Here is a 71,689-nt window from a genome sequence, read left to right on the forward strand (position 1 = left end):
GGCACAAAGGGATCCCAGGCGTGCATGAGCAGATACAGGAAAGATAGCCCATGATGTTGCCCTGGAAGGTAGAGAGCCTCTGTGGGACTGCTGAACAAGCTTTCCCCATTCAATGGATCCAGCTTTCTTGCCCAGCCATTATGTGACTTTAGGTATCTCAGTGGAGAGAGTGCTGCCTGCATCTGGAGTTGTGCGAGCCCTCCTTCAGAGACTTACTAGCTGTGTAATCCTGGACAAGTCACTTAACTTGTTTGCCTCTGATTCTCCCTCTGTAAAGTGGGAATGCTAATAACATAGCCTACTTCCCTAGAAGTCATTGAGAGGAAAAGATGAGATAATATAAGTCAAACACTTGTCAAATCTTGGAAATAAATGTTGACTAGAATCCCATAGTAGGATAAGGGACCGAGAGATTCAAGCATAGAAGATGTGGGATCTTTCTATGGGTAGTCTTCTCTTCCTCCAAGAAGCGTGCTATAAATAGCATGCTTTCTCTGGGCAGCTGGTGCCCGATTCTCCAGCTCAAATTCAGGACTACCTAAAGGGTCATTCCCAAGGCTGGAAACAGCCATGCCTTAGGATTGCTCGTTGCTAAGCTGTGCTCAGAAAAAAGGAAATAGAAAGGCAGAAGAAGGCAGCTAGGAACTGGGAGACAGAAGAATTCCAGTTTCAAAATCCCCTGGGCAAGCATAGGTCAAACTCTACGTGTGTTTCTCCCCCTTCCCTTATCTCCCCACCCACTTGTCTGGAAGGTCCCGGGAAAGGGGGACCAAAGGGTGTAGCTCCAGCTAATTAAGCAACAGCTGGCAGCTTCTGCTGCTGGGGAGCAGAGGAATTCAAGGGGTCCTCCCAGCAAGGGGTCAGCATACAAGGGGCTGGGAGGGAGATACCTCTTTCTTTTTTTTTCTTTTTTTTTTAATTGTATTTTTGTTTGTTTGTTTGTTTGGTGAGGCAGTTGGGGTTAAGTGACTTGCCCGGGGTCACATAGCTAGTAATTGTTAAGTGTCTGAGGCTGGATTTGAACTCAGGTCCTCCTGAATCCAGGGCCAGTGCTCTATCCACTGCGCCAGCTGCCCCGAGATACCTCTTTCTTACAAAGGTCTTCTGCTACAGTACTCGCACTCCCCATATACATATAAGTGTGTATGCATGTGTAAATCTACATGTGCATGCACAACACATGTTTATTATATAGCTACAATCACAACACTTACATGTATATTCACACACATACACATACATGTCCACACATGCATACGCATGTACACACAGCACAATATGAGCATAATGCCATATACATGTGTGCATGTGCCTATACATGTAAGAGTATATATATATATGCGCATGTATATGTGTATAGGTACGGGAATAGGTATTGGTATATGCATATGCATACCCCCACACATGCAATGCATATGTATACATTTACACACATATATACATGCATATGTAGACACACATCATATCCACACTGCCTACATACCTGTGAGAGTATATGCATGCATGCATGTATGCATGTATTTTCATGACTCAGTCTTTCTGAAGAAGGACTCCTTTGGATTTCTCCAGCGTGCCCCCAGGAACCTCCTCTTTCATGTATATACACATATACCTCATCATTCTGCCAGATCTCACCAGCCTCGGTGCTCACACTGAGCCTGGATCCTTAGCCCCTCTGGTTGGATGGCAGAACAATAAGCTCCTTCCCAAACCTCTATTTGAGGAGGCCGGCCCTCTCTTCCTTTACCAACTTGCTGAGTTCCTCTGGCCTTCTCCATCACGCTCCTGCATGCTTCCTGGCTACCTTCTCCTCCACCTTCTTTTTGGCTTCCTTTTGTGTGTCATTTTCTATTAGATTGTAAGGTCTTTGAGGGAGGGAACTGTCTTTTTCCCCTTTGTGTCGCCAGTACTTAGCGCAGGGCCTGGCAGGGCCTGCTAAATGTTTATTGACTGACTGATGAGTTCTGGTCTCTCCATCTCTCTTGTCTTTCCCTCCATCATCCCTGCTCTGGCCTCCATTTCTTTCCTCATAGGTAACCAGTTTAATTATTTAAGCATGTCCTCCACCCTCAAATTCTTTGCTCCTTTGTCCTACTGATCTTCATTTATTCACAATCCCCAACTTTAGGCCATCCCTCCTGTCTTTGTTTCTGCTCTGAATGCCGCTGTAGGAAGGCAATCATTGGTTGGGTCCACCACAAATTTTTGTTACCTAACTTCAACTGGGACCTTCCTGCTGTCAGCAACCCTTTCACCCTTCCTTAGTTGATCCTCTCTTGTATCTCCCGAAGGAGCATGTCCAAACCTTCTCTTTAAGGAGGCAGAGCAGTGCAGTGGAAAGAATGGTAGATCTGGAGGCAGTCAGACCCAAGTTCAGATCTTAGCTCTGTTCCTTGCTGACTAACTTGGGCCACATTACTTAAATGCCCTGGGCTTCAGCTTCCTCATTTGTTTTTGTTTTTATTTTTTTTTTTTAGGGCAATGGGGGTTAAGTGACTTGCCCAGGGTCACACAGCTAGTAAGTGTCAAGTGTCTGAGGCCAGATTTGAACTCAGGTACTCCTGAATCCAAGGCCGGTGCTCTATCCACTGCGCCACCTAGCTGCCCGCCCCCCCCCAGCTTCCTCATTTGTAAAAGAAAGCAGTCGGATTAGAAAACCTCACAAGTGTCTTCCAGTTCTGAATCTATGATTCTCTCTCCTCAATGTCCATCCCCTGGCTCTCAGCAAATCACCTTGCCTCCTGTTTCACCGAGGAAATTGAAAGCATCCATTGTGAGCTCTCTCTTTTCTCTTAGTCCACACCCCCAAATCTCTCTATCATTTTGATGATCTCAAAATCATTCTTTCCTTCTTCACTGCTCTCTGAAGAAGAGGCTTTCCTTCCCTTGGACAACTCCAGCTGTTCTCTCTTTGGGAGCCTGTCCCATCAGTCATCTCACGTTTTCTCTTATTTTCAATCTCTCTAACCCCATTGGTTCCTTCTTTAACTCCTATAAATAGTTAACACATCCCCTATCCTTTCAAATCTTTCACTTGATCCTGCCATACCCTAAAGCTATTGTCTGGTATTTCTTTACCCTTCCATAGCCAAACTCCTAAAAGGGCTTTCTACACTCATTGCCTCCCCTTCCTCCCCTTTCACTCATTTACCAGTTCCTTGTGTAGTACCGAGTGGCTCTGGTGTTGCCTGATCAGAGCTCTCAATCTCTTTGGACATTTCCATTTTTGCATGTTGGAGCTACCCCAGGATTCACTCCTCCCTCACTTTCTCTCTATTTGTTTCATCCACCCCCTTCCTCCTGGTTTCCTTTCAAACTCAGTTGTACGGTAAAGGGGCTACCTAACTTTCTCTAGACAGCCACCACAGTGATTTTTGATTCTATTCCTAGAAGACAACCCTGGGGAATGCATTTTCTCTGCTCCAGAAATTGATAAAATAAATTCTCTCTTTCAATCTGATTATCAACCTGCAAGCAGGAGAGGCTGGTGGGAGTAATTTTATCTCCTTCTCTTTTGGGTTTTCCCATTTATTCCTCTCAATGCTGCCAATCCAAGCAAAGGCTGAATTTATATGTGTTCACAGTTTGACAATGAACCATGGCTTGAATATCATCGGAACACAGGCAAAACAGACTTTCACATTCTAAACATGTGGCTTAGTTGGTCACTAGGAGAGATTGTAAGAATACATTGTCTTCCTGAGAGCTGTTAAAAGCGAAAAGGAGGAAAGCTTTGGGCTGTGGGCTGGACCAAAGCCCATCATTCAGTGACAGGTCGCTATTATCTCTGCTCTGGATCACCTCCATCTTCAGGATCCTGGTACCAATCTGCTTCACTGAAGTTATTCCTGCTGCCTGTCCACTCTCCCCCATTGTAGGCTCACACTCTTTGCTTTACCCACAATCTCTCTTGGCTGCTCCTCTGCTCTGACAGATTCACTCTCCCAAGATGGCATCCCTTCTCTCTCTGGGGGAGACTTTTCACTGTGCATGATATGTTTTTTGTTTTTAATTTTTTGCTGGGCAATGGGGGTTAAGTGACTTGCCTACGGTCACACAGCTAGTAAGTGTCAAGTGTCTGAGTCCGGATTTGAACTCAGGTCTTCCTGAATCCAGGGCCAGTGCTTTATCCACTGTGCCACCTAGCTGCACCCCCCCCCCCCACTGTGCATGATATGATGTCAACCAGGAAAACTGAAGTATTTTGTATCATCTAGTCATTTCTACCCACTCAGTGGTCCATGGGAAGAAAACTTTTCCAGAAACCATCAAGAATTTTATCTCCAGGCTATGGAATACTTGCAATCTGGCTTCTTTTGAAATTGATCTCTCTCCAAGTTTACTGACGACCTTTTAACTGCTAAATCCAATAGCTTCTTCTCACTTAACTTCCCTGAAACTTTAATGCTATTGACCACTCTCTCCTCCTGGGTACATTCTATTCCCTTGTGACCTGCCTACTTGACCACTTGTTTTCTGGATCTTTTCTTGCATCATCATATTTGTCTCACCCCTTAATCATGGTTATTCCCCAAGATTTTGTCCTGGGCTCTTTCTTTCTTTCTTTCTTTCTTTCTTTCTTTCTTTCTTTCTTTCTTTCTTTCTTTCTTTCTTTCTTTCTTTCTTTCGTGAGGCAATTGGGGTTAAGTGACTTGCCCAGGGTCACACAGCTAGTAAGTGTTAAGTGTCCGAGGCTGGATTTGAACTCAGGTCCTCCTGACTCCAGGGCCGGTGCTCTATCCACTGCGCCACCTAGCTGCCCCAATCCTCTTGTTTCTTTACTTTAAAAATTTAAGTGATCTCACCAGCAAATACCAGCTCATTGTCTCTATGTAGATGATTCCCATTTCTATATCTACCACTATCTGCGTGTCCGCTCAGCATCTTAAATTCAGAGGAATTTAAAACAGAACTCATATATATTCCCCTCAAGCCCATCCCTCCACCAAATTTTCTTATTTCTGTTGATGGTGCTGCCATCCTTCCAGTCAGGTAGCTTTTGAAACTTGGTGTCATCCCTGACTTTTCCTGCTCTCTCATCCCTCACATCCAATTGGTTGCCATGTCTTCTTGATCCTACCTTCACAATATGTCTGGCATTTCCTCCCTTATCTCCACACACATAAATATTAGCATTATTTCAGGTCCTCATCACCTTTCCCATGAACTTCCAGACGCAATAGCTTCCCAGTTGGTTCTTTCCCCACTCCTATCCATTCTCTGTATACAACTGCCAAATTGGTATCACTAAAATACAATGTGACCAAACTAATTTTTTACCTGAAGATCATCGGTAGCTTCCTATTACCTCAAGGGCAAAATACAAGTTCCTCAGTCTGACTTTAAGTTAAAAAATAAGTTTTATAGATTCTTTTCAAAAAGATCACAATTTCTTTCCAATATGTGCCTCTCTTATCAAAACTTCCTTAGGAATGAAATAAATATAGTTAAGCAAGACCAATAGAAACAGTGTATGTCTTATCTCATATCCATAATTCTTCACCTCTCTACTGAAAGAAGGGAAATGTTTTATAGCTGGTTCTCTGGAGACAAGATTGGTCATTGTGTTGATATGAATTTTGATGTCTTTTCTCCAAGCTTTTCTATGTTTACTTTGTAATTGCGATTTACTTTGTAATTTGCGATTGATTTTTATGTAACATCAGGGGATGCTCAAAAATGTATAATCTTTATTTTTTCTACTATATTCTCTCCATATATTTATCAGGTCTAGTTTGTTTAACACTCTTTATTTCTGAAACATCTTTCTTACATTTTGTTGGATTTATCATGCTAAAATCTACTTATTCTTTTACAATTTGATTGCTTCTCATATGACTGAGATTTTCTTTTGTGAATTTTACTGCATATCATTAGGTACATCTCATATCAATCTGCTTTCATTTTGTACATAATCTTTTAGCACAATATAATGTCCTTATTTGTCTACTTTATTATTTTCTAGTTTGAATTCAATTTTTAATACCATTACTGTCACTCTCACTTTTTTCTGATTTTGGAGCCCCCTTTCATTTGAGTCCCTTTAGAATATTCTAGTTTAAATGTGTTTCCTATAAGTAATAGAACCTTTTTCCCAAAACCCATTGGTATAGGACTCTCACCTTATTGGTGGAGATGAAGGCTCTACCCTGCATGAGGGGTGGGGAAGAGTTGGAAAGAGGTGAGAGTTTCTCGTTTAAAAAATTATTTATTTTAAAATAATAAACATTTTTATTTATAGTTTTGGGTTCCAATTTTTATCCTTCTTTCCCTCCCTCCCCTTACCCCTCCCTGAGGTGGCAAACATCAGATATGGGTTATACATGTATGATTATGTAAAACATGACCATATTTGTCATTTTGTACAAGGAAACTTGATTAAAAGAAAAAAAAAGAAAGAAAGTGAAAAATAGCATGCTTCAGTCTCTTCCATCAATATCAGTTCTTTCTTTGGAGGTGGATAGTATGTTTTATCCATAGTCCTTTGGGATTGTCTTGGATCATTTTATGGTTGTGAATAGTCGAGTCATTCACAGTTCTTCATCAAACAATATTGCTATTTCTGTGTACAATATTCTCTTCATTCAATACACTGAGGTGAGAGTTTCAATTCTCATCCAGTCATTTTTAAGTTCCTTTTGGGGACTCCTCAAGCTTTGAGTTTTCTTCATGATATTACTTTGATAGCTACTAGTTTCCAGCTTCAAGAGAGATGGAAGAGGCCAATCCCATGTTGCTTGTTGCTGAAGGAAAAGATTCTGAGAAGACATGAAAGGGGCTGACAGTCTCTATCATGTTCTATTTCCAGCTTGCTATTCTAGAGACTTGGGTCAGATCAAGGACTCATTCTCTTGATTGAGCTGAGTTATCTCATTATTAATGTGAAAGCTCCTTCACTCCATGTTACCTGGCATATATTCTTCCGCGTATACCCTTACTCTTCTGGTATGATTTGGATAAATAGGATTCTTTGCTATTCTATATGTGTATTCATTGTGGAACTGGAATTAAGTGAGAAAGAAGTCAAGCACTGGATTTAGAGCTAGATGGAACTCAGTCATATCCTGTAGACTAATAATATTTAGGGGAGATAATATGTATAATTCTAGCCCAGTACTCCCTCTTTCTGAGGAGAGTAGACTGGCCTCAGCCTCAGCTTTCTGCTACCCTTCTTCTGCCTCCCTTTAAGACACATTATGACAGGATCAACCTATACATGGACTTCTCTCTACACATGAGGTCCCTTTATTACACTTCATTTGCTACAGTAGCATAGTGTTGGGCTCTGCCTTTTTTTTTTTTAATCCATTCTATGGCTTTGTTGTTGTTGTTGTTGAGGCGATTGGGGTTAAGTGACTTGCGCAGAGTCACACAGCTAGTAAGTATTAAGTGTCTGAGGCTGGATTTGAACTCAGGTCCTCCTGACTCCAGGGCTGGTGTTTTATCCACTGTGCCACCTAGCTGTTCCCATTCTATGACTTTTTAATTTTATTGGGGAATTTGGTCCATTTGTATTTAGCATTACAATTGTCAGGTTTGCCTTTTCTTCACTCCTTCTGTGGGAAGGAAATATACACTGTTATTCTTGTAGTGTTGATTATGAATTCTAACTTACCAGAGCCACTCTTTTAAATTTCTTAAATTTTATTTTTTGGTCTATATTCTCTTTTCTCCTTGAGAAAGCAAGAAATATGACATCATACACACATATACACAATCATGCAAAAATATTTCCACATTAGCCATGTTCTAGGGGAAAAAGTAAGAAGAATAAAGAAAGGAAAAAAATATGCTTTAATATGCACTCTGATTCTGTCACTTCTCTCATCTGGAGGTGGATAACATTTTATATCACAAGTTCTTTGGAGTTGTGGTGGATCATTATATTGATTGGATTTTTACAGTTGAATTTTCTTACAAAATTGATGATATTGTACAGATTGTTCTCCTGGTTCTGCTTACTTCACTTTACATCACTTCATATAGGTCTTTCCAGTTTTTGTTATTTTTTTTTGGGCAGGGCAATGAGGGTTAAGTGACTTGACCAGGGTCACATAGCTAGTAAGTGTCAAGTGTCTGAGACCATATTTGAACTCAGGTCTTCCTGAATCCAGGTCTAGTGCTTTATCCACTGCGCCATCTAGCTGCTCCTCCAGATTTTTTAAAAAAATCATCTTCAGGGGCAGCTAGGTGGCGCAGTGAATAGAGCACCGGCCCTGGAGTCAGAAGTACCTGAGTTCAAATCCGGCCTCAGACACTTAACACTTACTAGCTGTGTGACCCTGGGCAAGTCACTTAACCCCAATTGCCTCAAAAAAAAAATCATCTTCATTCTTAGAGCACAATAGTATTTTATCACATTCATATACCATAATTTGTTCAGCCATTCACCAATTCTTGGCCATCCCCATGGTTTCTAATTCTTTGCCACTACGAAAAGAACTGTTATAAATATTTTTGTAAATATAGGTCATCGTCCTTTTTCTTTGATATCTTTAAGATATTGATTTAGTATCAGTATTTCTGGCTCGAAGAGTATGCACAACTTTATATAGCTCTTTGGGCAGTTCCAAATTGTTCTCTAGAATTGTTAGACTAATTCACAGCTCCATCAACAGTGCATTAATGTGCCCCCCTCTTCCCACCGATCCCTTCTAGCATTTGGCATTTTCCTTTTCTATAATTTTAGCTAATCTGATGGGTGTGAGGTGTTACCTCAGAGTTGTTTTAATTTGCACTTCTCTAATTATTAACATTATTAGAACATTTTAATATGACTATTGAGAGCTCTGATTTCTTCCTCTGAAAAAATGCCTATCCATATCCTTTGACCATTTATCAATTGGAGAGTGACTCTAAAGAAAGGTCCTCTGCCTTCTATTAATAAACTCTTAAATTTGCTCTCTTTTAGTAAGGTTATGATCTTCCCCATGGGGTTACATTTTTCTCATCTTTAATTGCTTTAATACCAGCCCTCCTTTTTAATCCCCCAATTCTTTTCCTGTGAAACTCACTTAAATATTGAATGCTGTAACCCATACAAGGCTCTGTGGATTCTGACTCATTGTTAGCGTGGCACTCCTTTTAGGATACACAGGCTCAGAGTACTATTTAGATTATCATAGATTCAAAGGGATGGCTCATGTCCTGACCAATATTTCTCTCTGTTAAGACCACAGTAAATTACAAGAGGTCCAAAGCAAAACAAAAACAAAGTAGGAAAAGTCTGATTTAGTTAAAACAGGATAGCCAGGTAAATAATAATGATGAATCAGATAGCCAAAGTTCCCACTACATGTACATAAATGGCTGCCATTTTTCACATATACGTGAGGGGTGCAAATTAACAACTTTCTTGATTCTCTTGAATCTTCAATATAGTGAGAGGATGCAATCAGATCAAATATGCTGCACCCATAGTGGGGCATGGTGTTCCAAACTTTTTGCCTACTCAGTCTTGTCATTGCAGGGTAGAAATTGCTGACTTCTAGGAGGTAGATGAACACTGATGCTTCTTGTCATAGCTCCTGTTACCTATATAGGTTATTGGCCCACGTGGGATAATGGAGTTTAGGATGTAATGGCTAGATCCATACCACTTGCTTTCTAAAGCTTTCTTCTGTCCTTTTTCTGCTGCCTGCTTTTTCAGTCTTGTCTGCTATGGAATCTCCCCATGAAACTAAGGTACACACTTCTTTTTTAAAATTTTCTTTTACCTTTACTTTCTTGTGTACATGTTGTAACTTTATCTCCACCCTCATCTTCAGTAGTTTATAACCTCTTTGAGGTCTGAATTCTTATCATTTGTCATCTTTGTTTTTGTATCTTTTGTCTTAAAGTAAGTACTTAATAATACTTTGAAGCTTTGTTCAGTTGAATGATAACTTTCTGCTCTAAAGGCTCATAGAATCTTAGCATCAAAAGGTGCCTCTGTGGTTCAATGGGTCAATTTCTATCTGAAGCGTCAGTCCGCTTTACAGCATTTCTAACAAGTAATTATCCAGCTTCTGCTGTAAGACAAAGGTGGGCGATACACTACCTCCTGAAACAACCACACTGGAGCCTTCCTGCCAAGCATGACTGAGACTAGAGCAGGGGAACTATTGGGGACATCCTCCTCCTCATCTCTCCTAAGAGCATTCAGAACCCACCCCCTCCACTATCTCCTCCTTCACCCCTGTCTCACTCAAATATGTGGCCCCTCTTAACCAAGGGAAACCTCTTTACATGCACCTTTCATTCCACTCTATTTTGTCTTTTCCATTGGATTATCCCATCTATTACCTTTGCTCTCACATTAATCTTCAGTTTCTCACATTTTCATGGTGCTTCCTTGCTACTTAAAAACATCTCCCTTGTCCTTAAAACAATTTTCTGCTTGCTATCATCCTAAATCTCTCCTCCTTTTCATGGTTAAACACTACGAGAAGGCCATCTACAATCGGTACCTCCACTTCCTCTTCTGTCATTCTATTCTAAACCTTTTCTAACTGAAATGGCTGTTTTCAAAGTTATCGATCATTTCTTAATTGCCCAATCTAATGCTCTTTTCTCAATTCTTATCCTTCTTGACCTCTCTGCAGCCTCTGTTGTTGTCCATCACTCTTGTTTCCCCTGGATTGTCTCTTCCATTGGCCTTTGTGATGCTGTTTTCTCCTGATTTTCCTCCTACATGTCTGGACCTCTTCCCATCAGTCTCCTTTGCTGGATCTTGCCCCCTCCCCCCCCCCCCAGGTCACATGAACTAATAATGGGTGTTCATCCTTGATACTCTTTCTTACTTGGTGATCTCATCAGTTCTCATAGATTTAATGATCATTTCAATGATCACACGATTTTCAGAACTATGTGTCTAGCCCTGATCTATCTCCTGACTTCCGGTCTCTCCCATCACCAGCTGCCTATTGGACATCTCATACTGGATATCCCATATGTGTCTCAAAATCAACATATCCAAAACGGAATTCATTTCCCCCCAAACCCTTCCCTCCTCTTCTGAATTACCTTATTATCGTTGAGGGCACCACCATCTTTCTAGTTACTCAGTCTCAAAATCTTGTTTTCATCTTTGATTCCTCACTTGTACTCACCACATAGATCTAATCTGTTGCTAAGTTGTGTCATTTCAACCTTCATAAAATATCTTATAGATGTCTTATTCTCTTTACTCATACAGTCACAACCCTGGTACAGACCCCTCATCACCCCCCTGGCTATATGGTTGATCTCCTTGCCTCAAGTCTCTCCCCATTCCAGTCTGTTTTCAACTCATTTACCAAAGGGTTCTTCATAAAGTACAGGTCTGCCCATACATGTTGAATTGTTTCCCTCATCAATAAACTCTCATGGTTCCCTATTACTTCTAGGATCAAATACAAAATCTGTTTAGCTTTCAGAGTCCTTTACAACCTGACCTCTTTCTACATTTCCAGTCTTCTTATATTTTATACCTTCCCCTATATTCGGGGATCCAGCGACACTGGTCTATTTGCTGTTCCTTGAACACAGGATTTCCTATTCTATGAATTTATTTTTTTTAAAGCAATATTTTATTTTCCTCCAATTATATCTAAAAACAATTCTTAACATCTGTCTTTTAAATTTTTGAGCTCCAAATTCTCTCCTTCCCTCCCCTCCCTCCTCCTTGAGATGATAAACAATTTGACAAAGGTTATACTTGTATAACTATGCAAAACATATTTTCATATTATTAGTGTTGTGAAAGAAAATAGATTCCCCCCCCCAATGAAAAAAGTGAAAAATAGTATCCTTTGATCTGCATTTAGACTCCATCAGCTCTTTCTTTGGAGATGGATAGCATTTTCCATCATGAGTCTTTTGGAATTGTCTTGAATCATTGTGTCATTGAAAATAGTTGTCATTCACAGCTGATCATTATATAATATCGCTGTTACTATGTACAATGTTCTCTTGGTTCTGTTCACTTCACTCATTGGTTCATGTAAGCCTTTTTAGCTTTTTATGAAAACAGCCTGCTCATAATTTCTTATAGCACAATAGTATTCCAGCACAGTCATATTCCACAACTTATTCAGCCATTCCTCAGCTGATGGGCATCCCTTCAATTTCCAATTCTTTGCCACTAAAAAAGAGTTTGTACAAATAGGTCATTTTCCTTTGTTATCATTATTTTTTATTTCTTTGGGATACAGACCTAGTAATGCTATTGCTGGGTCAAAGGGTATGGGATTCATAACCCTTTGGGCATATTTCAAAATTGTTCTCCAGAATGGTTGGATCAGTTCACAATTCCACCAACAGTGCATTAGTGTCCCAATTTTCCCACATCCCCTACAACATTTATTATTTTCCTTTTCTGTCATATTAGCCCATTTGATAGGTGTGAGGTGAGGCCTCAGATGCTCTCTGCATTTTTTATTCACTGTTCCCCATGCCTAGAATGTTATACTTTTTTCTCTTATTGACCAGAAGACACTCCTATTAAACTTCAATGGATTGGAAGATTTGACTTTCCCATCCATGTCCAACCCTGGAGCACAGAAGGAACTGATGGCTGTGCCTGCATCAGGAACTGAGAGATTAGACAAGGACAGATTAAAAACATATAAGAAGAGTAGGAATCAATAAGAAGACCAGGGTAGCTGCTTTCCCAAAGACATCCCAAAAAAGAGAAAAAGACCTATTTGTACAAAAATGTTTATAGCAGCTCTTTTTGTGATGGCTAAGAATTGGAAATCAATGGAATGCCTATCAACTGGGCAATGGCTAAACAAGTTGTGGTATATGATGGTGATGGAATATTATTGTGCTATAAGAAATGACAAACAGGATGATTTCAGAAAGGCCTGGAAAGATTTGTATGAATTTATGTATAGTGAAGTGAGCAGAACCAAGAGAACATTGTGCACAGGGACAGCAATATTGTTTGATGAAGAACTGTGAATGACTTGACTATTCTCAGCAATACAATTATCCAAGACAATCCCAAAGAACTATCCACCTCCAAAGAAAGAACTGATATTGATTGAACGTAGACTGAAGCATGCTATTTTTCACTTTCTTTCATTTTTTCTTTTATTCAAGTTTTCTTGTACAAAATAACTAATATGGTAATGTTTTACATAATTGCACATGTACAACCCATATCTGATTGCTTACCACTTCAGGGAGAGGTGGGAGGGAAGGAGTGATAAAATTTGGAATTCAAAACTATAAATAAAAATGTTTATTATTTTTAAAAAAGGGATTAAAACTATATTTAAAATCTGAAAAAAAAAAGAGTAGGGTATCAAACCTTAGCAGCCAGCAGAGAGCTATGCTTAAGGGGAATATCATTTGAACTCCATAAAGGGAGAAAAGAATTTCTAGAAACTTTGAATTGGCCCTTTGCTACATGTGTTCTCTAAGCTTGAGGCAACTTTTCTCTAGACTCTAGATGTAATCATGGGAGAGTATGTCCTAGGCTTTCAGGGAGATTGGTTTGATATCTATTATTTGTACTATATTTACTTAGTAAGTACCTTTTCTAAAAACCAATTCAGTTTTTGACCAGGTGATGATCAGTGGGCTGGATCGGGGCTTCTGAATGAACTCTATCTCTCAGGGTTACTCTTAGAACCCTGAGAAAGTAATAGTTAGCATTCCTTTGAGGACTCAACTTGCCAAATGCTAGTGGGATTTGAAAGACTGAGGCCAAGGCAGTGCGACACATTTTAGGCACTTTGTTGAGTTGAACTGACTAGATAATTTTAAGGCCCTGACCAAATCTTTTTTTTTTTTTTTTTTTTGTAAGGCAATTGGGGTTGACTTGCCCAGGGTCACACAGCTAGTAAGTGTCAAGTGTCTAAGGCCGGATTTGAACTCAGGTCCTCCTGAATCCAGAGCTGGTGCTCTATCCACTGTGCCACCTACCTGCCCCAAATCTTTTCTTTTTTTTTAATTGGACTTATGGTTTCATTTGTTTAAGGAATTTTTGGTAAGGAACTTCATTCAGTTTGTAAGTTCTTCTGACATTAACTAGGACTCTTCATTCTGTGTTCATTTTTGGAGTATGAGACCAAGAGGTCCTTCACTCATAGATAGACTGCACCTAAGCCAATCTGGGAAGTTTCCAGCAATCAATTCTTACCTTTTTTTGGGGCAATAGTAGGGGATGAGAGGGAATGAAAGATTTATTTTATTTTAAAAATATTTTATTGATGCCTTTTCTCTTTATCTCTTAGTCATTTCTCCCTTCCCCCTCCATTGAACTTTCCCCTGCGACAAAGAAAAACAATTAAACAAAACCTTCTGCTACAGCCAAATCAAGTTAACAAGAATTTATTAAGCACCTATTACATGCTAAGTGTGGCAAGGCTCAGTGGGTGGGGTGCTGGGCCTGGAGTTAGGAAGATCTGAGTTTAGGGGCAGCTAGATGGCGCAGTGGATAGAGCACTGGCCCTGGAGTCAGGAGTACCTGAGTTCAAATCTGGCCTCAGACACTTAACACTTACTAGCTGTGTGACCCTGGGCAAGTCACTTAACCCCAATTGCCTCACCAAAAAAAAAAAAAAAGATTTGAGTTTAAATCTGGCTTCAGACACTTAATAGCTGTGTGATACTGGACAAGTCACTTAACCTCTCTTAGTTTTAATCCACTAGATAGGGAAATAACAAACCATTCCAGTATCTTTGCCAAAAAAAAAAAACAAAAAAAACCCAGGGAGAGTATGTTCCATGGGGTCATGAAGAATTGGACACTGAACAAGAAGTATGCTAAGCAATAGTGCTAGGGGTACAAAGAAAGGCTTTTCCTGTCCTCAAGGTGCTCACATTCTAACAGGGATAGGGTGGAGAAAGGAACAATATGTAAACAACTATGTTCATGAAAAATGTATCTGAGGCAATGCATACAATATTCTGTTCCAGCCATAACCCACCTTTCTGTTATAACAGTGATGGTATTGTTTGTTACCTCTTTTCTAGGACTTTCATTAGTTTTCCCATTACTCTTTATTAGTGATCTTTCTATTTCCAACTTTCTCAAGGCCCTGTCTAGAAAGGAGTCAGGAAGACCTGAGTTCAAATCCAACCTGAGATATTTACTAGCTATGTGACCCTGAGCAAATCACTTAACCTCTGTCTGTCTCAATTTCTTCAAGTGTAAAATGAGTGTGATAATAGCACTTCTCATGGGGCTCTTGTGAGGATCCAATGAGATGGGATTTGTAACAGGCCCTTAGCAGAGTCCCTGGTACACAGTAGATGCTTATTAAATGCTTCTTTTCCCCTGCCCAGGGAGCCATTCCTTGTGCCTATTTGGCATTTAAAGCCCTTTGTAACCTGGGTCTAATCTCTCTCTCTCTCGGCTGATTTTACATCTTGCTCTCCTTCTTACCCTAGACCAAACTGGCATTCTTGTTCCATTTCCTGTCTCCAAGCCCTTTGCACAGGCTATTCCCAGGGCCTGGGATCTACTCCCTCCTCACCTCTCTCACTTAGAATCCCAAGCTTCCTTCAGAGCTCAAGAGGTTCCTCCAGGTGCTGGTGCCTTCCTCCAAATGAGCTTGTAGCTACTTTATATATATTTGCATGTGCACATGTTTATTTCTCCTTCCTTGAGGGTTAAGACTCCCATTTTTGTTTGTGTCTCTATCTCCAGCACGAGCATCTAGAACTCACTTAATAAAGGAGAGGTATATGTCTGACTCGTTACTGGGAATTGCTGGGACACTAAACACTTAGGAAGAGGATTTTCAGTGTTAGAATTTAAAGCACCACACATATACGTGTGTGCACACACAGGTGAACACATAGATATTTAATAAATGCTCGTGGATTGCTTGCTGGATCTATGGGAGCGAAATGACAGGCCTATGGGCCATCCCCACACTCACACAGACAAGCAGCCTACTGTAGTGCAAAGAGCACACGCTTTACCTAATCCAACATTGCAGGGGAAGATAACACTGTTCAGCCTTTCTTTTGTCAAACTGACATTTCTCTTGCTGTTTCTGGGGAAGTTCAGTTCTTTCCCACCCACATATATCCATTAGCTCCAGCAGCTACAGAAAGGGAAAGACTGACCCTAAGAGGACCAGCCTTAATTATCTAAATAGTAAAAGATGATTTCTAAGCTCCTGAGTTAAAAGCACCAAAGTTGCGGCCCTCGGAGTTTTCCCAAGGAACCTCTCAGGCTACCCGGGACTTTGGGGAGAGGCAAAGAGGAGAGAGTCTGGCAGTTGCCCAAGGCTACATACCTGGAAGGGCTGACCTTTGCTTCCCTTTGTGTTTATTACTAAGTCTGATGTTTATTCGCCTTTTGAGCAGGGTCTTGAAGCATTTGGAAATTGTTTGCTAAGGTCCAAGGGAGGATATGGTCCAGGAGATAGGAAAGGTATGTCTGACTCACCACTGGGAATTGTTAAGATACTAAACACCCAGGAAGGGATTTTTCTGTTCAAAGCAGCGCACACATACATTTGTGTGTGCACATATGTGAATAGATACACATAGACATATATAGCTTTGTACATACAAAGACATGCACAAGTAAGTACATATAGATAATGCAAATATACATACAAACTCCACATGGATATACATACACATGGGCAGGTACAGACACTAGATGCTCAGACATAGACCCACAATTCCACAGAGTGGCCTCCTGAGCAGGAACATGGAATTTGGGGTTAGGTGAGCCAAGTTTGAATTCTGGCTGTGCCACTTATTAATTGTGTGACCTTGGACTAATCATATAATCTCTCTGGGTCTGTTTCCTCCTCTCTAAAATGAAAGGGTTGTAATAGATGATCTCTCTGGTCTTTTTCAACCTAACTTCTCATCTTATAATACACATACACACATGCATACATGCATGCACACCTAGACACACACCTATATGAATGTGTATGTACGCACATGAATATACATATACACGCATATAAACACAAATATACTTTGTTTTTCCTTTTTGGGGGGGCAATGAGGGTTAAGTGACTTGCCCAGGGTCACACAGCTAGTAAGTCTCAAGTGTCTGATGCCAGATTTTAACTCAGGTCCTCCTGAATTCAAGGCCGGTGCTTTATCACTGCACCACCTAGCTGCCCCCACAAATATACTTTCACATACACAAATACATGCATTGCCACAGATCCCCAGTTGCACAAGTGCAAATATAAATCCCTTATTGTGATTAAAATCAGTCAGCTCTAGAGCTAAGCAGGTGGGACTTTTCAGCCATGTCGTGAAAGCTGACTCTGTTCAGTGCTCATGGGGAGGTGGTGGTGGTGGTAAGACTGCCAACTGTTCTTACCTTTAGAAATGTTTTCATTCATTTTGGAGGTGTTGGGGCTGGGTGAGGGGGATGGAGGGAGGCTGCCCTGCCCTGCTCTACTTCTCTGCAGAAACCCTGCTTATCAAAGGGGAAGTGAAGAAATAGGAATAGCTTTCAAGCCTCCAAATATCCAGTAAAAAGGAGGAAAACTTCCTGCGCCCTTCTTGTAGAACATTCTGTCTTCTGTCCATTTCCTCCCCCGCCCCACCCAACCATGCAGGAGTGTGTTTGTGTGAATGTGTGTATGTGTGAATGAATGGGGCATGAAGCAGATTTTCCCCAGAATACCTGACCACAGCCTCCTGCAGGGGGGAGGGCACAGAGGGTTAAGAACCAGAATGGAAAAGAGAAGATAGGAAGGTGGAACAGGGACCCTACCCAAACTACTTAGATGGAAATTCAGGCCTGGGGGTGCTAAGATAAACCTGTTAGACCAGAGGCTGCATTCAGCTCAGGAGTTAGGGGTCACATTGCTTAAGAGGTAAACTGTCCCTCAGGGGAGAGCACATCCTGGGGAGGGTTCCCTTGGCTAAACAGCTGATGATTTCCATTAGAACTGGGCTAGGGACCAGACAAACCTCCCTTGAAGCAGGGTAGGAGTGGGATTGTCCCATGAGTGCCGTGATCCACTAGGGACCTCAGCGCCCCAGTGTCTACACTTAATCCCATCTTTATTCCTCACTATTATCACCACCTCAGTCACAACCTGAGCCACTCAAGGTCTAGGCTTATGGGACTTAGAGCTGGAAGGGACTTTGGAAATCATCCGCTCCAAATCCTGCACTTTATAGATAAGGAAACTGAAGACCCGAGTGATTAAGCAATCTTTCCACTGCCCCACTTTGTCACCTGTACTCTTCTTCCACCTCATCCAAAAAGCCTCCCCAGATATTTCCACCCATGCTTCCCTCCCCGCCTCGTAGTCAGAGCTACGAGGCTGTCCTCAATCTGTGTCTCTATCTCTGTATCCTGAAAGTAGGCACTGTCTGCTCCATCAGAGGAGGCCTCCCAGATGGCAGGGTCAGTGTCTTCTCCCCCCAGGTCATCCTCTCTGAGGACCTCAGGGCTAGGTGGTAGTGAGGGCGGCAGGACCCAAGGACCACTCCACCTCCCACCCCCAGCCCCAGCCCCCAGCCAGGTCCTCAGGCAAAAGTGACCTAGTCTCTCTGGGGAGGTTCCTGGCTGGCGGAGAAAGGTGGATAGAAGCCAGCCCCGCCCACCTACCTGCTGTAAACTGATCCCTCCGGCTGGCTTGGGGCAGGCCCAGCCCAGCTCCTAACGGATAAAAAGAGGCCAACTGCTGGGGGGGATTCCAAAGGGTTCGACACTCCTGTTTCACCAGGCTTGTCCAGCTGTTCCCAGCCCAGTCGCCGGCCAGAACCTCATCTTTGACCAGCATGTCTGTCCGATATAGCTCCCAGACCTTCAGCTCCCGCTCTGCAGCCTTCCCTCGAAAGGGGGCCCAGGTGCGGCTGAGCTCAGTGTCCTCCAGGGGCAGCTCGGCCAGCCAGATGGGGGGCTTCGGTGGTAGCAGCCTCTACGGCTTGGGTTCTGGGAGGCCCCGAGTGTCTGTGGGATTGCATTCTGCCTATGGAGGGGCCTCAGGGGGAGGCTTTGGAGCCAGAGGGGCTGGCATCCATGAGGTGACCATCAACCAGAACCTGCTGGCCCCACTCCATGTGGAGATCGACCCCCAGATCCAGCAGGTGCGCAAGGAGGAACGGGAGCAGATCAAGACCCTCAACAACAAGTTTGCCTCCTTCATTGACAAGGTAAGAAAGGGGTGGGGTGGAGAGTTCAGGGTCTTCCTCTCCCTCCCCCTCTCTTTCTTTCATCCCCTCATCCAACATCCTAAGATTTAGAGGGATCCCCAAGTTTCGGGGAGGGGATGGAGGTGAGAGAGGGAGGGGGATCATGGGTGATGGAGAATGAGGGTGGGAAGTGATTAGTCCATTCCTCTTTCCCTTTGCCCAGGCTCAGCGATTGCAGAGCCTTGCAGTCTGACCAACTTTTATTTCTTCGGACATGTTCTTAAATCTCCCTTCCTGCAGGGTGTCTTTTCTGTCTCTCTACCCCACCCCCTTTCACCCTATTCAGCATTTAAAACTGTGGGTATGTCCTGACTCCCCCATCAGACTGGGAACAGGTGAGCTCCTCCCTTGGGAACTGAGAGAATAGGATGGGCTTCAGTGAGCAAGGGTGCCAGTAGAATTTACAAATCTGGCCTCAGACGCCGACTAGCTGTGTGACCTCGGGCAAGTCACTTAACCCTGACTGCCTCCAAAAAAAAAAAAAAAAAAAGAAGAACATAAGCTCAGCGAAGGCAGAAGCTATTTCACATCTGATTTTTGTATGTCCAGTGCTTAGCTTGTTTGATTGTCTAGAATAACTGATGGAGGGCAACTGGGAGAGATCAAACGCAGACACGCATTTTGTGGAATCTCAAGCCATTTTCAGGATATTATACTAAATAATAGAAAGAGCACCAGCGTCAGAAGCAGGTATTGTGGATCCTGGCTCTGATACTGCCCATTTGACCACCTGTAATCCAGTAACTCTTGGTTTTGCTCTCTGCCTGTATAAAATGGGGTTAATGATGCATGTATCCCGTGCCTCCCAGAGCTTTTGTGAGGAAAAGTCTTTGGTCACCTTAAAGCACAAAGAAGTTTGGAGTTAGCATTGTTCTGTGGACATTAGTCAGTAGGGGTGGCATAGCAGAAAGAGGTGTTGGCTTTGTAGTCACTGGACCTGAGCCCAAAGCCATGCCTCTGCACTTGCTATCTGCATGACCTTGTTCTAGTCACTTCCTTCCTTTTGAACCTCAGTTCCTCATCTCAAAAATGAGGGAACTGGACCAGACAGCCACCGAAGTACCTTCTAGCTCTGATCCTATGATTGATTTTTTCCCATCTTTCCCCTCCCACCTTCCCCCAAATGACCTGTGGCAGAAGGCAGAACAAGGCCAGGCCAGCCTGGGAGGGGGTACAAAGAGAGTTGGGGCAGGAAGTGGGAAGAGGAGGGGCCGGGTCTTGGTTGGTTTCTTTGGGTTGACCAGCCCTGGGCTATTTCCTATGTCCTCATTCCCATCTTCTGGCTTCCTCTGAGACCCAGCTAAAACCCTACCTTTCCCCCAATTCCTTTAATTCCAATGTCTTCCCTCTGCTGATTATTTCGTTTATCCCGCACATAAGTTTGTGCATAATCGTTTGCGCTCTTGGAGAGCAGGGGCTATCTTTTACACTGAACACAGCGCCTGGAATACAGCAAGCACTTAATAAATGTGTGTTGACTGACCGATCTCCGTACGGGCCCCTTTGCCACCACAACCCCAATGGTTGGCATTTGGAATTCTTCACACCTCACTTCTCTGGTGTTCTCTGCTCCAGAAGCACCCATTCCCTGACCTGACTGTGCCCCTCATCGCTTGTGGGATTCCTCTTGCTGGGAATGCTTTGGTCTTTTCTTCCCAGCTGCATTCTACCCAGGGCCCAGATCAAATTCCGGCTTCTCCAGGAAGCCTGCCATTTACGGGGCGCTTGGCACTCACTGCCTTTATTGTTCGCTATCTATCTGTCACCTTGAGTCTTGTCTCCCCAGCTGGATGGTGAGGGTGAAGGCCTGGCCTCGTTCTCCTGAACATCCTTACGATGCACAGCTTGAAGCATGGACAAAGCACTGGGCTTAGAGCCCAGAAAGCTGGCCTCCAATCCTTACTCTGCTCAGGAGCAGTGTGAACCTCAGTTCTCCATTTATAAAATAGGGTTGCTAATGGAATAACCCCAGAAAGCAGGTAGTGTAAATGAAGAGAGTGCTCTTCAAATCTTCAAATGCCATAGAAACGTTATCTTGATGACTATCATTATATTAGGGGCAGCTATAGAGCCATCTCGGTGGGTGAAGGGCGGGAAGACCTTAGTTCCAATCCAGCCTCAGATTCTTACTAGCTGTGTGACCCTGGGTGAGTCACTTCACCTCTGCCTTAATTGGAGGAGGAAACAACAAATCATTCTAGAATCTTTGCCAATAAATCTCCATGGACAGTGTTGGAGTGCTATAGGGTCAGGTCAAGTGGGACAGGACTGAAGGACTGAACAGTAACAACATCATCATTATAATGGCATCGTGGAAATAGCAACGGTCTCAGAGTCAGCCTCTAACTCTAACATGACTTAGGTGACTTTAGCTGAATTGCAATTTCTATAAGGCCTCAGTTTCCTCATCTGCAAATAGGCATAATAGTACTATCTACCACACAGGGTCAGCATTGGGAAAGTAGAATAGAAAGGTGAGTTATTAGTAATCATAATAGTTATAATAATCATCATGACGAGGGTAGATACTGATCAATCAATTGAAGAACCTCCATCTTGGGCATACGAAGAGATATGAATGGTGATTTGGGGGGGGGCAGTTAGGGAGGGTGGGGCTTTCAATGGTGATAAGGTTAGAGGTGATGGCCAAGGCAAGCTTGCCTCGGAGGAGGGATCCATTCATGGTCTTGGCCAATCTTCTCTCATGGAGTTTTCTGCAACGTTGGGGACAGAGGCCAGTCCTTGATTTCATTGCTATGGGGAACTCCATAGATGAGGATACTACTAAGGCAGGGCAACTCAATAACTTACAACCATAGAGAGTTGCCCAGATCATGGAGGGGATAAGTGACTTGTCCAGGGTCTGAGGTCAGATTTGAATTCAGGTCTTCCTGACTTCAAGTCCAACACTCTATCCACTGTGTTACCGAGCTGCCCCACTCAGTCCCTTATCTGCTTCTTTCTTGGGATCTCAGGTGCGCTTCTTGGAGCAGCAGAACAAGATGCTAGAGACCAAGTGGAACCTCCTCCAAGATAAGAAATCATGCAAAGGCAGTTGCCTTCCATCCATCTTTGAAGCCCAGATTGCCGACCTGAGGCGGCAGCTGGATGGACTGCAGGGAGACCGGGGCCGCCTGGAGGGGGAGCTGAAGAACATGCAGGATATGGTGGAAGACTTTAAGAACAAGTAATGTAGTGGGAGGGGCTCTGAGGGGGTAGGGGGAATCCTGCCTGTTTCTGTTGACACAACCACACTCCTGTCTTCAGAGCTGATGTATGCAGTCCCATGGTCTTCATAATTTCCTCTCGGAAAGACTCAATTTGTTTATGGGGACCCCCCACATCATGTAACTTCCACTATTATTACTTCCCTCTCCCCCCAAAAAATGTTGTTTCAATTTCAGGAGGACCTTACAGCTTAGTCCTACTCAAACTTGAATTCAAATCCCATTCACCACAACCATGATATCTGCTTGAATACTCCCCAGTGATGAGGAGTGCACTCCATTATTGAATAGCTCAAATTGTAAGGATGTTTTTCCTGACCTCAAACCTAACCTTCCATTCACCTATAGTTCTATTTTGCCCATTGGGGCCAAGTCTCGTTTCTTCTTTCCCATAATAGTCCTTTAAATGCTTGAAGGTAGCTAGTATGCTTCTGTCTCCTGTTGCAAGTCTATCTAACCCCTATCTGTCACATAGCCAGTCCCCTCTTGCTAGAGCCTCAGGAGTTGTTAGCAGGTTGAAACTACTTGGTTAATGACTTTATTGACAAGTCCTGAGTCATCCTTTCCTCCTCTCCCTCACCCCCATTTTGTGCCTTTTGGGAGGTTGCTTTCTGAGTCTCGTCATCAAAGCAAAGAGTTCTTTTCTAGATGGGGACTAATGCAGTCACACTAGGGATGGTCCCTTCTACAAGTCACTCTTGAAAGAGGGAAGGATGGGAGAAGAGAGAGTGCTTTATTCTAGCAGGAGTGAGTCAAGTGGAAAAAACCTTTCCAAATAAAATACGGACAAATACAAATGCAGCATCACACCCACTGTGGGGTTGCAGAAGGCAGGACCCCTGGAGAGGTGACAATGTGATATGGTGGAGGGGACAATAGATTAGGAGTCAGAGGAGGAAAACTTACAATCTCTCTGGGGTTCAGGGTCCTCTCGGAAGAGGAATAATTTGGCATTAGATGAACTTCCAGTTCTAAATCCTATGCTCCTAAGGGACAGGATTGTCAAGGGGGCAAGAGGAGTCAGAATTCACTAGGAAACACAAAAATTGAAGGTATGAAGGCAGAGAAAGCCTTGAAGGCTGGCTGGGGCTGCCGAGGACGGCCTGGGAGGTGGCTGCTGTGCCTCCCTTCCATTGGAAATCACAGCTTGAGTGCTGGGGTGAGGCCAACCCTGGCACACTTTTGTGGGTACTGCAGGCATTAGAGAATAAGTTCTGTCCTAGGAGGGGTAGCCTAGGAGTAAAGGCCCTAGGAGAGAGGGGTGGGCTTAATATGGGAGGGCTTCTTGGAATAGGGTACTGTAGGGCCAAGTTGGAGAGGGATAAGATACTTCAGGCAGGGGGCAGCTAGGTGGCACAGTGGATAGAGCACCGGCCCTGGAGTCAGGAGGACCTGAGTTTAAATACGGCCTCAGACATTTAACACTTACTAGCTGTGTGACCCTGGGCAAGTCACTTAACCCCAATTGCCTCACTAAAAAAGAAGAAGAAGAAGAAGAAGAAGAAGAAGAAGAAGAAGAAGAAGAAGAAGAAGAAGAAGAAGAAGAAGAAGCAGCTTTGATTTGGGGGTGGCTAGGTGGCACAGTGGATAAAGCACCGGCCTTGGATTCAGGAGTACCTGAGTTCAAATCCGGCCTCAGACACTTACTAGCTGTGTGACCCTGGGCAAGTCACTTAACCCCCATTGCCCGCAAAAAAAAAAAAAAAAAAGATACTTCAGACAGAAGCTTGAGAGAAGCTGGATAGTAATTGAGAAAGAACTGGGCCTTCTGGCTAGGAGTACTGCCCCTCGCATCCCTGCAGAGAAAAGTCAACATCCTTAATCCTCAGGGCAGGTGGAGGGGAGACAGGTGCAAGAAAAAAGAGTGGAGGGGCTGACTGAGGCTCCCAGGGATTCTAAGCACCAGACCCAAGTCCTTTTAACCAGAAGATTTTCACTTCCAATTCTCCTCCCTGCCCCCTTAAAGCCCAGATCTCTTCAGCCCTTTGATCTACCTAGAAAGCAGAGAAAGGGAAGGCAGGTGGGGAAAGAGCCTGGAGGGCAGGGAGGAGGCCTGCTGCTCCTTTCTGTTTGTACTTCCTGGAGACAGATGTCTGTTCTTTGTCCCCAATCTCCCTCTGGCCATTGAAGCTGATTTCAAAGGCTAGGGCAGGGTAGGACAGAGGGAAAATGGTTGCTTTGAGCAACTAACTGAATCTCACTGAACCTCAGTTTCCTCCTCAGTAAATTGAAGTCCCTTCTGGTCCTGGTCCCATGATCCTTCTTGGTGACTGGCTGCCATCTCTGAACAACCATTAGATGTTAATATGCTCTATTGGATGCAAACCCACTTGATCTTCTGAGATAACCCAGTTACAAAACACTTTATTAAATGAATATCCCCTTTTCTCTTTTCCCCAATTTCTAATTCTACCTAGTGAGGTGAAGTCAATTCACTTTTGTGATCCTGTCTAGCTTAATGCTGACAGACCCCATTTTCAGAGTACCACTTGCCCCATAGAGAGTTCCAAACTCATACAGAGTGGGCTGGGAAATTACCTTTCTGTTAGACTCTGGCAAGATTTGGAGGGGAGTGGAGGGGAGAAAGAAAGGCTGATTTCCAAGTGGCAGATTACCTTTGCTCTAAGGTTCCTATTGGTGTAGAGCGAAGAGCTTCCCTACTGTTCCTTCCCTCTCACCTCATCTGTTTACGTTTTCAGGTATGAAGATGAAATCAACAAGCGCACAGCTGCTGAGAATGAATTCGTGGTGTTGAAGAAGGTGAGTAGTAGGCAGGAGCAGGGGCAGCCAGAAAGTGGCCAGGATGGACCATGTAGTCAGTATTATGGGGGAAAAGCCCACCCAAAACATTAGTGCAGAGCAACAGGGAGCTGTGGTTGGAGGAATGCTGGACTTTTCCTCTATCACCACCAGCTTCCTCTTCTGTAAAATGATTATTATCCTTTCTATTTTGATGTTTTGTCTCTAAGACCTTCTGGCTAAGACAAACAAGGTGACTCCCCCCCCCCCCACCAGTACCCCCAGCAATCTTGCTGGGGTAGGACAGGGCATGAATGACTCAAGTGTCAGGGTTTCCAGCTCGGAGTGCATCAGTTTTCTGTTTTGTACTCTGGACTGTGGGGGAGTGCTCTTCAGAGTGTAGTTAGCACCTGTCCTTATAGTTGGAGAAACCACTCAAAGCAAGTGCTTCAGGGGTGGTGGGTCAGAATTCTCATCTCCACAAAGAAGACTGCATGTGGAATACACACAATAGTAAAACTAGCAACCACCCTGATAATGAAAGACACATTGTATTTGTAAGGCACTTTACTTTCTTCTGAGAGTACTTTCATTTCTATTATCTCTTTCAATCCTCCAACAGCCTTCTAATGGACATCAAGATAAGAATTGTTTTAAAACATTGTTTTTTAGACAAGGAAATAGATTCAGAGAGGAAAAGAAACTTGCTTAATTAAGATCATGAAATGAAGCTTGTTGTTGTTGGGGTTGGGAGTCTGACCCTAACTTGAACTTTAGGAATCCATTAAATGCCAGGCTTGGAGGTTCAAGATATCTTAGCCAACCAAGACCAAGTGTTAAGATCATTTATCAAGTATGTAGGGTGGTAGAGTCTAGAGAGGGTTCTGAAATTGGATTCAGACGATCTGGGTTTCAATCGACTCTGCTAATTGCTATCTGTGTGATTTTCGTTAAGTTACTATACTTCTCTGAGCCCCCTTTACAAAACAAGGTTGACTATTTGACCCCAATGCTGCTTTCCAGCTCCTGATACTCTGATCCAACATTCTAACACCTCTATGATTAAGAACATCCAGTAGTGCCTGGTTGTACTGGGAATTAGTGGCCTCCATGGCTTCCACATGTTGAAGACAAGCTTGTCTTGCTGTGTGTGTGTATAAGCCATGACCTTAAATGACAGTGTAGCCAGTGGAGGTGCATGGCTGGTCATTTGGGTGTGGGTGGTTCAATGTGGCAGCTCCTAGTCTTGTGGACTCACATTGTCTTCCTTTCTCTGACACTCCAGGATGTAGACGCTGCCTATATGAACAAGGTAGAGCTTGAGGCCAAGGTGTACAGCCTGACTGATGAGATCAACTTCCTGAAAATGCTTTATGAAGTGGTAAGGACTTCTAGGGGTACAAGATTCTTAGGAACTGAAGACTGGGAGGTCATCTTATCCAGGCCATGCCTTTGGGTAGGATGACACCTAACCAGATGTGTTTTGGAGGGGTGGGTTTTGATGTGTGTGTATGCTTATACATACAACTGGTAATTCTTTATACTATTCTATGCTAAAACATATATACATAATATATTAACATAGTATACACATTTGTGCATATACATATGTGCATGCACATTCACATATACACACATACATGTATAACATAGAGTACTACAAACAATTACCAGTTTTGAGTAAAAAAGAAAACCAGGTTTAAATCCTGGTTCTTTGTGACCACAGGTAAGTAATTTAACATCTAAGTTCCCAATTCTGTACAGTGAAAGGACTAAATTATCTCTAAACACTTAATCCTATGTAACACTATCTGCAGGAGTCCTTCCCCTACAGAGATTATGGATATTGTTACTGTGTCTTTAAGAATGAATACATTATTGAGGATTTATTGTTTTAAGTAATTCTGGAATGATTTAACAGTTATAGCTAAGAGAGACTCTGCAAAGCACTTAAGGAAAGGACTAAAAGAACTCCTTCCTGAGAGTCTGAGTGAGTTATCTATGATCTCTGAGAAAGACTGAAAAGGCATTATGTCATCCTGTGGAGAAGATAACTTGAAGAAAATTCTTGAGAGTTTGACCTTCATCCTGGACATTTCTGAACAGTGGTACTAATGGTTTTAGTGACAGTTACAGTTGATGGTCAGAGGTGACTCTAATTGCAATCCTTTTCACGGCTGCTAAATGTTTGAATTCTTTATATATGTATCTATTGTTTGTTACACTGCTAGTATATAGCTAGTAGCACTAATGTGAATTTAAGCCTGTGAGATTAGGGGGATTGAGAGAGACACACAGAGAGGAAAGAGAAAGCATATGTGAAAAGTGGTTTCTCTGGGTTATTTATAAATGAGTGGGGGCTCAGAAATAATTGAGAGTGACTGTGTATTTATATTAGCTTATGATTAAATAGCATAACATACTCCTTAAATACCTCAGGTACCTCCCTTAAATTCTTTAAATATCTCCCTAGATCTTAGGGAAAATTAATAAGGAAACGAGCCAACAGCAGGTAGAGAGGGATAAAGACTTTTGTGGTTGTCAAGGTGAGCCCATTATTTCCTCAATCAGACCTTATGTGGGCTATATATGGGGTCATCACTTCTAAACCTGTTACACCTATGATATTTTATTACTTTACATATCATATTAGTATTGAGAAAATAGTAAGGAATAAGGGAAACTGGGTAGGTCAATAAGGAGGAATGTGAAATTGTATCTGCAAGTAGGCAGGAGGTCTGGGCTTTGAGGAAGCTGGGGAGACTATTCCAGGTTCTCTATATGTGTGGAAGCCAGGTTAGGGTGAAATGGGGTCTAGTAAACATGGAATTTGTGTGCCTGAGGGCTCAACATTTGTACCTTGAAGGACTACTTCGTGAGAAGTCTGAGGTGAATATCTTGGATAGATTGTTGGTTAACATTCCTCTCTCCTATCATCACTTTTATCAATTCTTTCCCATGTACTTCCAGCCAACCACACACTCATCCCTTTTTATCAATTCTCACACTCTTACTCACTCTTTCCCCTCATAGAGCCATGGACATTCTCATTGAATCAACCTAACTATCCTTTGGGTGTCTGGGGGAGATGTGGAGAACTGGGCTCATAATGTTCAGGAGGCTCATGGGATCAATTATAGTCCTCTGGATATTTCCATTAGCTACCCTACACATCAGTTTTGGTTTCTAGTTTCCAATATCCTGCTATGTCTGAATTTTGACCAATCTGTATGGATCATACAACGTGTGTGTGTAACCATGTAACCTTAAGCCAAGGACAGGCTAACAAGTGACTCTTCTTTACAGCAGAAATATAAGCAGGACCCTAATTCATGAATGTGTTAATAAGATCCTCTATATCTATGTATTTATATCTATGTCTCTCTCCCATCATGTTTGACTTCCAAGCCTCATGTATCTTTAGGTATCTCTATTTATCTCATATCTCTTTCAGTCTGTCTTTATATTTGTCTCTTGCAATATCTGCCTTGGTATCATGTTAGACGGGGTGTGTTCAAATTTTACCTGTGACCAGACAGGTTGCATAATTTTTCTGGACCTCAGTTTCCCCATCTATTCAATGGGGCCCATAATACCTGCAGTGCCCGCTGCATAGGTTTACTATGAATCTCAAAGAAAAGAACATGTAAAACACTTTGAAAATTTTAGTATTATATAAATGCCCACTATTCCTATTATTGACATTTTTCTTTCAATATTTCTCCTGGTATCTGTCCCCCTTTTCTCCATTTCTCTCTTAGTGTCTCCTTTGGCATTTTCATCTCTCTGTCTCTCATTGTGTCACTGGTATCTCTCTCTTCTCTTCACTTCTCTGTATCTCTTTGGGTGTCTTTATCTCTTATTGTCTTACTTGTTGCCTTTCTCCTTGTTGCATTCCCCATGATTCTTCCATTTAAACTTGACTGATATATGGTAGGCTTAGGGAATCTGGAGGAAGGAAAGGCCCTGCCTGCTGGTTCCTGACCATAACTGTCCAAATTTCTACAGGAGCTGAATGAGCTGCAGACACAGATCTCAGACGTTTCCGTGGTCCTCTCCATGGACAATCGTCGTAACCTGGACCTGGACAGCATCATTGCTGAGGTCAAAGCTCAGTATGAGGACATTGCTAAGCACAGCCGGGCTGAAGCTGAATCCTGGTACCAGATTAAGGTGAATGGGGCTTTGGGATGGGTTCAAATCCTCCACCTACTACGTCCCTGAAGGGGTATATCCTAGTAATTCCCCTGACCTCTCTTGCTCAGTTCAGACAAAGATTGAAGATGCCATAGCCTTCTTCAGATATCAATCAGCCCCTGGGGGCAGCTAGGTGGCACAGTGTGATAGAGCACTGGCCCTGGATTCAGGAGGACCTGAGTTCAAATCCTGCCTGAGACACTTGACACTAGCTGTGTGACCTTGGGCAAGTCACTTAACCTTCATTGCCCCGCAAAAAAACCAAAAACCAAAAACCAACCAAACAAACAAAAATATCAATCAGCCCCAAATAGCCATAGTGTCACAATAGGAAATCCTTTCCTCTTCTTGGGTACTCAGTGAAGATCCTTATTAGAAATAAAATGGATATAGCCTTTAAGGAGCCAGAACCAACTTATGCCAGGCTAAGGCATGGAAAGAGGATCTTAGTGGAGGAAGATGCAGAGACAGATATCTATAATACAGACTATTATACTCCAAGTGAGTGTCTCCAAGAGAGACACTATGGCTTGTTGGATAGAATGGCCACCTTGGAGCCAAGAAGATCTGAATTCAAGTTCTTCTGACCTTGGCTGTGTGACCCTGGGCGAGTCACTGGCTTCTCAGAGCTCTAGGCAACTAAGACTGTAATTTGCAGAGATGGTGCTACCCCACATTGGAAGGGTTCCCTTAGTAAGGAATTTCATGTAGCAATGAAACCACAGGTCCAGGACCAATCTTGGGCAAGTCACTTAACCCCTGTTTGCCTCAGTTTCCTTGACTGTTAAATGAGGATAATAATACTTTCCAGGGTTGTGAGATTAAATTAGATAATATTTGCAAAGTATATATATATACGTCAATAGTATTATTACAAAGCAAAGTGTCATGTGAAGTCAGAGAAGATAGAAGATTACTGAAAGGGGGCTTAGGGAAGACTTCACAGAAGAGTTAGGCTTGCATCAAGCTTTAAAGCATGGGTAGGACTTCAGCAGATAATGGAAAGTGAGGGCCATTCTAGACAAAGGCTTTATGGTGAGTAGGAGATTGGTGGAGGCTTGTGTGTGGACACACCTGGTGGCTGAGCAGGTGAAACTGAGGGTCACCTCCTTGGCCCCTGTGCGTGAATCATTCTCCTTAGTCGCTTCATGTCATTCGCTTGTCTCTTCCTTCTAGTTTGAGAACCTCCAGGCCCAGGCTGGGAAACATGGCGAAGACCTTCGAAGCGCCCGGAATGAGATCTCTGAGATGAATAGGGCTATCCAGCGGCTGCAGGCTGAGATCGAGAATGTCAAGAACCAGGTAGTGTCAGGCCCCTTCCCTACCTTGACTAGCAAGCCCCAAATGCCCAATATTTTGACTCCTCTGTAGATGGATTGCATTTTTCATAAGTCCTTCTGATAGTATCTTGCTCATCATTTCTTTCACAGTTACTATTGCTAATTGTATTGCCCTCCATCCTATTCCTTCCCCTTGATATTTGCTCTATTTTCTATCTTCTTTTACCGTATCCCTCCTCAAAAGTGTTTTGCTTTTTACTGCCCCCTCCTCCAATCTGCCCTCCCTTCCTTCACCTTTCCCTCCTTATCCCTTTTCCCTCCCACTTTCCCACAGGGCAAGATAAATGACTATACCCACTTGCGTGTGTATGTTATTCTCTCTTTGAGCCAATTCTTAATGTTTTGATTCCTAAAAGAATGGCATCATGGGACTAGTAGATTTTCAGCATTTATGAAAAGCATGCCAGTCTCTGGTCCCATCAAGTCCTGCTGAAACCCTACTCACTCCCAATACTTCTTCCTCATTGGCTTCTGTATATACTTCTATTTCTTACCTGACATAACCCTATGGAGCATGTCCCTAAATAATTAGCACAGCCCTGGAACCCATTCCCAGACTTCTTTACCATACCCTTCTCAGCTTTGTCTGAGAATCTGAAGGAGGAAATATAATCTTAATTTTGGAGATAAAACTTTATAAAGAATTGACCTCAGCCAGTAAGAATGTATGCATGTGTGTGTGTGTGTGTGTGTGTGTGTGTATGTAGGGGATGAAGGATGAGGATGACAGAACTCATAACCTTACCTCAGACTTTTCTTTCTTTCTTTCTTTCTTTCTTTCTTTCTTTCTTTCTTTCTTTCTTTCTTTCTTTCTTTCTTTCTTTCTTTCTTTCTTTCTTTCTTTTTTTCTTTCTTTCTTCCTTTCTTCCTTCCTTTCTTTCTTTCTTTCTTTCTTTCTTTCTTTCTTTCTTTCTTTCTTTCTTTCTTTCTTTCTTTCTTTCTTTCTTTCTTTCTTTCTTTCTTTCTTTCTTTCTTTCTTCCTTTCTTCCTTTCTTTCTTTCTTCCTTTCTTCCTTTCTTCCTTCCTTCCTTCCTTCCTTTCTTTCTTTCTTTCTTTCTTTCTTTCTTTCTTTCTTTCTTTCTTTCTTTCTTTCTTTCTTTCTTTCTTTCTTTCTTTCTTTGGGGCAATGAGGGTTAAGTGATTTGCCCAGGATCACACAGCTAGTAAGTGTCAAGTGTCTGAGGCTGTACTTGAACTCAGGTCCTCCTGAATTCAGGGCCAGTGCTTTATCCACTGCATCACCTAGCTGCCCCCCCCCGACTTCTTTCTACCTGGAATTGCTGTAAGATGTATAGAAAGGGAAGATTATCTTCTTTTCTGTATATTCAACTAAAGTATCTATAGAATAACAGCATCTATAGAATCTGTACATAGTGAACAGCAACAACAATAACAAAGATGTTCAGAAGGGACTGACTGCCTTCTTCCCTGGAGTTTAGCTTCCATTCTGAAGGATGAGGCACTGAAGGAAAAAGACAGAAGCACAGAGGGAGAGACAGAATTGGCAGCTGTCAGACAGAATCATACCTAGTAATTTTGATGCCAAGAGCTAGCAGCATTCATCGTTGTAATTCATGATGTGAAAATAATACAAGAAGTCATTTGGTCGATTCAGCTTAGAGACGATTAATTACTACAGTGGCTTAGGGATGGGGATTATTAATAATTCTTGCCATCTGACAGTTTTCTATTTTAACTAATTATTCTTGTTAACTTAAGTGTGCCAAATGCAGTTGTTTCTACATTGTGGAAAGAGGTCAACATGTGAATGTAATGCATTTTTAAATGGCATACTTTTAAACTCATTAGTTACATTTTTTAATGCTCTTTAAATTTTACCACCTTGAGGACAAAACCCAGATCTCTCTGTCCTGGCTTTACTGCTAGTTAGAGCTGCTCATGCAGTCTGAGCTTGGAGAGTGCTAGACTATTGATCTGTTGGGGAGAATCCAAACAGGAGCTAAGGAGGAAAGAACAGGTGGGGCCACGTGGGTTATCAGGACTGATGAGACAAACAGGTCCCTTTCCTCACTCTCTCTCTACCTCTAGGCTAGTTCTAGTGGAACCTCAAGTCCTTTCTCCATTCCTGGGCTGAGGACTCAGACTTAACAAGGTCTCTCAGCTACCCCAGGGTAACCTGTTCCAATCCATGTTTGAACCTGGGATCTAGGAGGGATTTCTGGACTATCTCAGTGATTCTGAGTTGTTCAAGGGATTATTTTATAATATCCTACCAGAGAACTTAGAGCTTCCTCTCAGGGGTCACAAGTTGGGGCCCCGACCAGGAGCAGAGTATTTTCTTCTTACTCACATGATTTGGTTGTAATTAATGAAGGAAGAGGCCTGGGACTTTCTGAAGGCACTCCGGAGTCTGGAGGAGCATACATGATACCACTCTGGGCATTGTAATTCCCAAATGATGCCTAGCAGTTAGTTGGAGCCTGCCACCTTTACCCTTTTTCTTGGAGTCAGGAAGACTTGAGTTCAAATCTGGTCTCAGACACTTACTAGTTGTGTGATCCTGGGCAAGTCACCTCATCTCTGTCTGGCACAGTTTTGTCATCTGTAAAATGTGGATAATAATAGATAGCACTTATCTCCCAGGGTTGCTATTAGGTTAAAATGAGAAATATTTGTAAAGCACCTTGCAAACTTTAAAGCACTATACGAATGCTATCTATGTATCTATATACCATGTATGTATGTATGTACACACATATGTGTGTGCATGCATGTGTGTATGTATGTATCTTTATGTATCTAACTCTCTATGTATATATGTATCTTTCTCTCTTGGATCATGGGATCCTCTTTATGGACACTACTCCAAGCAGATGCCTTTAAACTTCTCTCTTCTCCTCTTTTGTCCTCCCCCTTCCCCACCTTCCACCCTCTCTCCCAATAGCGTGCAAAACTGGAGGCCTCCATGGCAGAGGCTGAAGAACGTGGAGAGCTAGCTCTCAAGGATGCCCGGGCCAAGCAGGAGGAAATGGAGGCTGCCCTGCAAAGAAGCAAGCAGGAAATGGCCCGCCAGCTGCGTGAGTACCAGGAGCTGCTCAGTGTCAAGCTGGCCCTGGACATCGAGATTGCCACCTATAGAAAGCTTCTGGAGGGCGAGGAGGGCAGGTGGGTATTGTGGCATAGGGGGGTGGGAGGTGAAGTGGGGTCTGCTATGTGGATCTGTAGGAATCAGTGAACTTGCCCCCAAACACTCAGTGAGCACTGCTATATTACATGTTAAGTGTCACAGAAAGGTGTGATGGATGCATCCAGTGAAGCACCTCACTGCTGCATGAGGCAGGTTATTCCATTTCCAGAAGCTCTAATTATGAGGAAGTCCTTAAGCTTCTCTTTATTTTTTATTTATTTTTTTTGGGGGGGGCATTAAACATTTATTAAAGCGTACAGATATTTACAAGGAGTTCAGAAAGTTAAGAAAAAGAAGTCCTACCTAGCCTAGAGTTCCAGCCTGGTTGGGTTCTTCCTCAAGTCCTCCTCCAGGAGCCTGCTTTAATCAGGAACTCTCTAGCAAGCTGATTGTGGAAGCTTTTTATAGATCTGGAACAGAGGCCGTCCTTACACACTGCTTCAAGGTGATTGGTTGGCGTCATCCAAATCCATTGGCTTTGAAGGTGTTCTCAAGTTGAGTTCACAGTCTAGTTTCTGAGAACAATGCCTTCTTTTTTTTTAATTAATAAAGTATTTTATTTTTTTCCCATTACATGTAAAGATAGCTCTCAACCTTTGTTTATACAAGCTTTACAATTTCAGATTTTTCTCCCTCCCTCCCCTCCCTCCCCCCTCCCCTAGACAGCAGGTAATCTGATATAGGTTTATATATATATATATAACATTAATTCTATTTCTGTATTAGTCATGTTATAAGAGAAAAAATCAGAGCAATGATGGAAAATCTCAAAATAGAAAAAAAACAACAGCATCAAAAACAAAAGAAATAGGATGGTTCATTTAGCATCTATACTCTGCAGTTCTTTTTTTTTTTTTTTTTCCCCTGGATTTGGAGATCCTCTTCCATCACGAGTTCCCTGGAACTCTTCTGTGCCATTGCATTGGTGAGAAGAATATAGTCCATCACAGTAGATCAACACTCAATGTTGATGTTACTGTGTATAATGTTCTTCTAGTTCTGCTCATCTCATTCATCATCAGCCCATGCAAGACCCTCCAGGTTTCTCTGAACTCCTCCTGCTCATCATTTCTTATAGCACAATAGTATTCCATTGTATTCATATACCACAACTTGTCCAGCCATTCCCCAATTGATGGGCACCCCCTCAACTTCCAATTCTTTGCCACCACGTAAAGAGCAGCTATAAATATTTTTGTACATGTGGGTCCCTTTCCCCCTTCCACGATCTCTTTGGGAAAAAGACCCAAAAGTGGTATTGCTAGGTCAAAGGGTATGCGCAGCCTTAAGCTTCTCTTTAACAGATGGCTAGGAAATAGCCAACTAGAAAGGAGGGTGGAATAAATAAATGTTTATTGAATGGATAAGTGAGTTGATGAAGATAGGAAGAACAGAAGGAGCAAAGACAACAAGGGAGGAACAACTCTGGTACGTTTGCAGCCAATACTATTTTGTAGGAAGTCTCAAATGAATTTTTTGGGAGGATTTATTTATTTATTTAGAATTTTCCCCAAGTTACATGTAAAAAATCATTTTTTCACATTGATTTTTTTTAAACTTTGTGTTCCAAATGTTCTTCCTCCCTCCCTCCCCAACCTAAGAAATCAAACAATTCAATATGTTATATGTGTGCAGTCATGTGAAACATCTCCACATTAGTCAGGTTGTGAAAGAAAACAGACAAAATACCTTTAGAAAGAGGAACTAACCATAAATTATGCTTCAATCTGTATTCAGAAACCATCAGTTCTTTTTCTGTTAGATGGATTGCATTTTTCATAAGTCCTTCTGATAGCATCTTGCTCATCATTTCTTTCACAGTTACTATTGCTAACTGTATTTCTCTCCATCCTATTCCCTCCCCTTGATATTTACTCTATTTTCTATCTTCTTTCACCCAATCCCTCCTCAAAAGTGTTTTGATTTTTACTGCCCCCTCCTCCAATCTGCCCTCCCTTCCTTCACCTCCTCCCCCTTATCCCCTTCCCTTCCCACTTTCCCACAGGGCAAGATATATTATTATACCTACTTAAGTATGTATGTTATTCCCTCTTTGAACCAATTCTGATGAGAGTAAGGCTCACTCACTCCCCTGCTCCTTCTCCATCTTCCCCTCCACTCTATAAGCTTTTTCAAATGAATTTTTAAAAGCAAATACAAATACATGCATATCACATGCATAACATTGCGTTTTAAGATTCAAAGCTGTATTTTTCATACATGATCTTATTTGGATCTCACAAAAACCCTGTGAGGTAGGTTGAGTAACTATTATCATCCCCATTTTGCAGATGAGCAAACAGACTTATGGAGGGTAAGTGACATACAATAAATGGTCACACATAAAGTAAATAGTACAGCCAGAATTTAATTTTTAATTTGGACCTCTGTCCTCTGGCTCTAATTTCATTGTGCTTTTCAGTATATCTCTCTAAGGGAAGTTCAACCCCTCCATTTTATTTCTTTTCTTTTTAAAGTTTTATTGAGGTTTTTTTGTTATTTACACCACAATTAATTACTATTATACCCCCACCCCCCCGACCTTCCAGCAATAACATCCTCCTTTGAAATGAAGAAAAACAGTTCAGCAAAACTGGACTTATATGGTAGCCTTTACAGCCTACATTTACATATGAGGAAACTAAGCACAGAGAGGTGGGGACTTGTCTTAGATTATACAGGTGGTGAGCAGTCCAGATGGGATTTGAATCCAGGTTGCTTGACTCCAAACCCAGAATCCTTTCCACTGTGCTCTCCTAAGGCCCTTTTCAGGTCTAAATCCCTTGATTTTATCAACTCTTATTAGACAAAGTGAGGCACTCAAGGTGGGGTGAGGTAGTGGTTAGGGGTACAGAGTGGGGATGTGGGTGTTGAAGGATAAGTAAGTGACCCAAAGAAAGTCTGGTAGGGATGGAATGGTGAGAAATGTGAGATAGGACCTTTGACAAATGTGGTAAAATGGGGGTGGTTTGTGGGGAGAGGTTGAGATTAAAAAGGGAGTTCCTTGGCTCATTGTTCTAGCCTCTTTGGGGATGGGCATAGGAGTCCCAAATGTATGATTTAGATTGTGCAAATATCCCCAAGAAGAGGAGGAAATTAAAGTCCCCAATGCCTCTGGGAAAGGGGAACAACCAGACTAGGAACTGAATTGATGGCACAGAGAGGAATCCTTCTTTCCCTTCCTCCCCACCTCATAGTAATCAGAGGCCACTTCCTCCTGAGAAAAGAATAGGAGCAGTCAGGATGTCTTGTCCAACAATGCTGCTTCTTTTCAGGACCCACTTTCTAGCCTGGCTTCTTTTTTCTAAAATGCTCCAACCTCCAAATTCAGCTCTGAAATGAAAAGGGACTTTAGAGAACACAAAACTCAAAGCCCCCATTCAACAGATGAGGGAACTGAGGCTCTGGGGCAAGAAGTGATTTCCCACAGCAAATTAATGGCTTCTGACCTTTGTTCTAAATCAACATAGTATTCAATTCTTTTTTTTTTTTTCAGTGAGGCAATTGGGGTTAAGTGACTTGCCCAGGGTCACACAGCTAGTAAGTGTTAAGTGTCTCAGGCCGGATTTGAACTCAGGTACTCCTGACTCCAGGGCCGGTGCTCTATCCACTGCGCCACCTAGCTGCCCCTATAGTATTCAATTCTTGAAGAAGGGAGGACCCCACACAACAAGAAGCTCCCTTGGAGCTCTTGAATATCATCCTTTGGTATCCCTTTGATAAGTAGCTTTGATCCCCACGGTTTTTTCACAGTGACTTCTGTTCTTGGCCGCAAAGAATCAGGAGGGTGGGGCAAGCCAGTTCTTTCCTAGCAACTGTTTGCTCTCCAGCAGACTGAGCCAGTGTGGCCCCAAGGCCAACTGCTCCTTTCTTATGGGGCATGAGTCACAAAACAAATAGGTAGCTGCCATGAATGAATTTTTTATCTCCACAACATCTGTAAATCATACAAGTTTGCTTCCAGCTCTTCCATCTCTTCCCTCTCCCATCCCCTTCATCCGGACCAAGTCAACCATTACTGAGAGCCCATTCACTCCCTACTCCTCCATCAGGTACAAAGAGAGTACTGCCCAAGGAAGGAGCAAGGAGAGCCAAAAAGGGGAGGGCTCCGATGGTCCTCTGCACAATGGGAGCTTAGAGTCTGATGGGGGAGAGAGAGGATGAGCAACCAGATTCAGGAAAGATAATTAATAAGCAACAACAACAATATTGAGTGCTCACGTTTCCTATAGTGGGGATTTACAAAATGCTTTCTTTATAACAACATAGTTGGGGAGAGTAAGTATTTTGTATTTCTGTTTTGCAAGGGGCTCAAAGATATTAGGGCAGGTAGGTGGCACAGTGGAGACAGTGTTGGCCATGGAGTCAGGAAGACTCATCTTTCTGAATTCAAATCTAGCCTCAGACATCGGGCAAGTTATTTAACCCTGTCTGCCTCAGTTTACTCATATATAAAATGAGCTGGAGAAGGGAGTGACAAATGATTTTAGTATCTCTGCCAAGAAAACCCCAATGGGGTCATGAAGAGTTGGACACAACTGAAGTGGCTCAAAAATAACAAATATATTAAGTGGTTTGACAAATGTCACATAACAAGTAAGCGGCAGGGACAAGGACTAAAAGAGCCCAAGTCTCCTGACTCAAAGTCCAACCTTGCTTCCACAATGAGTAGCTGCAGGTAGTGAATGGTGAGAGATAGAAGGAATGGAGCCTGAGGGAAATTGACTTAGGAAAGGAGTATGCAAGTGCTTTGTGAATGTTAGACTCAGAGATGGGGGAGGAAGAGACAGGTGGTGAACAAGGTGGCTAGGAGAAAGCATTCATTTCTTTTCTTTTTCACTCAACAGACAATTATTAAATGCACATTATGTCTCAGGCACTATGCTAGGTGGAGGTGATATGAAAATGAAACATTACATAGTCCCTGCCTTCAAAAAGCATGTTGGGAGTGAAGATGTGGGAAATGACATGTACAGAACAAAACACGTGCTTGAAACAAACAAAAAAATGTCAAGGGAGAAATTATTTTCAGTTTGGGGGTAGAGTGCAGACTAATGGAGCAAAGCTTTGGAACCTGAAATGGGTGTTGAGGGAAGAGAAGGAAAAGGAAATGAGTTTTAGGTATCAAGAAAGGAAACAAAACTTGGAAGGCATAGGAGAGATGGAGCTGGAGCAAGCAACAGATGTTGTAATAGGAGGGAGGGCATCAAAACCCAAGATGAAGAGTATGAATTTGTTACAAAAATGACTAGAAATACTACAGATCTCTAGACCCACAGGAATATAGGCTCTAACCAATCCTTTTTTCCTTTTTTTAAATTGTAGGTTGGCTGGAGATGGAGTTGGATCTGTCAATATCTGTAAGTCATTGACTTTTGGAGTTGAAACTCAAATCATAGAGGGATAGGGTCAACTACTTCAGGTATCCTGGGTCTTCCAGTTAAGCACGGAACCATTGATATGGATAATCACATTGGAATTATCTGTGCAATTGCCTTAACCTTTTACTATTTTTGCCTTGGCCACAATGACTCGCACAGGAAAACAAACTAGGTAGACACTCCACTTGTCAGCCTGTAGAATAGAACTCCTTGAGACTAGAAGTAAAGAAATAACCTGGTGGGTAAATAAAAGGAAACTAAAATCTTAGTTCATGACCTTGTGCAAATCTCTTCTCCATTCTTGGCCTATCATGGATGCATACAGTAACTAAACATACAGGCCATGTGCAAAAACAATTTGTGCGATTAACACACAGAGCAAGATGTGTCCTATGTAAAAACACATGGGTCAGATATTATACATTGCACATGTTGTGGCTACTTATAGAGTGCATGTGACTTTGTTAGGTATCAACCATTTCATCCATTATCTGCTTTCCAACTATGATCATTATCTGTCTATGTGGGTAATTGTTTTACCTTTCATACTCTGCATTCCAAGAAAACTTTGTTTTAGTTTCCTTTCTATTCTAGATCAGTGACTGTGACTTTTCCCTGCAGGACCAAATAGTCTTCATGCTTCTTCCGTGACATACTGATGGCTTCCCACCTTTGTGCAATCACAGCCCTGAGCTTTTGTATACCCTAGGTCATCAATCACTGTCTCAAAACCCCATAGCTTCTGTTCCACATCTGGAACATATCTGGAAGCATTAGGCAGTACAGTGGTGGTTTCCAATGTCAGCCTTACCTCACCCTCTTGCCTTACCCTGTTTGGCCAGAGGTCCCACTTAGGCTGGGACTCATTTATCTTCCTTGAGAATCCAGCAGGTTACCAAGATGAAGTTTCCTCTTCATGTGTATCATTTCAGCCATTATGTACCTTCGACAATCTATATGCACCTGGGCTAGCCCTTCTTCTTGGAGCTCCCATGGCCTACTCTACTTCAGTCTTTTCCTGTTGGTCACCAATGAGCTCTACCAAACCTCCAATGGTCAATAAATGTTATCTTTGCAGGTCTCTAGCAGTGGTGCAGTAAATAGTTAGCCTTGAAGTCAGGAAGACTCATCTCTCTGAGTTCAAATTCCAGCTTCAGGGGCAACTGGGTGGTGCAGTGGATAGAGCACCAGCCCTGGAGTAAGGAGTACCTGAGTTCAAATCTGGCTTCAGACATTTGACACTTACTAGCTGTGTGACCCTGGGCAAGTCACTTAACCCCAATTGCCTCACTAAAAAAAAAAAAATTCCAGCTTCAGACATTTACTAGCTGTATGAACGTGGCCAAGTCAGTTAACTCTATTTGCCTCAGTCCCTCATAAGGAGATGGCAAACAGCTCCAGTATTTTTGCCAAGAAACCCCCAAATGGGGTCGTGAAGAGTTGGACATGACTGAACAACAACAAAAACTGCTCTCTAGGGTTATTTTGTGGGTTTGCCACAGGAATCATGTCAGTCACTGTGTCCTTGACCCCAGAAGAAGTCAAAAAGCTTCCCACTCCCTCAGTTCCCATCCTTTAGTTTTTGCACTAACCAGGCACCCCTTTTTAGCTCATATCCAATAGAACCACTCCCAGTGATTAGATGTTAAGAAAAGAGGGAGACCTTATATGAAAGAAATCCACAAATAATCCAAAATGTGTATTTTAACGTGGTTCACGGTGCTAGAGAGTTGCCTGGTAGTACTGGTGACACCTAAATTAGCCATAACTCAGGTCATGGCATGGGGACACATTGACCACTCTTTTCTCTACTTTTCAGCTGTGGTGAATTCAGTCGGAGGAAGCTTAGGCAGCGGGTTGAGCATCGGTGGAACGATGGGAACCAATGCCCTTGGTTTCTCCAGTGGAGGTGGATCTGGGTCCATGAAGAGTTATTCTATCAAGACCACATCTTCCAACCGGAGGAGCATGTGGAACTGAGCTTAGGAGCCATTGAGGCTTGAGCAAGGAGTAATGGCAAGAAAGAAGAGAGAGATACTCCCCTTTGATCTGCCTCCTCTCTCTGGAGCTACAGTGAGGAAAGAGATATGGAGAAGCTGGATCTGTAGATGGTTTTTTTTACCTTTGCTCCATTCCCACCCTCCCACCCCATTTCCCTTTCCCTTTCCCTTTTCCCTTTATGTAGCAGGTGAGAAAGCAGAGATTAGTGTGTCTTGGGGTCTATGGGGAGTATCTGAAAAACTCTAAATAAAGTTGTTCTGCTCAGGAAAGCTTGCTGTCCATGTCTTTGTATTCTAATCTTAGAGTGGTGCTAGGGCAAGGCTGTCAAGGGTTTAGGGGTGGGATGATTGATAAGTGATGACTGCATCAATATTGATGTTTTCAGAAGCAGCCAAGTAGTCTGGGGAATGTGGAGGAAAATCCAACCTTTGAAGACTTGTAGCTCATATGCATTCCCTATTCCCTCCTTTTCCTATCTCACCCTCTATCCCTAACCTTCAGTGGAATTAATTCATTAAAGGGTTTCTAAATGCTAACTGTGTGACAAACACTGAGCTAGTTGCTAGGGGGAAATACAAGATAAACAAACAAGTACTCTTCACTCTCTTGGAGCTGACAAATTAGTGGAGGATATATGACTGACAAAGAGTCAAAGGTAGCATGAAGATTTTAAACCTGGTTGGCTGCATGAATGGTAGTGCCACTAGGAAATCAGGAGGAAAATTAGGTTTTGAGGAATAAATAATAACTTTGGTTATATTGAGTTTAAGGTGCCCAAATTCTAACCATAAGTCAGCCTGATATATTGACTGACGTTGGAATGGTTCCATTTCAGGCTGATATTTAGTTAGCCCAACCTATAATAGCAGGAAAAACTTATGGGAAGCTTCTCAATTTGCCCAAACCCTCCTGTACTGTTAACATCAAGTAAGGTTGTAGTCGGGGGGTGGGGGGGGTGGGGCGGGGGGAGGCATTGCTGAGATTTCCACCCATACACAAATATCAGTTTTCTTTTTTTTTTAAGTGAGGCAATTAGGGTTAAGTGACTTGCCCAGGGTCATACAGCTAGTAAGTGTTAAGTGTCTGAGGCCGGTTTTGAACTCAGGTCCTCCTGACTCCAGGGCCAGTGCTCTATCCACTGCGCCACCTAGCTGCCCCATACAAATATCAGTTTTAACAGAATGCTCAGAGAGAGTCCTGAGTCCATTGCTGCTAGCACCTTTTATGAAAAAGTCACTCATCTCCCTGAGGGTAATGTTCCCATTGAGACTCTACAGACTACTTTTGTTCCCTTGGACACCTCCTTACAAAGATTTTAATGTGTTGGACTATCCTGGTACTTGTTTGTTGATGACTCTACCTGACATTGGCTTCTTTGTTCTTCTTCATACCATACACTCCAACTCCCAAATGGGGACATTTTTACTGACTGCCCCCTATGCATGGGATACTTTCCCTTCTCATCTCTGTCTCCTGGCTTCCTTCAAGTCCCATCTAAAATCTTACCTTCTACAGGAAACCTTTCCTCAACCCTCTCCCCCCTTAATTCTAGTGCTTTCCTCCTGTTGAATAGTTCAAATTTAGCCTGCATAGGCCTTATTTATACATAGTTTGTATATTGTCCCCCCTATTAATCTGTGAATTCCTTAAAAGACTCACTTTTGCCTTTCTTTGTATCCTTAACATTTAGCACATTAGTACTTAATGTTTATTTATTTATTTCTTCCTCTCTGCAGTGTTGATCAGTTTTCTAAAATAAGTCTTCACTGCAGTGGTCTTCTTGGGATTGACCTTTCTGGGTGGTTAGAAGCCTGGAGGTTCAACAACTCTATTAATTGGTCTTTACCTTCTTTAATTTTGTTAGTTCACTTGGGGATAACTCAATTAATAGAGTTCTAAGAGTTACCAAGACATTGTCAAACAAAATGGAAATAAGTGTCCACACTGTGTTATCCCTTGATGAGTTGTGAAGAAGTTCCTCAGTCAAGCTGAAATTAGTCAAGCTGGTCATTGGCTGGCTGAAAGATAGGCTCTTCTCCTGGTGCCCCCCTTAAAAAAAAGCAAGATGTACTCTTTTTTTTTTAAAGTGAGGCAACTGGGGTTAAGTGACTTGCCCAGGGTCACACAGCTAGTAAGTGTTAAGTGTTTGAGGGCAGATTTGAACTCAGGAACTCCTGACTCCAGGGCCGGTGCTCTATCCACTGTGCCACCTAGCTGCCCAAGGTGTACAAGGCAGGTGGTAGTTATAAGGAGTGTAAATTCTGGCAGTTGAGAAGATCTAGGTATGGTTATTAAGGTGTAAACTTCAAAAAAGAATGAGTCCAGGGAACTCAATTGATCAGGAATGTCTTGATCTACTCCTCCCACCCCCACTACATAGAGAAATATTTCTACCAAACTCTTTTTTTTTTTAAGACAAATATGGTCCTGATACCTAAACAAGGGAGAGAGAAAACAAAGAAAGTAAACTGCAGACTAATATTTCTAATGATGCAAGATTTCACAATGCAAATATTGAATAAAAGATGCTTACAACAACACATTAAAAATGTTGCTTTTCGTTTCTGATATCCAAACCAGGAATAGATAAAGCAGATAAAGTAAACTATAGACTGATATTTCTTTTTTCTTTTTCTTTTTCTTTTTTGGTGGGGCAATGAGGGTTAACTGACTTGCCCAAGGTCACAAAGCTAGTAAGTATCAAGTGTCTGAGGCTGGATTTGAACTCAGGTCCTCCTGAATTCAGGGCTGGTGCTTTATCCACTGCAACACCTAGCTGCCCCTAATATTTTTAATCATAAAAATCTAACAATGTAAAAATGCTGAATGTATTACCCATCATGACTAGTCTGGATATATACAACTAATGAAGGATTTGTTGAACATTAATAATTAATTATGTTTGTCTTAAAAAAAAGAGTTTGGTAGAAAGATTTATTTCTCTATGTAGTGAAAATGTTGGGGTAGGAGGAGTTGATCAAGGCATTCCTGATCAATTGAGTTAACCCCAGGTGAACTAACAAAATTAAAAAAGGTAAAGACCAATTAGCCTACTAGGTAACCTGCTAAGCAGAAGCCCTGAACCTAGGGGGAGCAGTATGAGGACAGAACAAAGAGGGAAAGGATGCCAGGAGCCTACAAAGCCAGAGGTGTGAGTTGTCTGGACCACTTGTGGCCTCTACATGTATACCTCCTTAGTAGAATACTCTACATGTGTGCCCACTGTTCCCATTGACACTGTGTAGTTATGGGAGATTTATGGGGGAGGAGGGAATGATTTGTTATTATTCTTACTATGGCATCTCAGAAAATGCCTTTGCTTTGTTTTTGTTTTTGTTTTTTAGTGAGGCAATTGGGGTTAAGTGACTTGCCCAGGGTCACACAGCTAGTACATGTTAAGTGTCTAAGGCCGGATTTGAGCTCAGGTACTCCTGACTCCAGGGCCGGTGCTCTATCCACTGTGCCACCTAGCTGCCCCCAGGCTACTTTTTATAAAGAAGTTTGGTGGTAAAAGGGAAGAGCGGGGTGGGATTATGGATGCTCAAGAAAAGATGAGGTGGTTTGAGGAAAAGTCTAAGAAGGGATTTTTAGGACGTGGGAGATGGAGCATGTTTGTTAGCAGATGGAAAAATCCAATGGGGAATGAAAAATTGAAGACTCATGAGAGACAATGAGTGTTGGAGAGACAATGAGGAAAGGAATGGGATTATAAAGGTATTCCTACTCTTCATTCCCCCTTGCTGTGTTCCACCATTTGTTATGTCTGAGCCCTGAGGGAAGGAATACACTATGTGTGAAGTCCCTGAAGTTTTGAGGATTGGAGGATCAGGTTAGGGTTCAGGCTAAAGAGGCAGGGAAATGGAGCTGGAGTGAGAATCCAGCGGCTCTGCCACTAACTTGTGCGACCTTATACAATTTGTACAATTGTGCACTATGTACAATTGTGTACACTGACTTGTGGAACCTTGTACAATTTGTACAACTGTGTACCGTGTACAATTGTGTACTCTAACTTGTGCAACCTTGTACAATTTATACAACTGTGCACTGTGTACAATTGTGTACACTGACTTGTGCAAACTTGTACAATTTGCTTCCCTCCAGTGTCCTCATGGCTATAGGACGAAGGGATCACATTCAATGATCTCTAAGCTCTCTTATGTTCCTAAAGTTCTGTGCTTCTCCTAGTTCGCAAACCCTCAGTGTCTTCAGTGAAATAAGAGGTAAGAAGGTCATGCTCAAGGTGGGTGTTGAGGAAGGAGATTTGGAGCAGTTGTTGTCTGGAATGTGATCAGTCACACAGTCTAAATATCAACTAACATTCAACACTGATACAAGTAGTTCTTCTGGTGCCTACTATGTGCAAGGGGCTGTGTGTTGGGGGCAGGGCATACAAAGAAACAGTCTCTGCCCCCAAGGAGCTTACATCTATTGGGGGAAGACAACAAGTACATATATAAATGTACGCAAAATATAAAGGATGGGGAAGGTCACTTTTGAGGCAAGGCACCAAGCAGTTAAGAAGATTGAGGTAGTTTTGAGATGAATTGATAAGAGATCAACAAAAGGGCTGCTTTGTATCCTCAAAGGGCCAAGTAGAGGTCATGCAAGATAAATTTATAATGGATTACATCAGCCCTTGCTCTTTATACTCTGCTGCTCCTCACCCCATTCCCTACAACAAACCTCCATCTCTCATGATAAACTCCTCCTCTCACTCCAAGGACTTGGAGGACAATTACAAATGATTTCCTGAGCATCTGGATTCAGGAGAAATATGGGACCAAATTTAGATAATCTTTAATCAGATTTTATCTATTCTTTCTGCCTTTCTCTGAGCAAGGTCAGCCCAGTAACATCCCCAGGCAATCAAAGACTTCCTGGGGTTCTTGTGGCTGGCACTGCTCCTGGGTAACATTCCTGAGATGATGAGATGAAACCACAGGTATTCAACTTCCCCTTTCAGAGTTTCAGGGGGACAGATGCCAACTTTCAGTTCTAGCCACTTTCAGCCTAATTCAAGGACAGATTCAGGTTGTGAACCTGGCTCATTGCCTGAAGGCATCATTTCTTAAAAAACAAACAAACCTATGATTATTATTGTATTTTTGGAGGATCTCAGAGGTGATGATTCAGGCATGCTGTATTATATGGGACCAAATCTGAGCTTATTGGTACACTGTGTGTAAATGAGTTTTGGAGGGTGGGAGAGGGAGAAGGCAGGGGGAGAAATTGGCAACCAGGTTATGACCTATCTCATAAAGTCTCTCATGTGCCTAGTCCCAATGGATACCAAGGGTTCCCAAGTTCCGAATTTGCCCTGGAATAGCGTGACATTTTAACATACTACCATTCATTATCACATTTGAAGAACATGATCCAGAGGGATCTGGACACATGCCAATAGATTTGGAAGGAAAAATCTTTGTTGATCACCTCCCTTTTTAATATTTTACTCTAAGGTCCCTAAAGTCACACTGAATTTTCTGCAGCCTTTCCATTCTCACTTTCATTTTTGCTCACTCTCTAAATTCACTGTTAACCTTTTCATTAATTTCTCCTTCAAGTCATCATACTTAGCGCTCCAAAGCTAGTGTCTCAACCACCAAAGGACCCACTTTGGACTTTTTCCCTCTAATTAATATATGCATATTTGTTGTCTAAAAATTTCAAATCAATAATTCATAAAATAATATTATAAATAAATCAGCTTTTACACAATGCATTATTAAACTTATAAAGTAGCTTGAGACACAAAGAATGAAAAATAAATTAAAGATCGAAGTCATCTCCTGAATGTATTTCTTCCCTCAGAAAGTGGTGGAGCTATTTTTCCTTATTTCTTTAGTGATTACATAAGTTTATCTCATTGGTGCAGAAATCAGTTCGTTTTAATAGTAATGAAAATGTTAATAATGGGCAATGGACAGAATGCCAGGCCTGGAGTCAGGAAGACTCATCATGTGCATGAGTTTGAATCCAGTCTCAGACACTTATTAGCTGTGTGATACTGAGCAAGTCACTTCACCCTGTTTGCCTCAGTTTCTTCATCCGTAAAATGAGCTGGAGAAGGAAATGGCAAACTACTTCACTATCTTTGCTAAGAATCCCCAAATGGGGCCATGAAGAATTGAACATTACTGAACAACAACACAATGTTAATACAAATTCACATCCCTCCTGTAGGTATAAGATTTACAAAGCATTTTTCTTAGAACAACATAGTGAGATGGGCCATAAAGGTATTACTGTTACTTTTAACAATAATAATAGCTCACATTTATATAGTACTTTTAGGCTTGCAAAGCATTATCTTTTTTAATAGTATGTTATTTTTTTCCAATTACATGTAAAGATAGTTTTCAACTTTCTTTTTTTTTTTGGTGGAACAATGAGGGTTAAGTGACTTGCCCAGGGTCACACAGCTAGTAAGTGTCAAGTGTCTGAGGCCAGATTTGAACTCAGGTCCTCCTGAATCCAGTGCTTTATCTACTGCACCACCTAGCTGCCCCCTTCAACGTTAATTTTTTGTAAGATTTTGAGTTTTAAATTTTTCTTCCTCCGTCCCCTGCCCCCATCCCCAAACCAGCAAGCAATCTGATAAAGGTTATACATTACAATCATGTTAAACATATTTCCATATTTGTCATGTTGTTAGAGAAGAAGAATCACAACAAAAGGAAAAAAAAAGAAGAAAAACAAACAAACAAAAAACCAACAAAGGTGAAAGTAATATATGCTTTAATTTGAATTCAGACTCCATGGTTCATTTTCTGGATATGGAGAGCATTTTTCATCATGAGTCTTTTGGCAGTGTCTTGGATCATTATATTGCAGAGAAGAGCTAAGTCTATCACAGTTGATCATCACACAATGTTGTTGTTATTGTGTACAATGTTCTCTTGGTTCTGCTCATTTCACTCAGCATCAATTCGTGTAAATCTTTTCAGGTTTTCCTGAAATCTGCCTGCTCATTAAATCTTACAGTGCAACAGTATTCCATTACATTCATATACCACAACTTGTTTAGCCATTCCCCAATTGATGGGCATCCCCTCGATTTCCAATTCTTTGCCTCTACCACCATCTCTCTCCCAAATATGACTGCCCAGCTCTTCCACTTCATAGCTGTGTGACTTTGGGCAAATCACTTTATCTCTAGGGACCTCAGTTTCTTTATCTACAAAATGGGTTGGTTGGATAAGCTGTTTCCAGCTCTAATATTCTCAGAGTTGGGGATTTTTCTGGCTTGGGAGCTGCCACAAAGAAGCCATTTTCTGCTCACAGGCATTCTTCCCACCCTTCTCTCCTTAGCCCCATTCTTCTTCAGCTTCTGAACCCCATTCTCCCCCTTATACTCAAGGTTATGCTTCCTAGTACCCCCCATCCTTCAGCATTGGTGCCTAGACCTATGACCCCCATCTACCCCTGAATCTGTACTTCTGGCCGTAGCATCAAGTATCTGAGTAATTTCGTGATACTTCTGCAGCTGTATTTTAACATCTGTAAAATGAAGAGGTTGGGCCAGGAATAGGCATTTCTATAGTACCTACTATGTGCCAAGCACTATGACTTCCTTTGATTCTTGCAATAACCCAGTGAGACAGGTGCTATTATTATCTCCCTTTTTAACTGAGGCAGAGGTTAAGGGACTTGCCCAGGGTCACACAGCTAGTAAACAGCAGAGGCCAGATTTGAACTCAGGTATTGCTAACTCCAGGCCCAGCACTTTATCCACTGCACCATCAGCCAGTTGCCTCTGAGATTTTTCCCAGGCCTGAAATCCTGTGATCTGTCCTCCCTGTGTCCTGGGTGTGTGTCCTCATTAGATTGAGGTCTCCCTAAGGACCCTATACACTTCTCCGCCCTCCATTGTCCAGGACAGGACTTTGTCCACATTGGCAGACTCAGATAAGGCAGGAGGTCTTATTTGAGTTTTTTTGTATGGACAAGGAGCTGGGATAACCCAAACATTTCCTTAGGGATAGTCATGGCTAAAAGATGTTTGGGTGACTGGATGGGTTAGGCTGGAGAAGGCATGGGGTGTATGGGTGGGTGTATTCTCTTGAAGCAGGTCCCTCTAATTGAGTTACTCCCTAAGAACAAATCACAAGTTTGCCAGAGTGCAAGGAAGATCCATTTATTGGAAACTCAGTAATCAAGCCCAGGGGAAAGGGAGAGAGAGAGAGAGAGAGAGAGAGAGAGAGAGAGAGAGAGAGAGAGAGAGAGAGAGAGAGAGAGAGAGAGAGAGAGAGAGAGAGAGAGAGAGAGAACAGACAGGAGCTAGCCGTCCTAGTGTATTGGAGATAGGAGTAAGGATGAACTTGTGCCTGTCTTGGGGAGCACGCCCCTTCAAGAAATAGAGACATATGGGACCAGAGAAGTGTGTGGGGGCGGGGGCGGGGACGTCTTAGAGACAACTGCTCAGAAGACGGGCTTCAAAATTGGAATCTCCTCTCCTTTCTTCTCTCCCTGCCCCGCTCTGCAGTCATCCCGAGGCTCCAGTCTCGAGAGTTAGGCTCTGCTAGTTCCCGTCGTCCAAAGCGCTGGTTGTACCTTCTGATTCCCAGGAGGCGGGGAAGGGGTTATTTACAGCTGAAGTTTGGGGCATCTAGGCAAATCGGACCGAACGGCTGCTCCCGCGGCTAAAACTTTGGGCGCAGGGCACACAGGGGCCGCCAGTGCTCACCACCAGGTTCCCGCTACACGGGGCGCTGCAGACGCTGCCTGTCACCGGACGCGAGCCCGACACGCAGAGGTCTCCGCAGACGACCCCGCCCCGAGAGCTGCTCACACCTGCGGGGTGGGGGGTGGAGTGGAGGGGGGAAGCAGAGCGCAGGTTATCTCTCTGGCTGATCGCTGAGTAGACCCTGAAAGCCCACTCGGGACGGAAAGCCCTCCTAACTCAGGTGTCTCTCACTGGTCCAGATTCAGGGGAAATAGGTACCTCCTTGACCCTACCTGCATAGCTGAGGGACACTTCCTTTAGTTTAACCCTAATCACTCCTGCTGCAAAGAGGGAGCATTTGATTTTAGATTTAGAGTTGGTAGGGCCCTTTGAGGGTACCTGATCCAACTCTCATATTACATACAGATGAGGAAACTGACATGACTGGCCTAAGGTTACACAGGTAAGTGACAACTGAATTTCTTTTTTGTTTGTTTCTTTTTTTTTAGTGAGGCAAGTGGGGTTAAGTGACTTGCCCAGGGTCACACATCTAGTAAGTATCAAGTGTCCGAGGCCGGATTTGAACTCAGGTCCTCCTGACTCCAGGGCCGGTGCTCTATCCACTGTGCCACCTAGCTGCCCCTAACTGAGTTTCTAATATAGGTCCTCTCACATTTCTTAGAGCACTTTGAGGTCCACAAAGGTCTTTCACAAAACCCCACAGAGAAAGGGATGCAAATATGATTAGCCTCATCTTGCAGGTGAGGAAACAGGTTGAGAGAAGTGAAATGGCTTGGCCAAGGTCACACCAGAAACTGTACCAGGCTTGCAACCCATTGTGTCAGAGATTGTTGGAAGACTCAGGAAGGAACCTGAGCTAGGATCTAGTTGCAGGTCCTCTTGCTAAAGTTTAGGGTGATTAGCATCCCAAGGCACCATCATTCCCATCTGCCCATTTCTCTTGGTGTCTAACCTAACTACTCCTTTGAGGACTTCAATTACTTACAGACATTCACAGCTCCAACACCTTCACACAACCTGGGGGAAAGGAGAATGGAACAACATCAGATGGGAAATGGGGGAGATAGATCTTTTGTAAAAAATATTTGGACCCAAGTGCTGGGCATTTCTATTTTGTGCAAATAGATGCAAACTGAAGGTAAATGTGATCATGGTAATCCTGGGTATGGGCCTACGGAGGGGAGAAGGGAGAAGGGAAAAGGGAGAATCATTATGTAGAGAAAGTAGGCCTAGATCTAAGGAAAGTAAGCCAGATCCCCCTGGGGACCCACCTTTGCTCCTCGCCCTCCAGAAGACGTCTGTAGGTGGCAATCTCAATGTCCAGGCCCAGCTTGGAGTTCATGACCTCCTGGTACTCCTTCAGCAGACATGCCATGTCCTGCTTGGCCTTCTGCAGAGCCTCCTCCAGCCCTGCCAGTTTGCATCGGGCATCATTGAGGGCAGTCTCACCCTGTTGTTCAGACTGAGTCACAGCAGCCTCCAGCTTACAATTCTGGGGGAACACAAGGATTGGGGAGGAGATAGTGGGCTGACACATTGTCCTGAAATTACAGACTCCCCAACAGAGGCAACTCTAATTATTCTTCTATCTTTGTGCAAAACTCTACTCTTCTTGTCCTTTTTCTTCCTCCCCTAGACCCATATTCACATTAACTAGACTAGCAAGACAAGGACTTCTCTCCTGGAGAAGGTTCCCCAGTGTCCTTCTCTCATTTTTCTTAGTGTATCACCAAGTGGGCTTTTGGGGAACTTTTCTGTGGTATCTAACCCAAATTCCTCCTGCTACAGTCTAATTGAATTCCTTCTTTTTGGAGAGTGGTCAGTGTTTGTACCTGGCACTTGGCGTTTTCCACCTCGGCGGTCAGCCTCTGGATCATGCGGTTCAGCTCATTGATCTCCTCCTTGGTTCTGCGCAGGCTTTCTCCATGGCGGATCACTGTGGCCTTCATCTCCTCACACTGAAAGGGAGGGTGGTATTCAATAGTCTCACATAGGTTTATATATGAAGGACCATCTCATCTCTCTGTGACCTCCAATCTTGCATCTCCAATTGCCTTTTAGACCTCTCAAACTGCATGTTTAATTGACATCTTTTTCTTTTTCTTTTTTGTGGGGCAATGAGGGTTAAGTGACTTGCCCAGGGTCACACAGCTAGTAAGTGTCAAGTGTCTGAGGCTGGATTTGAACTCAGGTCCTCCTGACTCCAGGGCTGGTGGTCTAATCACTGAGCCACCTAGCTGCCCCTTTTGTAGACATCTTAAACTAACCATGTCCCAAACAGAATTCATTATCTTTCCCAAATCCCTCCTCCTGACTAACTTTCTTATTACTGTAGAGGACAATACCATCTTCCCAGTCCTTCAGGCTTGCAACCTAACTGTTATCCTCAACTCCTCAGTGCTTCTCACCATATGTAACCAATCAGTTGCCGAAGCCTCTCAATTTCACCTCTGCAGAATTTCTTTCTTTCTTTTCTTTCTTTTTCTTTTCTTTTCTTTTTTTTTTTTTTTTGGTGAGGCAATTGGGGTTAAGTGACTTGCCCAAGGTCACACAGCTAGTAAGTGTTGGATTTGAACTCAGGTCCTTCTGACTCCAGGGCCGGTGCTCTATCCACTGCACCACCTAGCTGCCCCTTCTGCAACATCTTTCAAGTATGTCCCCTTCTCTCCTCTGACACTGTCACCAATTTGGTGCAAGCCTTTATTGCCTCATGTCTGGACTATTATAACAGCTGCTAGAGGATCTGCCTCAGGTCTCTCCCCATTCCAATCCATCCTCCATTCAGGCACTAAAGTGATTTTCCTAAGGTTCAACCATGTCACCCCCCCCCACTTAAAAAAAAAACTCTGGTGGCTCCCTATTGCCTTTAGGAGCAAATATAAAATCCCCATTTGGCATCTGATGCCCTTTATGACCTGACCCCCTCCTCCCTTCCCAGTCTTCTTTTACCTTACTGTCTTCCATGTACTCTTCAATCCAGTGACACTGACCTTTCCATGAAGAAAACATTCCACCTCTCTGCTCCAGGCGATGCCTGGCAGGCTCCCCCTCCTCATCTTTGCCTTCTGCCTTCCCTGGCTTCCTGTAAATCTCAACTACAACAAAATCTTCTACAAGAAGCCTTTCCCAACCCCTCATAATTCTAGTGCCTTCCTTCTCTTACTTATTTCCTATTTATTATATATAAGCAATATAATATATAACTATATATCGACAACTATAACTATAACTATATATATGTATTTGTTCCCCCATTAGATTGTGAGCTCCTTGAGGGCAGGGACTGCCCTCTTTTGCCTCTTTTTTGTATCCTTAAGGCTTAGGTATGGTGCTTGGTATGTATTAGACAGTTAAGTATCATGGTAGATAGAACATGGGTGCCTTAGTCAGGAAGACCTGAGTTCAAATCTAGTTTCAGATGCTTATTAGCTGTGTGACTCCGGGCAAATCACTTCACTTCTGTTTGCCTCAGTTTCCTCATCTGTAAAATGAGGGTAATAGTAGCACCTACCTCCCAGGGTTGCGAGATAATAACTCTGAAGTGCTTAGCACAGTGCCCAGCTATATAAATGTTGGCTATTGAAATAACAATAATAAACTAATAAATGGTTACTGACTAAATGCTATTTCTCTTAGGCGAGAGAATCAGGCTCATTCACCTTGCTGCGGTACCAGGACTCGGCCTCAGCCCGGCTGCGGCTGGCGATGTCGTCGTACTGAGCCTTGATCTCCGCAATCACACAGTCCATGTTGAGCTCTCGGCTGTTGTCCATCTTCACCACGACAGAGGTGTCAGAGATGTGGGTGTGGAGGACTCGGATCTCCTGCAAGGGAGGGTCACCAAAAGCTGATTCAGAATGGCCTCTTGCCCCTCTAAAGACTGCCTCTCCAATCTTCCTCCTCCTTTCCCTTAACAGAGCTCCTCTGTTGCCCACGTCCTCAGAATCCCACGGTCCCACAGAAACCCACAAAGAGTGGAGAAGGTCACCCAGGGGCATTTCACTTCTGTTAGGTCTGCTGCCAATGTCCAACAGACCTACAGATTTCTTAAAAAAAATTCCCTGACTGGGGATTTTAGGCAATAGGAAACCTCTTGCCTAATTTCTATCTGAAGCCCAGATTGTGCAGGAATTCCTTATTTATTTATATTTAGCCTCCTTCTGTATTCTTTTGGGTACTGGACTTGTGCCAGAGCTTAATTCCTTGGCCGGTTACTGGTATTTGTAACCATCTCCATAGTAATAGGGAATAGCATAGGTGACCTAGAGTATGAAGGAGCAGGATGACCCCAGGTCACCGGCATAGGATTTTCTGCTCCCTGAGTTCCCATTGGAAACAGCTCCTCCTGGTGTAACTGCTGATTTCTCTCCTGCCCCACTACCCTTTTAGGCACTGGCCACCACTGGGCACCACATCTTCTGCTTGACTGGATCCATAGTCAGAGAGCCTTTTCTGTCATCCCACCCTCACTCCTCTTCCTGGACCCCAGTGCCCCTCACCTCCTCATACAGAGCCCTCAGGAATTGAATCTCCTCTGTGAGGGCCTCTGCATTGGCTTCCAGGTCTGATTTTCGGAGGTAGGCAAAGTCCACATCCTGAGGAGGAGAAAGAGAGATTTAGGGACCTTGAGGAAGATAGTCTTTCGCTATCCTTCCCTTCACTGCCAAGGTGCTCTTAGTCTTGATTTTCGCATCTGTAAAATGGGGATAATAATATACTGCCTATCTCAGGAATGTTGTGAAAACAATTCAATTATAAAATATCACCTAAATATGATTGAGCGGTGGTAATGATGATGCCACTAGGTGTTGCAGTGGATAGAGTGATGGGCTTGGAATCAGGAAGACTCATCTTCCTGAGTTCGAATCTGGCTGTGGACACTTACTAGCTGTATGACCCTGGGCAAGTCATTTATCCCTGTTTGCCTTAGTTTCTTCATCTGTAAAAAGATCTGAAGAAGGAAATGGCTGACCACTTCAGTATCTTTGCCAAGAAAACCCCAAATGAGGTTATAAAGAGTCAGGCATGACTGAAATGACTGACCAACAGAAATACAATTATTGTTATTATTCCTCCTACTTTTGGGGGGGGGACTAAGGTTAGACAAGTATGTTTAGGAAATTTTCATGATACCCTGTCACTGGGAGGGGCTTTTGGGGCAGGAAGGATTTCCCTCCTCAGGTAGAACATTCAAGAAGCACAATGAAGAACTCTTTTAAGGGTGACTTTTTCTAAATGCACATGATTTGGGTCCTAGAGAATCAGTGACACTCATAGTAGGCTCCAGGGGAATTAGATGTAGAATTAGAAAACTTAGGTTCAGGTGTTGAGTTTGCTACTTAATGGCTGTGTGACCTTGATCAAGTCACTTCTCCTATGAGTCTGAGTTTCTTTATCGAAAAAATGAGAAGAGTTAGACTAGCTATTATGGTTCCTTCCAGCTCTGAATCTGTGCTCCTTTGACCTTAGGCTATACAGTATCAATTGGATGGGGCAGAGGGTATAGGCACCAGTAGGTGTCACTGTGGTAGTTGAGGGCATAGGGAGAACAGAGTTGAGGGTCTGGGGTTATCCTTAAATCTTACTATATGCTATATGGAAAGGGAGTGTGGTGTGGTAGGCAGGGCTACCACAGAGGAGAGAATCAGGGCTTTTGGAAAAAGGATACCCAAGGACTGGGTTCCCAGCTGTTGATGTGCTATGGGATGTTGCCAGAAGCCATTCAACCTCCTTCTGGATCTTAGGCTTCCAATATCTTTTCCAGGAGAGTTTCACCCTCTCCTCTCTCTAGTCTAGGATGTCCTGGGCCTGAGCACTCACCTTCTTCAGGAGCACAAACTCATTCTCTGCAGTTGCCCTCAGGGCCACCTCCTCTTCATATCTGGGGGGTGGGGGGGGGAAAGAGGAGAGAAGTTTCAGTTTCCAGGATCCTCAGAGTTCAGGTTTTGAGAAGCAGAAAGAGTAAAGAAGGAAGGAAGGAAGGAAAGAAGGAAAGGTGAATTTGGATGAGGCTTAAACTTTACTCCCAGAAGGCTTCCTTTTTGAGGATTCCTAATGGAATCAAATAGCTCATGGAATGAAAGTATTTTGGGTTGTGAAAAGAATCTGAAGAGGCAATTTTGCCCAACCCTCTACTTCTATGTTCCAGAGTATTCAAACCATCCCCCAAGAGAGCACTTTCCTAAAAACAAAAAAACAACCAGTCTAGGAGTCATCATTACTCCCCATCTGCTCGAATATTCTAATCCTTCCTGTGGGAGGAATTCTCACTGGAGTCTCACTGGAAGTCTTACTGCCACAGTGTCAGGCTGCATTTTCCTGTTCTCAGGAGACTATTGCCTAATATAAAGTTTTATCTCCTCCAACTAGACTATAAACCTGTGGAAGGCAGGCAGGGTCATGTCTCCTCCTTCTATGTTCCAAACAAGTACCTACCACAGTGGTGGGTATACACACATATAACATAACACGACATGACACAACGTGACATGACATGACAAAATATAACACAACATAACATATAATAAGTTTTTTCGGTTGATGATAAAGAGCAAGGTCTTTCTCTTTTGTCTTAGCATATGGGGTTAGGAAAAATATTTCTCCTAGTATTTAGCAGATGAAGAAACTGAAATTGAGAGAGTGGGGCAATTTGCTTTTCCCCCCACTGATGCTGACATTTTCTTCTTCTTGCCCCTCTGCTTGAAGATAACATGATAGAAAGGAAATGTTGCTTAAGTGAAGAATTTGCCTACTGTCTATGGGTCAGAAAAGATGAGGGGTCTTGAGAGGGCATGCTATCAGTGTTCCCATCTTCATGTAGGATCCAGAACCAAACAGCCTTAATAGAACCTAAATAGGTGAGAACTCTTCCTGTGATTAAACCTTTCCTGACTCCCTAACACCAGAGAACGCCACTCGGCAAGCCTCCCTATTCCCTTGTGCCTATATGTCTAACAACTTTCACCATTGGGAAGTTCTTTTTAGTGTTTGACTCAAATCCTTCCTGATGGGACTTAAATTCATTTCCTGCTATTCTTTCCCCAAACACTGACCTCTTCTTGTAGCCCTCCAGCACCTCCTGCACGTGGTTGAGCTCAGACGCCAGGCGCCCGCTGTCCGCTTCCACGCACTCCAGCTCCCGCTTCAGGGTCTCGATGTAACCACTGAACAGGGGCTCCAGGTTGCTCTCGCAGCATTTCCGGTTCTGGTAGAATTGCCACTTGGTCTCCAGGAGCTTGTTCTGCTGCTCCAGGAATCGAACCTGCCATCCCAGGGAAGAGGAAAAGTCATCAGGGACAATCAGAGGGAGAGGATACCTCAGCAGCCCCTGGAAAGCACTGAGACATGGATCAAAATGATAGTAAATGTCTGCACAGGGGCATGGACAAGATGACTTCTTGCGGGGATGCTATCACTCCTACCCCTGAGTCTTAAGCTTGACCTGTGATGTCATTTGTCCTGGGTAAGGAACACTCACCCTCCCAGTGGAGGTCTTTAGAATCTTCAGGTCTTAGAGAAATGCCTGGAGAGCAGGGAGGAGAAGGGGCCTGCCCAGCCTCACATAGCCAACGTCTGCCTTGAACCCAAGTCTTCCTGGCTAAGAGGCTAGCTCTCTATCCATGATACCACACTGTCTCCAAGTACAAGAGTCCTATAGGGAAAAGCCCATTTTCCAAGAACAGTCTGATCAGAAGTTCATGGGCCCCTCCCAGGAGGCTAGGCAAATATTTCAAGATGTGGGGTTGTAAGCAATTGAAGAAATTTTGGTATAGTGGAGAACTCATCTAGATTCTAGCTCTGGTTCTGCCATCTGTTCACCACAGGAGCCCCTTTCCCTTGCTGGGCCTCAGTTTCATCATTTCAAAATTGAGGTGATTAATACAAGAAGCAATGGGTGGGGATTGCCAGGAGGCAATCAGGGCTTCGGTGCAGTGGGGCAAATGTGCAGTGCTTTGCCTCAGGAGACAGGGCATTTCTCCCCACTGGAAGGTCTTCAGGCAAAGTCTGGATAAACTACTTGCCAGAGTGCTCTGGGGCAGGGGGATTCTTGTGCAGGTCTGGGTTAGACAAGATGACCTCTGAAGTCCCCTTTCCCCTGAAACTCTGTGACTAGGTGATCTCTAAGACCCCCCTCCCGTTCTGACACTGTGGGGTTTTCTGATTCTGTGTGAAAAGAGTAGCGAGGGTAGCTTGGTTGCACAGGCTCTTCTCCGCACCTGGAATGCTCTCTCCCCTCACCTCTTGGAGTCCTTACTTCTTTCAGGGCTCAGTTTAAGTGCCAATTCTTAAATGGGGTCTTTTCCTACCCCCCCCCCATTAGTGCTCTCCTCACACCTTACAAAATTATTTTAAATATATTATCTTTTTACTTATCTGATTACATGTTGTTTCTTCTCAGTAGAAAGTAAGCTCCTTGAGAGCAGACTACTACATTTTTGTCTTTGAATTCCCAGTGCCTTGGCATAGAGTAAGAGCTTGCTGAATTGAATTGAGATGAAGTTCATCAGCTAGGCTGCCCTGGCCACCCTCCACCCCCTCTTTGGTGCCTGACTTTTGGAAGCTCTCAGACTGGTTGAGAAATTAGTGGAGGCTTCGTACTACCCAGCAAAAGGAAGTGATCCATTTCATTCCCATCTCCCAAACACTTCTTCCTCTTCTCCAGTGAATGAGAGGTAGATTTTTTTTTTCTCACTAAGGGCAGAGCTCATATCCAAACATCTTCCTTCCCTCTACTGCCTTGAATTCTCTCTTTAGAAAATAATAGCATCTTATATTTGTACAGTCTTTATGTAATTTTTAAAGTCCTTTCAGATGTGTCATTTTATCTTCATGATAGTTCTCATGAAGAAGGAAGGTAGAACAGTTATTTTTGTCCTCACTTTACTGATGTAGACACAGGCTTGGAGAGGTTAAATGATTTCTCCAGTGTTACGTAGCTAGCACTTGTTGGAGCTGGGACAGGAACCCACATCTCCTGAAACTAATGTTCTTTCTTTCTGGAGATTTGCATATTAAAACATACTAATAACATTTACATATTGAAATAAGTTCCCACAGGCCCCTTGCAAGGAGCCTTTGTGCCATTTTGGCTGATTTCTCCATTGCCTCCTTAAAATTTCATTTGTGGTTATCAAATACCAGAGACCTCAGAGATCATCTACTCCAAATCTTCCATTTGGTTGATGAGGAAACTAAGGCTCAGAATGGTTTGTTAGTGCTGGGAGTAGAAGCCTACGCTCTTTGGTACTCTATCCATGAGTCTTTCACGAGCTCCCACAAAGACCCCTGGAAATCTAGCTCCATACCTGTGTCTCATCCTTTCTGGCCCAAGGATGTGGGGGCCCCACAGAACAGTGGGAGGGTGACTCAGGACCTAGGGCTGGGGAATCTTCCCTAATTGGGGAGAAGAGGGGAGTAGCATTGGCTGAGCTTCTGGACATGTGGCCCTGTGGCCTGGTCCTCTGGCCCTTTGCTAGACTGCATGGGATCAGAGCACTTTAAATGGGATCTAGTTCAACCCCTTATTTTTACAAAAGGGGAAACAGAGGCTCATAGGGGACTTGTCCAAATTCTGCCTGCCCTAAGGGAAGCTGTCTGATCCCTGTTCACCTTGTCGATGAAGGCGGCGAACTTGCTGTTGAGACACTTGATCTGCTCCTTCTCCTCATGCTTCACGCACTGGGCGTTGGGGTCAATCTCCAGGTTGAGGGGAGTCAGGAGGCTCTCGTTGACAGACACAGTGGTGATGCAGGGGGTGCTGGGCCCACATACTCCCCCAGAGCGGTAGCCAAAGCTCCGGCCACAGGAGCCGGCCCTGTAGCCCCCAGAGACGCTGCGGCTGCCAAAGCCAGTCAGTCCCCTGTAGCAGGACACTCCTCGGTAGGGAGCGGCGGTGATGCAGCAGCGGTCACCCGTCCTTGGCACGAAGGCTGAGCAGGAACTGAAGTTCCGGGTCTTGCAGCTGGAGCCGGGGCGGAAAGAACGGCAGGACATGATGCTTCTGGAGAAGGGGGACGAGGTCAGTAGTGGAGTGGCACCAGGTCGTCTGTGCAAAGCTGATGCCATCCCTTTTCTTATATTCCCCAGCCCAATGGGGTTGGGCAGCATGAAAAGACTGAGGAAGCATTTATGAGCTTGAACTCCTTGTATTATACACTCCTTGTATAGTCAGTATTTGAAAGCTTCACCTGGGGACTCCACCCCCTCCCCCCACTCCCACTATGGGGACAGATATCAAAGCTGGGTTAGCCTGTCTGTCAGCCCCTATAAAATAGCATCCTTCTCCTGCCCTACTGTTTTATGAAGGAGGGGAATAGAGTGAAAATTAAAAAACAATTTCTGCGCTGGTATCCCTAATTGGGCAATGGGAAGTCAGGCCTTTCTCCCTCTGTATGGCTTTAGGGTAAGCAGCCAGACGGAGGGGAGGATCAGTTCACAGTGGATGGGGCTTCTAGGATTTCTGAGGTGATGAAATTTGGAGCGGGTATGAATCATTCTGACTCCTTCTGCATCTCATATTTTCTTTCCTAACTCAACTCCACTCCCCTTCTCCGTCTGGGAGGCCTTCTCTGATTAATCCTATCTACTCCTCAAATAAGACCCTTTAAGTAGATTTCCTCTCAGCATTTTTCTTAATTTTCTCAGTTTGCCAAGACGGTTTCATTTATACTTCATTTTGTATGAAGTTTGACTCATTTTCAGCAGGGTGGAAGAGAACTATGTCTTCCCAAGGGTAAAAAAAATCTTACCATTTCTTTCCTCAGAATTCGTTCATCATTCTTTCTTTAACAAACCATTACTGAACACTTACTATGTACATTGTGTGCTGTGCTAGGTGCTAGGGGGGAGTGGTTACAAATGCCTCCTCCTGGATGCCTTCCTAGTCTACTTTCCCCCTTCCCAGGCTCCTTGGGACTGAAATGAGGCAATCAGTTTGGATGGTTTCTGTTTCTGTGCCTTTGATTTGTGTCTATTTCCCCCCTTGAGATTGGGGGCTCCCTGAGGGTAGGTTGACTCATAGACATAAAATTAGAGGTGGGAGGGATCTTGGGATCATCTTAACTAAACCCTAATTTTTTTTTTCAGGGCAATGAGGGTTAAGTGACTTGCCCAGGGTCACACAGCTAGTTAAGTGTCAAGTGTCTGAGGCCAGATTTGAACTCAGGGAGTCCTGAATCCAGGGCTGGTGCTTTATCCACTGTGCCACCTAGATGCCCCTAAACCCTAGTTTTACAGGTGAAGCAAACAGTCTTCCCAGAGAGGAAAAATTATTTACCCAAAGTCTCACTGATATTAAAATGGCAAAAGTCAGAATTAAAAAGAAGCCTTCTGATTCCTTTTTTTTCTGATTCTTGATGTCGTTTTCTTTTTTAGCTGTAGGGGAATTGCCATTTTGATTGGAGACAAGAGAATGGATTGTTTGAACTGTGTACAGGTTGGGGAAAACAGACCTGATTACATCACATGAAGTCCTCATCTGTGTGTTTGGTCAGAGCTGAATCCTCCTGGAGGAGTGTAGAGGTCATAGCCCACAATAAGGGAAGTTGAGGATGAGCTTAATTAGCAGAAAACTCTGAGTGAAGACTCGGCAGCATCATTGCCGATGAAGCCAGCCTCTTTTGCTTCCTTTCCTTTTAACTTCATGTTGTCATCATGCAGAAACCAATTGACTCATAAAGCCCTAGAGGGCACCTTGTCTAGCTCCTGCCTACTGGATATTGGGTGGCCAGCACTGAAATGTCCTGGGCAGAAGGCTTTACAGGGAAGGACCAGCCATTTTCTCCAGAACCTCCCATCCCAGGTGTCCAGGAAGTCCTCTCTCAAAGCCTAACCTAATAACCTTTTCCTTTCTCCAGCTGTGATCTAATGAGTCCCTTTAGTTGTAGATAAAGCCTGTTCCTTTCATTCTCTCCTTTTGAAGGTAGTTTTAAATTTTGCTGTAGGGAAGAAAGGAGAAGATTCTATCTGCAAAAAAAATTCCTTTGGTTCCTTTCATCTTCAGCTGTTCCCTCTCCCCATTGCTTCATTTTTCTCTTTGGGCTGTTATTGACTTTACCTCTCGACCTTGAGAGGAAAGGGACTGATGTTGAAGCATAAGGGATTCAAATGAGACATTGGTAGGGAGCAGAAATAAACAGATGGTGACATTAACATAGGTGATAAAGACCTGTAAAGGGCCTAGGGGTTTTAGTTGTTTATAAGCAGGGACAACTTGTATGACTTGGAGCTTGAGAGTTGTTGTGTCAAATTTTCAGTGTGAGAATTTACATGTCAGAAAATGACAAATTCTACACATCCAGGCTCAATTTATTGTTTTGTTGATGGTCTAGATTTAATAAATTGAGAGAAAATGTTAATAATGAGGATTAAATTTCATGTGTCATGAGTACATTTTAGGAGAGTGAGAGCCAGTTGTTCAACATGTACTAGCATGCCCCTGTCCATGAGCTAATAAAGTGTCATAGAGTCACAGAATCTCAGAGCTCGGAGGGACTGTAGAGGCCATCTAACTTAGGTTTATCTAAATGAAAATCTCCTCTAAAACTTACCCAAGTAATAGTTATTCAGCTTTTGCTTGGAGTCCTGAAGTGAGGGAGAAACCACTGCCTTAGGAGGCATCTTGTTCCATATTTGGAAAGGTCTAATTGCTAGGAAGTTTTTCCTTGCCACAGACCTAAGCAAGCTTTGCAATTTTCACTTGTTTGACCTCTGGGGGCAAGAAAATCAAATTCATTCCTTCTTATCTATGACAGCCCTCCAAATACTTGAAGATAGCAATAGTACTCCCACTAAATCTCCAAGCTAAACACCTCTATTTCCTCCAAGCACTCTTTATATGGCATTAACTAGAGGCCCCTCACCATTTTGCCTGCCTTCTTTTGGATACCCTCCAGTTTATCTATGTTCTTCCTAAAACATGGTTCTCAGAATTGAACCTAATACTCCAGGTCTGATCTGACCAGGGCAGACTATAGTGGCACTACCACTTTCCTAGTCCTGAGTAGCATGATTCTCTCAATGACCAGCTTTATTAAATTATGAAGTTGCATAAAACTATCTTTGTGTCTTCAGCACGCACCCAACCTCTCTCTTGGAATCTCTAGCTCTTTTTATGGGTCAGCTTAGGTGTTTCCTCCTATGTGTAGTTTTTATTCCTGGGTGATTAGTCTTTTCCTTACTTTGCAGCAAATTATTTTGTATTTACTATGTACATATTTTGTATTTCCATGTTGTATCAACTATTAGGATGTAAACTTGTTAAAAGCAGAGACTGTTTTCTTTTTAATCCTTGTATCCCTAGTGCCTAGTTCAGCATCCTATATATTTGTCAGTGATTAATAAGTCTTGCTGAACTGAATCAAATGGGAAGCCACTGGAGTTTTGATTGGGGGAGTGAAATAGAGGGAGCTGTAATGGCAAAGATATGTATAATGTCAAATGAATCAATACACAAAGAATCACTGCTAGGTCTAGGGGGTTGAGACACTTATCCAGGACACTGACACACCACTCTCTCACTAAGGAACCTCTCTACAAGATTTGGTCCTGAGCATAGCCTGACATCTGAAAAAAGAGCTCAGGCTTTTGACAACACCAACACAGAGCTCTGTGGACAATCATTTAAAGCTCAAGTTCAAGGGTACTTCTAATGCTGAACACAAATATATTTTCATTCATTCATTCATTCATTCATTCATTCATTCATTCATTCCAATTTATGTTGTTATATAAAAGGTGTGTTTAATATTTCTGCTTTTATTCTTTCTTTCTTTCTTTCTTTTTAGTGAGGCAATTGGGGTTAAGTGACTTGCCTAGGGTCACACAGCTAGTAAGTGTCAAGTGTCTGAGGCCCGATTTGAACTCAGGTAGTCCTGACTCCAGGGCTGGTGCCTTATCCACTGCACCACCTAGCTGCCCCAATATTTCTGCTTTTATGCCTTTTTCTTTTAAAAGGTTTTATTTTATTTAGAATTTCCCCAAGTTATATGTAAAAATAAACAATTTTCCCATTGATTTTAAAAAACTTTGTGTTCTAAATGTTCTTCCTCCTTCCCTCCTTAACCCTCCCTATGAAATAAAGCAATTCAATATAAGTCATACATGTGCAGTTATGAAAAACATCTTCACATTAGTCAGGTTGTGAAAGAAAAAAGACAAAATAACTTTAGAAAGATGTGCTAACAAAATAAACTATATTTCAATCTGTATTCAGATACCATCAGTTCTTCCTCTCATGATGGTTTTCATTTTTTCATACATCCTTCTGATATCATCCTGCTCATAATTTCTTTCACAGTTACTATTGCTAACTGTATTCTCCTTCATCTTATCCCTCCCCTTGATATTTACTCTATTTTCTATCTTCCTACACCCTATCCCTCTCAAAGTATTTTGCCTTTTAGGGCTCCCTTCCCCAATCTGGTCTTCCCTCCTTGCCTCTCCCCCAACCCCCTTATCTCCTTCCCCTCCCACTTTCCCTCAGGGCAAAATATATTACTATACCCACTTGAATGTGTATGTTATTCCCTCTTTGAGCCAATTCTGATAAGAGTAATGTTCACTCACTCCCCCATTCCTTCCCCATCTTCCCCTCCACTCCATAAACTTTTTCTTGTCTCTTTTATGTGAGCTTCTTTTCCCCAGTCCATGTCTCCTTTCCCCTTTCTTCCAGTGCATTCCTCTTACCCTTAAACTTTATTTTAAAGATGTCATCATAGTCAGCAAGGTGACCACAGTGGACAAAGCACCAGCCCTGTACCCAGGAGGCCCCAAGCCCAAATCTGGCCCCAGACATAAGCCAACCCACCCTTCCTACCCCACAAAAAGCAAGGATAAACAAAAATAAATGCTTTACAGATATCATCCCTTCTTATTCAATTCACACCTGTACCCTCTGTCTAAGTATATTCCTTTCAACTGCCCTAATACTGAGAAAGTTCTTATGAGTTAGAAGTATTATCTTCCCATGTAGGAATGTAAACAGTTTAATCATTTAATATCCCTCATGATTTCTTTTTCCTGTTTACCTTTTTATGCTTCTCTAGGGTCTTGTATTTGAAAGTCAAATTTTCCATTCAGCTCAGGTCTTTTCATCACAAATGCTTGAAAGTCCTCCTTTTCATTTGAGAAGTCCCATTTTTTTCCCCTGAAAGTTTTATACTCAGTTTTGCTCGGTAGGTGATTCTTGTCTGTAGTCCCAGTTCCTTTTCCCTCTGGAATATCATATTCCATGCCCTCTGGTCCTTTAATGTAGATGCTGCTAGATCTTGCTTTATCCTTCTTGTAGCTCCTTGCTATATAGCTATATAGCTGCTTGCTATATTTTCTCCTTGACCTGGGATGCATGAAATTTGGCTATAATATTCCGGGAGGTTTTCCTTTTGGGATCTCTTTCAGGAGGTGATCAGTGGATTCTTTCAATTTCAATTTTACCTTCTGCTTCTAGAATATCAGGGCAATTTCCCCTGAAATTTCTTGGAAGATGATGTCTAAACCTTAATTTTCATCATGGTTTTCAGGTAGTCCAATGATTTTTTTTTCCTCTTTTTTGTAAGGCAATTGGGGTTAAGTGACTTGCCCAGGGTCACACAGCTAGTAAGTGTTTAGTGTCTGAGACCAGATTTTTAACTCAGGTCTTTCTGAATCCAGGGCCGGTGCTCTATCCATTGTGCCACCTAGCTGCCCCTAGTCCAATGATTTTCAAATTATCTCTCCTGGATCTATTTTCCAGGTTAGCTGTTTTTCCAAGGAGATATTTCACATTGCCATCTATTTTTTCATTCATTTGGATTTGCTTTATTTGCTTGGTTTCTCATAAAGTCACTAGCTTCCATTGTTCAGTCCTAATGCTTAGGCAATTATTTTCTTCAGAGAGCTTTTGTATCTCCTTCCTATTTGCCTTTTTAAGCTGTTGATTTTTTTCTCACGGACTCTCCTGCATCACTCTCATTTCTCTTTCCATTCTTTCCTCCATCTCTCTAATCTTTCTTATATCTCTCCCACTTTCTCTTCAAAGTCCCTTTTGAGTACTTCCATGGCCTGAGACCAATTCATATTTTTCTTGGAAGTTTTGGATGTTGGAGCTTTGACTTTGTTATTATCTTCTTCTGAGGGTGTATTCTGGTCTACTTTTCCCCCAAAAAAGCTTTCTATAGTCTGCTGCTTTTTTTGCCTACCCATCTCAACCCAGAAGCAGATGTCGGATTGAAATCTGATTATGGTCAGAAGGCTGGTGTGCCCATGCCCCTCCCACACTGGGCTGCCACCACTAGAGTCTGCCCACTGGATCAGGACCTAGGCACTTCACCCCAACTCCAGCAGAGGCCACAGCCACTTCACAGCCCCTTGGTCAACCACCAAACCTCCTCACTAGTCCATAAGTGAAGCTGCTGGTGCTGAAGACTCTAAGGCCCTGGAAGTGCTATCTGTTCCAGGCTGGGTCTACACTGCATGCCAACCTTCTCTCTCCATCTGTGGATGAGTTCCAGAAGCAGCTGCTGGCAGTCAGAGGTTCCCAAGGCCTGGTTCTCTGGGGCTGGGGCTGTGTCCACTCAGCATGTTCCACTCTCACCCTGGTACAACAGACCTTTCCTGCCAACCCTCTAAGCTATCTTTGGCTGGAAAAATTATTTCAGCCTGTTCTTTTTGGGTTCTGATGCTTCAAAAAATTGTACTATGACATTATTTGAAGGTATTTGGAGGGGTTTTGGGGAGAGGTCAGGGAAGTCATTGCCTTTCTTCCACCATCTTGACTCTGCTCCTATGCATTTTCTTATGATGTTTTTCTGCCTTAATCCATGGTCGGTTTTTTTTTGTTGTTGTTTTGTTGTTTTTGCAGGGCAATGGGGGTTAAGTGACCTGCCTAGGGTCACACAGCTAGTGTCTAGACATCAAGTGTCTGGGGCCGGATTTGAACTCAGGTATTCCTGAATCCAGGGCTGGTGCTCCATCCACTGTGCCATCTAGCTGCTCCCACAGTCAGTTTTTGAAGAGGAACTATGTGCAGTTTAGAAACATGTACATTTTTTCTTTTTATTCCCATTCAGTAATTGCCAGAGGTATCCTTGTATCTATTTTCTTAAGTTCTATTAAAGTTTTTAGCTTCTTTCTTGTTTATCTTTTTGAACTTGATTGGTTAATTCTTTCTGTTTTTCTTTATTCTTAGGTTCCAATAGATCTGAGCAGCTTTCCTTTATGATTTCTTGAAATATGGTATCCAGATTTTAGTGAGTTCCATGATTCTTAAATTATCTCTCCTCAACCTGTTTCAACCTGTTCCCAAGTCAGTTTTTAAAGTAGATTTACATCATTTTCTTCTATTTTTTAAAAAAAATCTTAGGACTTTTTTTCTAATATTTCTTGTCTCATGGAGTCATTAAGGTCTGTTTGCTCCATTTATTTTTCAGAGTGTCTACTACTTGGGTAATGCTTTCTATTTTCTGTTTTGTAATTTATTCTCCCTCCATTTTCTCTACCAGAGCTCTTATTTCAATTCTAATTTATTTTTTTAATCTCATTTAATTTCTTTTAGCTATTCTTGTAATTTTAGAAAGTACTCATAGATTTCATCAAAGCCAAAGCATCCTCCTTATGTGGATCATTGTGCTAAGATGCTGAGGGACACAGACAAAAGGTTTAGCCAACATTCAATCGTTGCCAACACAGTGTTGACAATAGAGTAGGGGGACATAATACACATGCATGTGCACACACACACACATAAATTAATCACTCTAATTCAAAATAACCCATGATTATTTCATGAGGTACAGACCAAGTGAGGTCTAAAGGGGCAGAAAGGTCTCTTCAGATGGGATCTATGAAAGAAATAGAAAGTCTATGAAAAATATGCTTCTATATATTCAGAAAGGATGAAAGACAAACAACAACAACAACAACAAGAATAGGGCTTTAAAAATGGGTTGGGACTTGACAAGCAATGAGAGGAAGGAATGAATATTAGAAAACGCTAGGGATAGTGTAGGTTGGCAGAAGGGTGGTCCTTATAGGATACAGAAGCCTCTCAATCCTGCATACTGGCTCTGCCTACTTCCCACTCCTACCTTTCAATGAGTGTTAACACTTCCAGAGAGGCTGTCACCTGTGGTGATCTCTGTGGTATCCATTCTTAGAAGATCTGTTCCTGGAGAGTGGGCACCTGTGGGAGTAGGTGTCAATGACTGGCAGTGCCTCATGCTACTTCCTGAGTAGTTTTTTTTTTGGGGGGGGGATGCACATTCCATCCTGAGAATGGATTATTGGTATACACTGGTGGGTACTTCTGCCTCTGCCCTATCTTGCTTTTCCTAGGATGACAGCACATGGTCATTGGGCATAGAGGAGGGATCAAACATCAAAATCTTGTGCTTCTTTATCTTCTTGTTTCTATGTGGGGGATTCCCTTCTCCTTACCAACCTTCCCCCAAGCTGTGAAAGAACACTGAGAAATGCAACCTGGCTTCAAGTCTGTCCCTGATACTTACTAGCTGTGTGTGATTCTTACCTCCAAGTGACAAGGGTGGGGTATCTGGTTTCTAAGGTCCTATCTATTTCTTTTTTTTGTTTTTTGTTTTTGTGGGGCAATGGGGGTTAAGTGACTTGCCCAGGGTCACACGGCTAGTAAATGTAATCCACTGTGCCACCTAGCTGCCCCCGGTCCTATCTATTTCTGACATTCTAGTTATAGGGTATTGTTTTTATCAAATTTACTATTTTTTCATTTTTTAGCATTCTTTATAATTTTTGAATTACAAATTTTTGGCCACTACAAAAAAAGAGCTGAGGTAAACATTTTTGTACGTATATGTCCTTTTCCAATTTCTTTGATCTCTTTGTGATGCAGACCTAGTAATGGTATTTCAGGGTTAAAGAGTATGCAGTTTTATATTCCTTTGGGCATAGTTTCAAAATGTTCTCTAGTTTACTACTTAACTAACAATTCATTAATATGCCTGTTTTCCCTCATCTCCTCTAGCATTCATCATTTCTGATAGGTATGAGGCAGTACTTCAGAGATATTTTAATTTGTACTTCTCTAATCAATGGTGATTTAGAGCATTTTTCATGTGACTATAGATAGCTTTGATTTCTTCTGAAAACTGCCTGTTCATATCTTTTGACCATTTCATAATTGGGGAATGGCTTTTATTTTTATAAATTTGACTCAATTCTCTCTATATTTGAGAAATGTGGCCTTTATCAGAGACACTTGCTGCAAAACTTTTGGACATAATTTCATTGTACCTTTTTAGCAAAATATAGTTTCCCTATTTATCTTTAAAATTAGGTCTATTTTTCCTTTTGCTTTGCCTGAGATCATGATTGTTAACCTTTCCTTTTCACTTCAGTTAAAGCTTCTGCTCTAGTTCTTTATTTTAATTATTTGTCCCTTTCTGTTTCAAGTTTTGTCTCTTGTAAACAATATATTATTGGATTCTGGGTTCTATTCATTTTGCCATCTGTTTCCATTTTTTGGGTGAGCTTATGTCATTCACATTCTCAGTTATGATTATTGTGTTTTTCCTTCTATCCCATTTTCTTTGTTTCTTCTTTTCTCTTAACCTATCCCTTCTCAAAAATCTGTTTTGCTTCTAACACTGGCTCCTTAATCTGCTTTCCCTTTTATCACCCTCCTCACTTCTTATCCCCCCTCCCTTCCTATTTTGCCTATTGGATAAGATATATTCTTCCCTCTTTGAATCAATTCCAACAAGAGTGAGGTTTAAGTATTGCCCACCCTCTACTTCCCCCTCCATTGTAAAAGTTTTTTCATTGTGCTTCTCTTCATGTGAGAAAATTCCCCCTCATTCTACCTTTCCCTTCTCCCCTCTCTCTCATCCTCACTTTTTTGAGATCATTCCAACATAATTGAGTCATACCCATGACCTCTGTAAACTCCTTTTAACTGCCATAATAATGGTATAGTTCTTAGGAGTTACATGAAATCATCTTTTCATATAAGAAATGTAAACAGTTTAAACCCTATTGAATCTCTTGTCATTCTCTTTCATGTTTACCTTTTATGCTTCTCTTGGGTCTTGTTTTTTTTGGGGGTGTGTGTGTTTGTGTTTAAAATGTCAAATTTTCCATTCAGCTCTTGTTTTTTCATCAGAAAAGCTTGAAAGGCCTCTAATTCACTAAATACCCATTTTTTTTCCCTCTGAAGGATTATTCTAGTTTTGCTGGATAAGTTATTCTTGGTTGTAATCCTAGCTCCTTTGCCTTCTTGATTATCATATTCTAAGCCCATTGCTTCTTTAGCATGGATGCTGATCAATCTTATGTGATCCTGACTATGGCTCAATGATATTTGAATTTTTTTTTCTGGCTGCTTGAAATATTTTATCCTTGACCCAGGAACTCTGGAATTTGGCTAATATTTCTGGCAGTTTAATCTTGGGATCCCTTTCAGGAGGTAATCAGTGGATTATTCCAATTTCTATTCATAATCTAAGTCTAATATATTTTGGTAGTTTCATTGATAATTTCTTGAATATGATACCTAAGTTCCCCCCTCCTCTCTCTCTCCTCTCTCTTTGTCTCACTCATCATGTTTTTCTGGTAGTCCAATTAAATTATTCTCCTTTATCTGTTTTCCAGGTCGGTTGTTTTTCTGAGGGGATATTTCATGTTTTTTCATTCTTTTGACTTGTTTCTTAATGTTTCATGGAGTCATTAGCTTAACTTCCTAATTCTAATTTTAAGGAATTATTTTCTTCTGTGAGTTTTGTGCCTCTTTTCCATTTGGCCTATTCTTCTTTTAAGAATTCTTTCTTCAGTGAATTTTTGTGCCTCTTTTATTGTTAGGCCATTCTGTTTTTTAAGGTGTTTATTTTCTTCAATATATTTTTTGTTCCCCTTTTACCAAGTTGTCAGTCTTTTCCCATAATTTTCTTGAATTGCTCTCTCTTCTTTTCACATTTTTTCTGTATCACTATTCTTTAATGCTTCCATAGTTATAATTTTCTTGTTGGGCTTAGATCCAATTAACATTTTTCTTTGAAGCTTTGATGTCGCTGTTTTCCATTATTGTGCTTTGAGTTCATGTCTTGGTCTTCCCTGCCAGTATAATAAATTCTTATGGTTAATTCTTTTTTGTTGTTTGCTTACTTTCTAGCCTATTTCTAAAGAGACTTTGGCCTTTATGTTAAGTTGAGCTCCACTCACCTAGGGGTGAAGAGACCCCATTCCAACTTTAGACTTTTTTTTATGAAAGGGCAATGAAGGTAAGTAATTTGCCCAAGGTCACGCAAACTTTAGACTTTTTAATGTTGCTGTTTCAAAACTAATTCAGGGGGTTTGCAAGTTTTTGGTGATTCCAAGGTGGTGTGATCTAGGAGGAGGTGTGGTCACTTCTCTCCTGGCATGTACTCTGGTGGGGACCCTAATCCCCTGCAGCTGCAAACACTAGCATTCCTCTTGGCTCTGGAATTGGTATCAGGTCCCTTACTATTCTGCAGCCACAGATGGTAGTGCTCCTCTCTACCTTAGAACTTTGATCAGGGCCTTTGCTCCCTGGTGACAGACCATAAATGCTCCTCTCTGCCTTAGAACTGTGATGAAGAACTGCATATGTACAAGAAAGGTGCCATTTAGCACGAGCTGTATTCAGTGCCCATAATCTCTTTCTGACCAGTTGTTCAACCCCTCTTACCATGTCTAGACTGAGAGCTCCTGGTGCTGCTGCTGTTGTTGCCATTGCATGTGTATACTTCACCTCAGACCTCTTCTGCCAACCTCCTAGGTTTTCTTTTCTTTTTTTTTTTTTGCAGGCAATGGGGGTTAAGTGACTTGCCAGGGTCACACAGCTAGTAAGTGTCAAGTGTCTGAGGCTGGATTTGAACTCAGGACAATCCTGA

At 42.6% G+C, this 71,689-nt stretch overlaps 2 protein-coding genes across 2 annotated transcripts; one reads left to right on the forward strand and one right to left on the reverse strand.

Annotated features, from left to right (window-relative positions):
* Window positions 1-18,633: 18,633 nt before the first annotated feature.
* On the forward strand, window positions 18,634-41,299 carry KRT7 (keratin 7). Its single transcript, XM_043967055.1, has 9 exons — window positions 18,634-19,071; window positions 22,086-22,297; window positions 25,037-25,097; window positions 26,362-26,457; window positions 29,085-29,249; window positions 30,450-30,575; window positions 33,519-33,739; window positions 39,087-39,121; window positions 40,962-41,299. Exons 1-9 carry the CDS (start codon window positions 18,697-18,699, stop codon window positions 41,120-41,122), a joined length of 1,452 nt encoding a protein of 483 aa, XP_043822990.1. The 5' UTR covers window positions 18,634-18,696; the 3' UTR covers window positions 41,123-41,299.
* An 8,070-nt stretch (window positions 41,300-49,369) lies between these two features.
* On the reverse strand, window positions 49,370-59,825 carry LOC122728486 (keratin, type II microfibrillar, component 7C-like). Its single transcript, XM_043967147.1, has 9 exons — window positions 59,442-59,825; window positions 56,885-57,093; window positions 55,653-55,713; window positions 54,332-54,427; window positions 53,492-53,656; window positions 51,665-51,790; window positions 51,104-51,324; window positions 50,818-50,849; window positions 49,370-49,939 (listed from the first exon to the last, which is right to left on the reverse strand). The coding sequence occupies exons 1-9, from the start codon at window positions 59,823-59,825 to the stop codon at window positions 49,755-49,757; spliced, it is 1,479 nt and encodes a 492-aa protein (XP_043823082.1). The 3' UTR covers window positions 49,370-49,754.
* Between the last annotated feature and the right edge of the window lie 11,864 nt (window positions 59,826-71,689).

Source organism: Dromiciops gliroides, chromosome 5 (genome assembly GCF_019393635.1).
Source record: "Dromiciops gliroides isolate mDroGli1 chromosome 5, mDroGli1.pri, whole genome shotgun sequence".
Classification (NCBI taxonomy): domain Eukaryota; kingdom Metazoa; phylum Chordata; class Mammalia; order Microbiotheria; family Microbiotheriidae; genus Dromiciops; species Dromiciops gliroides.

Coding starts and splice junctions, on each gene's coding strand:
- LOC122728486 (XM_043967147.1), bottom strand. CDS start 59,825: ATGTCCTGCCGTTCTTTCCGCCCCGGCTCCAGCTGCAAGACCCGGAAC. Junction 57,094..59,441: donor TCGCCGCCTTCATCGACAAG/GTGAACAGGGAT, acceptor CTGGGATGGCAG/GTTCGATTCCTGGAGCAGCA. Junction 54,428..55,652: donor AGTTTGTGCTCCTGAAGAAG/GTGAGTGCTCAG, acceptor TCTCCTCCTCAG/GATGTGGACTTTGCCTACCT.
- KRT7 (XM_043967055.1), top strand. CDS start 18,697: ATGTCTGTCCGATATAGCTCCCAGACCTTCAGCTCCCGCTCTGCAGCC. Junction 26,458..29,084: donor TGAAAATGCTTTATGAAGTG/GTAAGGACTTCT, acceptor AAATTTCTACAG/GAGCTGAATGAGCTGCAGAC. Junction 33,740..39,086: donor CTGGAGGGCGAGGAGGGCAG/GTGGGTATTGTG, acceptor TTTAAATTGTAG/GTTGGCTGGAGATGGAGTTG.